At 42.6% G+C, this 72089-nt stretch overlaps 1 long non-coding RNA gene across 1 annotated transcript; it reads left to right on the forward strand.

Moving 5' to 3' along the window:
- The first annotated feature begins 1340 nt into the window (after positions 1-1340).
- Positions 1341-56853, forward strand: LOC132393549 (uncharacterized). The gene is made up of 4 exons (XR_009511932.1): positions 1341-1715; positions 5230-5397; positions 6034-6127; positions 56785-56853. It is a non-coding gene; the product is annotated as an uncharacterized LOC132393549 (long non-coding RNA).
- Positions 56854-72089: the final 15236 nt, after the last annotated feature.

Genomic DNA, 72089 nt, shown 5'->3' on the forward strand with positions numbered 1-72089 from the left:
TGCTGGGACCGCAGCTGTTTACAATATACATTAATGATTTAGATGAAGGAATTAAAAGTAACATTAGCAAATTTGCTGATGACACAAAGCTGGGTGGCAGTGTGAAATGTCAGGAGGATGTTATGCGAATGCAGGGTGACTTGGACAGGTTGGGTGAGTGGGCAAATGTATGGCAGATGTAGTTTAATGTGGATAAATGTGAGGTTATCCACTTTGGTGGCAAGAACAGGAAGGCAGATTACTAATCTAAATGGAGTCAAGTTAGGAAAAGGGGAAGTACAATGAGATCTAGGTGTTCTTGTACATCAGTCAATGAAAGCAAGCATGCAGGTACAGCAGACAGTGAAGAAAGCTAATGGCATGCTGGCTTTTATAACAAAAGGAATTGAGTATAGGAGTAAAGAGGTCCTTCTGCAGCTGTACAGGGCCCTGGTGAGACCACACCTGGAGTATTGTGTGCAGTTTTGGTCTCCAAATTTGAGGAAAGACATTCTTGCTATTGAGGGAGTGCAGTGTAGGTTCACAAGGTTAATTCCCGGAATGGCGGGTCTGTCATATGTTGAAGGATTGGAGCAACTGGGCTTGTATACACTGGAATTTAGAATGATGAGAGGGGATCTGATTGAAACATATAAGATTATTAAGGGATTGGACACACTGGAGGCAGGAAGCATGTTCCCGCTGATGGGTGAGTCCAGAACTAGAGTCCACAGTTTAAGAATAAGGGGTAGGCCATTTAGAATAGAGATGCGGAAAATTTTTTTCACCCAGAGAGTGGTGGATATGTGGAAGGCTCTGCCCCAGAAGGCAGTGGAGGCCAAGTCTCTGGATGCATTCTAGAGAGAGTTAGATAGAGCTCTTATAGATAGCGGGGTCAAGGGATATGGGGAGAGGGCAGGAACGGGGTACTGATTATGTATGATCAGCCATGAACACAATGAATGGCCGTGCTGGCTAGAAGGGCTGAATGGCCTACTTCTGCACCTACTGTCTATTGTCTATTGTCAAAGTGAAAGTCAAAGTTCAAAGTAAATTTATTATCAAAGAATGTTTTTGTTACTGCATTCTTCTTGAGATCCATTTTCTTGTAGACATTTACAGGAAAATAAAGAAATATAATAGAATTTATGAAAACTTTATATAAACAAAGACCGACAAACAACCTGTGTAAAAGAAGGCAAATTATGTAAATACAAAAAAACTCCCAAAAAGTAGTAAATTATTAAGTAATAAATAATACTGAGAAAATGAACTGTTGAATCTTTGAAGGTGAGTTTGTAAGTTGTGGAATCAGTTCTGTGTTGTGGTGAGCTCGAGAACGATGGTCTTCGTTCCATTGATCTATCACAGAGTGAAGATGTCTGTGCATGTATTTGTTTAACGTTTACTTCATGTTACACTCCAAGAAGCACATGATACTTCACAAATCAACCAACTGATTCCAATGGCGTGGAAACCATGATGATTGGAGCTGATGGATTTGTTGCAGCCTTTATCCCCCTTCACAGTCGTTGAGTTTGAAGTAACTTCGTCCGCCTGTTTCACCGTTGAGGTCTTGGTTGGATTGTTCTTTGTCAGGGTCCTCACCCTCGACCTTCCCGCCATGGGTGGCCCTACCAAGAGCGTAGCTCCAGACGGCATTGTTCTCAGGATCTCAGGACCACACAAGCTTCTCCACCATGACAAGGTGACAATCCACGGAGAAGTAAAACTAGGTAATTTCTTAAGTAGTACCTGTTCAGCACAGTATTGTGGGCTGAAGGGCCTGCATTGTGCTGTAGGTTTTCTGTGTTTCTATATAATTTACAGTTATTTTCTTTTCAGTCTCTATTATTATGAATTGCATTGTACCACTGCTGCAAAGTTAACAAATTTCACGACATATGTCTCTGATATTGAACCTGATTCTGAACTCCTGCATCTTTTGTTGAATTAGTATAATGTTTCAGAGTTACAAACATAATATTAACTGTACACCTTTGGATTGTGGGAAGAATCCCACTGGGCCACAGGGAGAACATACAAACAGTGGTGGTAACTGAACCTCAATTGTGATTACTGGTGCTGTAAAATATTACCCTACCCATTACTTGACCGGGTTGCCCCCTTTTTGTGTGTTGCTGTAGGATCTATTGAATTGTGCACTGTGTTGGTCAGTTACCAATCCAGACCAATCAGACTATTTCAATCCAGACTCTGAAATAGTGAGACATTTATGCTTGATTATGACAACTAATGTGGTTAATTTTGGATTTTTATTGTCACATTTACTGAAATCCAGTGAAAAATTAGTCTTGAATACCATTCATACAGATCAATTCAATGCATTGAGCTAGTAGTGTACTGAGGTGACAATTTACAAGAAAACTACCAGTAAATAAAAAACTATATTATAAAGAAAATTTACCTGGAATGTTGTTGGATTTGGAAGGCATGAGTTATAAGGAAAGATTGAACAGGTTGGGACTTTATTCCTTAGAATGTAATAGACTGAGGGGATATTTGATAGAGGTATACAAAATTGTGCTGGGTATAGATGGGGTAAATTCAAGCAGGCTTTTTCCACTGAGGTTGGGTGGGACTACAACTAAAGGCCATGGGTTAAGGATGAAAGGTGAAACGTTTAGGGGCACATGAGGGGAAACCTCTTCATTCTGAGGGTAGTGAGATTGTGGAACAAGCTGCCTGCACAAGTGGTGCATGCAAGCTGGATTTCAATGTTTAAATGATGTTTGGATATATACGTCGATGGTTGGGATATGGAGGACAATAGTCCTAGTGCAGGTTAATGGGAGTACTCAGCTTAAATGGTTCAGCATGGACTAGGTGGAACAATGGTCCTGTTTCTGTGCTGTACTTTTCTATGACTCTATGAATAATTCAAGTTGTGTAAAATGAAGGTGAGGTCATATTGTGTAATTAACCTGGAAGAACCATGCAGATATTTGAATTACAACCCCAGGTCATTTTGGATTTGTATTGAAAATGTCATAAAGAGGATCAAGGCACAAGGGTTAAATCAGATGTCCGAAAGCTGAGGTCCGTTGGCCAGAGCCCCGAGTCTGGGAATCCCCATGATTCTGCTGGGGTAGTGGAAAGCCCAATGCCAGAGAGTCCAAGTCCACTGGAATCTGGAGACAAAAATATACGGCCAGTGCTAGGGTTAGAGTGCTGGGTGGTGGGTTGTTTTGCTGCTGTTGTTTTGTTGCTTGTTGTGTTTTGTGTTGGCTGCTGAGCATTGTGGGCATGCTATGTGGGCACTGGATTGTGTGGCCTCACTTATGGGCTGCCCCCAACACATCCTCAGGTATTAACGCAAACAATGTACTTCACCGTGTTTCTGTTGTAAATGTGATAAATAAATTTAAATCTTGAATACAATACCTGAACTGTACCTCTGCTAGAGTAGCAATACTGGGTGGCTGATATAAAAACACTCCTATTTCTCTCCCATTCATGCCTGTGAGCAATTCAAGTGTGTAAATAAAAATAAATCAGAACCTGACATGGCAAAAGTATAAACTCTTTCTCATCGTAAGAAAACACCCAGCAGCAATATTGTGACAGAAGTTTAGCCCGTGAGATGTGTGTCAACGAAGCATGTCAGGGAGGTAGGTGGGGAAGGGGGTTCACATGATTACCTCATCCCTCAGCAATCCTGACACTAGGCCAGGAATAAACAGAAGATTTGCTGCCATTATAGAATTAAAACCTCGACAGTTGCTTGATCTCCACATTGAATGCAGGCTTTCAAACCATCGCTGGGGAGGTGTAAAAATCCCAAGCAACACTAAAGCAGCATGGAAGTCTGCCCAGACTAACAGTGGTTAAGGTGCGTAAGCAGGTACTTAAAGCATGATGAATGTGTTCACAGCAGCTGATGCGTGAAGCAATTCAGTTAATTTCAAGCAACACCATGGTCAGAGTCACAGAAAACTACAGCATGGAAACTGATCCTTCAGCTCATCCATTCTATGCTGAACCATTTAAATTGCTTAGCCCCATTGACCTTCATCCGGACCATAGCCCTCCATACCCCTCCTATCCATGTACCTCTCCAACATTTTTTGAATGTTGAAATCGAAATCATATCCACCACTTGTGCAGGCAGCCCATACCACACTCTCACCACTCTCTGAATGAAGAAGTTTCCCCTCCTCTTTCCCTTAAACATTTCACCTTTCACCCTTAACCTATCACCTTTATTTGTAGTCCCACCTAACCTCAGTGCTTACATTTACCCTATCTATACCCCTCATAACATTGTATACCTCTATTAAATCTCCCTTCAATTTTCTATGTTCTAGGGAATAAACTTCTATTCTATCCAACCTTTCCTTGTAACTCAGGTCCTCCAGTCTCAGCATCATCCCTGTAAACTTTCTCTGTACTCTTTCAAATTTATTTAAATCTTTTCTGAAGGTGGTTAACTATAATTGCACACAATACTCCAAATTAGGCCTCTCCAATGTCTTTTACCACTTCAACATAACATCCCAACTCCTGTACTCAATATTTTGATCTATGAAGGCCAATGTACCAGAAGCTTTCTTTATGACCCTATCTAACTGTGATGGCAGTTTCAATGAATTATGTACCTGTATTCCTAGATTTGTTTGCTCTACCTCGCTCCTCAGTGCCCTAATGACCACTGTGTAAGGTGGGTCCTCCTAAAGTGCAACACATTGCACTTGTCTGCATTAAATTCCATCTGCCATTGTCCCAGCTAATCCAGATCCCCCCGCAAGCCTCTTGTGCTGTTCATTACACCCCCCAATCGTGGTGTTGTCCACAAATTTGTTGATCCAGTTAACCAGGTTATCACCGAGACTGTTGAGATAGATGACAAACAACAATGGACCCAGCACCAATCCCTATGGCACTCCAATAGTCACAGGCCTCTGGTCAGAGAAGCAACCATTTGCCACTACTCTCTGGCTTCTCCCACAAAGCTAGTATCTAATCCACTTTACTACCTCATCTTGAATGCTAAGTGACTGAACTTTTTTGACCAATGCGGGACCTTATCAAATGCCTTGTTAAAGTCCATGTTGACAACATCCATCCCCATGTCTTCATCATCTTTCTTAGTAACATCCTCGACAATCTCTAGAAGATTGGTTAGAGGGCGGAGCTCAGGAGGTTATTGGCACCAAACGGTGACTCCTTTGCTTGCATCTTCGGAAACAGCTCTATTTCCATCCTTAATATCTCTATTTTTCCCTTTAGGGTTCTTTTGAAGACCCTGACCTGGAATTACACGCTGATGACGGTTCTTTGCAGAAATGGGACCAGCTTGCAGGGTTCCATAACTGGCCGTTGTTCAGCACGCCAAAGGCTCAGCCAAAGAGTCTGGCTTGAATTTGTAAGCTGAGGACCCCGGGGCTCTGGAAATGGGTAGGTCAAAGGTCGGTGCACGACAGGAGACTTGTGTATCATCGGGGGAGTCAAAATATCTGCTGTGTGCCTGGAGACACGGGACCTTTGCGAGCTTCAGGAACAGAGCTTGAATGCTCAGTGGCGGTGCTGATGCTTGCTCTTTTTTGCCGGTGGGGGGAGGAGGGATTGTTGCTCTCTGCCGCTTACGCGCAGAAGGGGGCAACTGGAGGTGACTTTGGGGTCCTAACATTTAACTGTCATTCATTCTTTGGGGCACTCCTCTGTTTTCATGGACGGTTGAAGAAAAAGCATTTCAGGATGTACATTGTATACATTTCTCTGACATTAAACTGTACCTTTAAACCTTTGACCATGAACTACCACACAAAAAGCCACATTGACTATCTCTAATCAATCCCTCTCTATCCAAATATTCACATATCCAGTTGCTTGCAATGCCTTCCAATAACTTTCTCAATAGTGATGTGATGTCAGGTTCACGGACCTATAATTTCTTGATGTGTTCTTAGAACCTTTCTTAAACAATGGAACAACATTGGCTATCCTCCAATCCTCTGGTATCTCTCCTGTTGCTAATAATGATTTAAACATCTCTGCTATGGCTCTTGTAATTTCTGCACTTGCCTCCCACAGAGTCAAAGAAAACACCTTGTCAGACCCTGGGGATTTGTCCACCCTGATTTGTCAGAAAATTGTAATACAGAAAGCCTGCCAGCTAAGAGTGATGGTGAGTTATTTTTTAGTAAAGCTTTATATTGGCTGGTATTTGATAACCAATATTAGGTTTTAAGATTAAAAGAAAATAAAGAATAGGAGGAAGAAATAACCATTTATCCCCAAGAGCCTGTTCCACAAGTCAAAAAGATCATAGCTGATCTCAGTTCCTCAGTTCCACACTGGCACCTCTATCTTCTCAGGAGGCTGAAGAAATTTGGCATGTCCCGATCAATCCTCACATCAACACATCATAAAAAATAGACTCCCCTCCATGGATTCTGTCTATACCTGTTGCTGCCTGAGTGAAGCAGCCAACATAATCAAAAACTCATCCCATGTTGGACATTCTCTCTTCTTCGTCCAACACTTTATGTTTTATTTCAGATTTCCTGTATCTGTGGTATTTTGATTTCCACACTGGTCCTTCACTCAAGTATCTATGCAGGCGTTGTCAGCATTTAAGGTTTTTCACTCATGAGGTACTGCCTTCCGTTCATTTGTCAGCATCTGGACATCATTGCAAAGTTAAGATTCATTCTCCATCCTTGATTGCCCCTAACGAGGCCATGTACAAATGAGAGACCTAACAGATAGTTGTTGGAATCATATACACATCAGACAGAGGAATCATGGCAAATTTACCTTCTCTGAATGGCATTAATGTCGTAATGTGAATCAGATGGGTTTTTACATCAATTAGATTATCACTACTCAGGCTAACAGGGTAGCATAATGGTTAGCTCAATGCTTTACAGTATCAGCAACCTGGGTTTATTTCCCACCGCTCTCTTTAAGGAGTTTGCATTTGCTCCCCGTAACTGCCTGCATTTCCTTTGGGTGTTCTGGTTTCCTCCCACAGTCAAAAGACATACCAGTTGGTAGGTTATTTGGTCTTTGTAAATTGTCCTGTGAATAGGATAGGGTTAAATTGCAGGTTGCTGGACCACTCAGCTCTTTGAGCCAGAAGGCCTTTTCCACATTAAATCTCAACAAACAAATAAATAAACAAATAAACACAGGTTCCAAGTTTCAGAACTTAAATTCCACAGCGCTTGTGGGATTTGAACTCCGATCTCCAGATTGTTATTTTAGGTATATAGATTTACTAACCAAATTACTTGTCCACTCCTCCAAGAGGACTATAACCTTGCCATGGTTTGGCAGCTTGCGTGCCTCAGTGAAGGCTTTGGAGAGGGTGCAGAAGAGGTTTACCAGGATGCTGCCTAGTTTAGAGGGAATGTGTTATCATGTGTGGCCAGATAATCTTGGGCTATTTCCTCTGGAACGGCAGGGGCTGAGGGGAGATCTGAAAGAGGTTTAAGGCTATGAGAGGCGTAGATAGAATTGACAGGGAGCATTTGTTTCCCAGATTGAAATATCTAATACCAGAGAGCATGCATTCAAGTTGAGGTAGGGTAGGTTCAAGGGGGATGTGAGGGTCAGAGAGTGGTGGATTTTTGGAATGCGCTGCCTGGTCTGCTGGTAGAGGCAAATACATTAGAGGTTTTGAAGAGACATTTGGACAGGTACATGGATGTAAGGAAGGTGGAGGGATATGGGCAGGTGTGTTTCTTCCAGGTGATCCAGTTTCCTCTCACATTCTGAAGATGCACCTGAATAGGTTAGGGTTAGTAAGTTGTGGGCATCCTATGTTGGTGCCAAAAGCACGGCGACAGTTTTGGGCCGGCACCACCACATCCTCGGACTGTGCTGGTTTTTGGCACTAATGATGCATTTCACTGTATGTTTTGAAGTTTCAAGGTATACAAGACAAACAAAGCTGATCTTTATCTTAATAATCTTTATATTGTAAAAAGCTTTTGGTTGCATACCACTCAGACAGATCCTTCCATACACTGAGGTAGTATTGAAAGGAAAGACAACACAGGATATAGTGTTACAGAGAAAATCAGAGCAATTAGACAAATAAATTGCAATGGCCATGATGAGGTAAATTAATAAATCATAAATCTATGAGAAGTCTGGATTGGAGAGCGTGCCTTATGAGAATAGGTTGAGTGAACTTGGTCTTTTCTTCTTGGAATGACTGAGGACGAAAGGTGACCTGATAGAAGCGTACAAGATGATGAGATAGCCAGAGGCTTTTACTCAGAGCGGAAATAGCTAATAAAAGGGAGCATAGTTTAAGGTAATACGTACAACAAGCTGGAGGTGCTCAGCAGATCGGACAGCATCCATGGAAACGAGCAGTCAACTTTTCGGGCCGAGACCCCTCATCAGGACTTCGTCACGTCTCGGCCCGAGAAGTTGACTGCTTGTTTCCAGATGCCTCCAGCTTGTTGTACGTGTTGCTTTGACCACAGCACCTGCAGTGCACTTTGTGTTTACATAGTTTAAGGTGCTTGGAGGTAGGTACAGAGGGGATGTCAGAGGTAAGTTTTTCACACAGAGAGTGGTGGATGCATGGAATGCACTGCCAGTGAAGGGGGTAGAGGTGGATAAAACAGGGCCTTTTAAGAGACTCTTAGATAGGTATGTGAAGCTTACAAAAATAGAGGGCTATGCAGTACAATAATTCTAGACAGCTTCTAGAGTAGGTTACATGGTTGGCACAACATTGTGGGCCGAAGAGCCTGTGATGTGCTGTAGATTTTGTATGCTCTATGTTTCTATGTTCCAAGTTCATTCAGTGATCTTGTAATAACAGGATAGAAACTGTCCTTGGCCTGGTGGTGCTTGTACTCCATCTTTGATATCTCATGCCTGATGGGAGGTGGGAGAAGAGAGAATGACCATGGTGGGATGGATCCATGATTATGCTGGCTGCTTCCTGTGGTAGTGGGAAGTGTAGTGTCAGAGAGTCCTAGAGGTCCATAGCATGAAAGCAAGGCCCTTTGACCCACGCTGAACTATTATTCTGCCTGGTTCCTTCAACCTGCACCTGGACCACAGTCCTCCACACTCCTCCTATCCATGAACTTATCCAAACTTTTCTTAAATGTTGAACTTGAAACTGCATCCACCACTTCCACTGGCAAATCACTCCACGCTCTCATCACCCTTTGAGTGAAGAAGTAAATTTAGCATTGGTGAGTGTGTAGACAGAGAGAATGAAGGGGAGGCTGGTTTGAGTAATGGACTGCACTGCATCCACAACTTTTAGCAATTTTTTTGTAGTCTTGGGCAGATAAATTGTCATACCAAGCTGTGATACTTCTGTAAAAAGAGGTTAGTCATTTCTCTTGGGGGATAGATAGAGTTGACATGGATAGGCTTTTTCCATTGAGAGGGGAGATTCAAACAAGAGGACATGAGTTGAGAGTTAGGGGCAAAAGTTTAGGGGTAACATGAGGGGGAACTTCTTTACTCAGAGAGTGGTAGCTGTGTGGAACGAGCTTCCAGTAGAAGTGGTAGAGGCAGGTTGGATATTGTAATTTAAAGTAAAATTGGGTAGTTATATGGACAGGAAAGGAATGGAGGGTTATGGGCTGAGTGCAGGTCAGTGGGACTAGGTGAGAGTAAGCAATCAGCATGGACTAGAAGGGCTGAGATGGCCTGTTTCTGTGCTGTATTGTTATTTGGTTATATGTTGCTAGGTGTTTGAATTCATCCTGTGGGAAAAAGCTAATTGTGTAAACCAACATTGGAATCGCTGAAGTTCAAAGCTCAAAATTCAAAGTAAACTTATTATCAAAGTACATCAATGTCACCATATACAACCCAGAGATTCATTTTTTCTTCTGAGCATTCTCAATAAATCCAAAGAATAATAGTCATACCAGAATCAATGAAGGACCACGCATTGATTGAGCCTTCAACTAAAGTGCAAAAGACAACAAACTGTGAAAATCCAAAAGTAAAGAATTAATAACATTAATAAATAAGCAATAAATATCAAGAGCAAGAGATAAAGAGTCCATAAGGTGAGTCTATTGGGTGTGGGAACATTTCAATGACGGGGTAAGTGAAGTTGATTGAAGCTATCCCCTTTGGTTCAAGAGCCTGATGACTGAGGGATGACTGTTCTAGAACCTGGTGGCGTGAGTCTTGAGGCTCCTGTACCTTCTTCCTGATGGCAGCAGTGAGAAGAGAGCATGTACTGGGTGATCTGAGTTCCTGATGATGGATGCAGCTTCCCATGACACGTAGATGTCCTCAATGGCGGGAAGGGCTTTACCCATGATGGACTGGGACGTATCCACTACTTTTGTAGGATTTTCCATTCCAGGGCATTGGTATTTCCATACTAGGTTGTAATGCAGCCAATATACTCTCCATCACATGTCCATAGAAGTTTGTCGATGTTTTAGATGTCATGCAGAATCTTTGTAAACTCCAGAGGAAGTAGAGGTGATGCTGTATTTGCACTTATGCGATAGAGTCCAATGTTAGTGTTTTGCCCACCCCACCAACACCAACTTCTATTAACATTTCCATTTCTATTAGAGTTAGAAAATTGAGAGGATTCTCGCGACATTGGCTCGGATATTGTCTCTTGTTATCTGAGTGCTATTAATTGGCGTCAATTGTCTTATGAGGATAGGGTGAACAAGCTCGGACTTTTCCTTTTGGAGCACAGGTGGATGAAAAGTGATTTGATAGAGGTGTACAAAATGATAAGAGACATAGATAAAGTGGACAGCCAGAGACTTTTTCCCCCAAGACAGAAATGACTTGTATGAGGGGACATAATCTTAAGGTGTTTGGAGGAAAATATAGGGAGGATGTTAGATTTAAGTTTTTTACAGAGCGCTGTGCGTGTGTGGAATAGGGGCGGTGGTAGAGACTAATGCAATATAGGCATTTAAGATATGCATATCAATGATCGAAAAATGTCAGGCTATGTAGGAGTGATGGGTTAGATTGATCTTAAAGTAGGTTAACTGGTTGGCACAACATCATGGGCTGAATGGTCTGTAGTGTGCTGGAATGTTCTATGTTCTAATTCACTTCCAAAAACAGGAGCGTAAAATGTAATGTGATGTGATGAGCTGTTTGGCTCATGTAACATCTAATCTTACTTTGACACAGAAAGAGGTTTATGCTGCGAGGCAGTATTACTTAACCAAGCATTTATAAGGAATGTGTAAGAGCCAAGACAGACCCACGCAAAGTCTGAAAAAGAAACAACCACAACTACTGTATAAGTGTGGAGAGGGATATAAACCACAGCAGATAGAATCCAGGTGACTGGAAAGAGGGTATATGGAAACACAGCAAATATCTTACACCGAAGATTATGATTGGGATTGCTTTGTCTAAAATAGACATGTTTTTATATAGAATTTACGGGATGCTGCTTTCATTGACAAGGCTGGTGGTTATGCCAATATCTAATAGCCTTTGCCTTTTCTCTCTTCTGCACAACTTATTTAATTTATTTTTTTATGTACACTCAGTCCCAACTGGATTTAATAAGGCAGCTGCTGTGTGGTCTTTTGCTGTTGGAGCCCATGCACTTCAAGGTTCAACATGTTGTGCATTCAGAGATGCTTTTCTGCACACCACTGTTGTAATACGTAGCTATTTGAGTTACTGTCACTTTCCTGTCAGCTTGAACCAGTCTGGCCATTCTCCTCTGACCTCTCTCATTAACAAAGCATTTTCACCCACAGATCTGTTGATCACTGGATGATTTTTTATTGTTTTCACACCATTCTCTGTAACCTTTTGTGTGAAAATCCCAGGAGATCAACAATTTCTGAGATATTCCAACCACACCGTTTGGCACCAGCAATCATTCAATGGTCAGTGTCACTTAGATCAGATTTCTTTCCAATTCTCTTGTTTGGTCTGAACAACAACTAAATCTCTTGACCATGCTTGCATGCTTTTATGCATTGAGTTGCTGCCACATGATTTGATATTTGCATTAACGAGCTGGTTTACAGGTGCACCTAATAAACTGAGTATATTTACTTTATATTATATATATTTCTTAGTATAATTAATAGGTTTTTTAATATATTGCGCTGTACTGCTGCTGCAAAGCAACAGCTTTCACTATATATGTCAATGATATTAAACCTGATTCTGATTCTGAAAGTGGTAAAGAGCACTGAATTTATTTTTATAAACTTTATGGGATTTAAGGCTTTTTGGGAATCCCTGAGGTCACAGATAGTGCAGCATTAAAACATTACGTTTCTCTTACAGCAATGGTTTCTTGTCATTTACATGGGCCACCTCTAGTGAAAGGCATCTGGTAGCGTAGCGGCTATCAAAACACTTTCTAGTGCCAGCAGTCATGATCGGGCTTCAATTCGAGCTGCAGTCTGTAAGGAGCTTGTATATTCTCCCTGAGATCTCATGGGGTTCTTTCAGGTGTGCTTGTTTCCTCCCACTTTCCAAAGACATATGAGTTAAGGAGAGTAAGTTGTGCGCTTGCTACGTTGACATCAGAAGCTTGTGACACTTGCAGATTACTCTCAGCACATCCTCAGACTGTGTTGGTCATTGACACAAATGGAATAATTCATTGTGTATTTAATGTTTTGATGTACATTCAAGAATCAAGATTGTTTATTGTCATTCATCAGTACGAATTTGTAAATCTATTGGGAGAAATGGATGTTGAAATTGGCAAGATTGGAGTGTGGAGGGTGGACAAGGGTGGAGATCTGGGATAGGAGGCAGAGAACAAGTGCCGGGGCGGGGGCTGTGTGGTTGGTGTGGGTGCAGACAAACCCAGCCCTGAGACACCAGGCAAGATCATTTGATTCCAAACAATTGTTCTATTGGTCATTACAGAACAACTCTCCGGTGCTTCCCACTCCTCCCCTTCTCCTTTTCCCCAAACATGACTCCCCTCTCCCTGCCCCATTCCCGCTGTCAGTCCACAAGAGAGACCCACATCAGAATCAGGTTTACCATCATTCACGTATGTCATGAAATTTGTTTCTTTGTTTTTTGTGGCAATAGTACAGTGCAAAACATAAAATCACTGTGCTAAAGTCTTAGGTACCCTGACTACTTTTGTGCAAAACTATAACAAATGAAGCTAATCTTTGATCTTTGAAAGACAGACTTTTCTCTTTCAGATAGTAATAATGAGAGCCATGGTGAGAATAGATATTGGACCACTGGTAAATGATGCTGGAGAGGTAAATATGGGGTACAAGGAAATGGCCAATGTACAGAATAAGTATTTTGCTTCATTCTTCACTGTGGTAGACACTAGCAAAATACAGGAAGTTCAAGAGTTTCAAGGGTCATTTGTGAGTACAATCGCTGTTACTAGGGAGAAGGTGCTTGGGTAGCTGGACGGTCTGAAGGTAGATCCAATAAGTCACCTGGCCCAGATGGACTGCATCCCTGGGTTCTGAAAGAGGTAGCTGAAGAATTATAATGATCGTTTGAAAATCACTAAATTCTGGAATGGTTCTGGAAGACTGAAAAAATTGCAAGAAGGGAGGAAGGCAGAAGGAAATTATAGGCCAATTGGCCTTACTTCAGTGGCTGGAAAGTGTTGGAGTTGACTGTTAAGGATGGTGCTTCAGGGTACATGAAGGCACGTGATAAAATAAGGCCATAGTCAGCATGGTTTCCTCAAGGGAAAATTTTGCCAGACAAATCTGTTGGAATTCTTTGAGGAAAATCCAAGCAGGATAGACAAAGGTGAATCAGTGAATGTTGTTCATCTGGATTCTCAGAAGGACTTTCACAAGGTGCCACACGTGAGTCTGCGTACCATTGTATTACAGGAAAGATTCTAGCATGGATAAAGCAGTGGCTGATTGGCAGGAGGCAAGGCGTGGGAATAAAAGGAGCCTTTTCTGATTGGCTACTAGTGACTGGTGGCGTTCCACAGGGGCCTGTATGTGGACCTCTTCTTTTTGTGTTGTATGTCAATGATTTGGGTGACAGAATTTATGGCCTTGTGGCCAAGTTTGCAGACAATATGAAAATAGATGGAGGGATATATTGTGTTGAGGGAGCAAAGAGGCTGCAGAAGGGCTTAGACAGTTTAAGAGAATGGGCAAAAAAATGGCAGATGGAATAGTGTCGGGAGTTGTTATGCTTTGTAACTTCAAAATAATAAATTAATTTAAATGACGACGGGAGACCAAAAATATGGCTGAAACCTCTAGTTTAGTTTAAGCGAGATACACATGTATTATCTGGTAGCGTAATGACCTATGTAATTAATGTATTTTTACATATAACCAAAATTTTATTTAAACGAATAAGAATGCTTAATCAACCTGTACATATACATATATAAGCTAACTAAAATATTATTTGAAATATCAAATACATGACAGGAAATGTATCGTCATGTACTTTGCTAGAAGAAATTAAAGCGTAGCCAATTTTCTAAATGGAGAGGAAGTTCAAAAATCTGAAGTGTAAATGGACTTGGGAGTCCTTGTGCAGGATTCCCTGAAAGTTAATTTGCAGGTTGAGTCGGTGGTGAGGAAGGAAAATGCAATGTTAGCATTCATTTCAAGAGCAATAGAATATAAAAGCATGGATGTAACGCTGAGGCTTTAAAAGCACCGATGTGGCCTCACTTGGAGCATTGTGAGCAGTTTTGGCCCTTTATCTTAGAAAGAATGTGCTGATATTGGAGAAGGTTCAAAGGAGGTTCACAAGATTATTCTGGAAATGAAAGCTTATCAAATGAGGAGCATTTGGTGGCTCTGGGCCTGTACTTGCTGGAATTTAGAAGAATGAAGGGGGATCTCATTGAAAAGGCCTTAATAAAGTGACAAACAAGTGAAAATATGCAGGTGCTGGAATTCCGAGCAACACACACAAAATGCAGGAAGAACTCAGCAGGCCAGGCGGCATCTAGAAATAGAGTACAGCTGACCTTTCAGTCGACTGTACTCTTTTTCCCAGATGCTGCTTGACGTGCTGTTCCTCCAGCACTTTGTGTGTGTTGCTTTAATAAAGTGGATGTGGGGAGTATGTTTCCTATGATGGTGGAGTCTAGGACCAGAGGGCACAAGCTGAGAACAGAGGATCATTCTTTTAGGATGGAGGTGAGAAGGACTTTCTTTAGGCAGAGGGTGGTGAATCAGTGGAAGTTGCTGCCACAGTCTTTATGTATATTTAAGGCAGAGATTTGATAGATTTGTGATTGGTCAGGGCATGGGAGATACGGGGAGAAGGCTGGAGACTGGAGTTGAGAGGGAAATGGATCAGCCATGATAAAATGGTGGAGTAGACTCAAAGTGCCAAATGGCCTAATTCTACTCCCATGTCTTATAGTCTTATAATAAGAAGGCCAGAACTTTTTGTCGAGATTCCCCATGTGAACTGTTCCAAGTGCTGACAAGATCATCTGAATTTCCACCCTGGGTGTAGAACACTCATGTGAGCAAGAGAACAACAGAAACCGCTCATTTTTGTTTGCCATTGATTTGATCAACCTTCAGTTCTGAGAGCAGGAAGACTGAGTAAGGTGACACAATAGTTAAATTACAGGATGAATTTTTAACTGGCTGGGTAATTGCATTGGTGATGTAAATTCAAATATCACCATGGGATGCAGAGGAATTAAATTCAGTAGTTAATTAAACCTGGAACACTTTTTAAAAAAACTAACTTACTATTGGTAATTGTAAAATGGAAAGACTGTCACATAAAACTCTCAGGATCATTAATATGCTTCACAGAAGGAAAGTTGGCCTTATCACTCAGTCTGGCTAATCTATAATTCATATTTAACTGGATGGCTGGAGTTATAAGGAGAGAGAAGATGTGCTGGGATTGTTTACCAGCAGTGAGAAGGCTGAGGAGAGACATTAAAGAGGTTTATAAAATCACAAGGGGCAGAGATAAGATGATTGTTCACAGTCTTTGTCCCAGGGCAGGGGAGGCTAAAATCAGAGGACATCAGTTTAAGGTGTGAAGAGAAAGATTTAAAGATGAGCTGATGGGCAGCATTTTCATGATAAGAGTGATGTGTTTGTGAAATAAGTTGCCAGAAGAAGTAGTAAATGGGCATGTTACAATACTTAAGACATTTAAATAGATTCATGGACAGAAAAGAATTAGAGGGGCATGGCCCAAATGAAGGCAAATGGAATGAGCTCAGAATAGCTAATTTGTGCCAAAGAATCTACAGTACTGTGTAAAAGTCTTAGGCACTCTAGCTACATATATTGCATGTGCCTAAGACTTTTGCACAGCACTGTATTTGTCAACATGGAGTGGAGAGCAAGCTTGTAAATCTGGAGGGAGTGAAGGATGCTGGGAATGGTGAGAGGGGAGCGCCGTGGGAGGGGTGTGGGACAGGTGGCAGAGAGTGGCAGACCTGGGGGAGGTGGCTTGTCTACAGACACACCCAAACTCCATGAGACACCAAGCATGGTCTTCTGATTCCAAACAATTGGTTTATTGATCATTACAGAATGTCTCTCTGGTGCTTCTTGCTCCCTCCACTTTTATATAGAACATTACAGGCCCTTCAGCCCACAATGTTGTGCTGACCCTCAAACCCTGCCTCCCATATAACCCCCTACCTTAAATTCCTCCATATACCTGTCTAGTAGTCTCTTAAACTTCACTAGTGTATCTGCCTCCACCATTGACTCAGGCAGTGCATTCCACGCACCAACCACTCTCTGATATCCCCCTTGAATTTCCCTCCCCTTACCTTAAAGCCACGTCCTCTTGTACTGAGCAGTGGTGCCCTGGGGAAGAAGTACTGGCTGTCCACTCTGTCTTTTCCTCTTAATATCTTGTACACCTCTATCATGTCTCCTCTCATCCTCTTTCTCTCCAAGGAGTAAAGCCCTAGCTCCCTTAATCTCTGATCATAATCCATACTCTCTAAACCAGGCAGCATCCTGGTAAATCTCCTCTGTACCCTTTCCAATGCTTCCGCATCCTTCCTATACTGAGGTGACCAGAACTGGACACAGTACTCCAAATGTGGCCTAACTAGAGTTTTATAGAGCTGCATCATCGCATCGCATCTCTTAAACTCTATCCCTCGATTTATGAAAGCTAACACCCCATAAGCTTTCTTAACTACTCTATCTACCTGTGAGGAAACTTTCAGGGATCTGTGGACATGTACCCCCAGATCCCTCTGCTCCTCCACACTACCAAGTATCCTGCCATTTACTTTATACTCTGCCTTGGAGTTTGTCCTTCCAAAGTGTACCACCTCACACTTCTCCGGGTTGAACTCCATCTGCCACTTCTCAGCCCACTTCTGCGTCCTATCAATGTTTCTCTGCAATCTTTGACAATCCTCTACACCTCCATGTGGGTGTCCTTCTCACGTCCACAAAATCTCCTGTCTGCTCCCCTGACTATAGAGTCTCTAATGACGACAGCTCTCCTCTTCTCCGTGCCTTCCTTCTGCACCACAGGGTCAGACTCAGTGCCAGAGGCCCTGCCACCGTGGCTCACACCTGGTCGGTCGTCCTCACCAACAGCATCCAGGACAGTAAACTTATTATTCAGGGGAATGGCTACAGGGGTGTTCTGCACTACCTGTCTAGTCTCCTTCTCTTTCCTCCCTCGGACTGTCACCCAAAGACCTGCTTCTGGCAGCCTAGGTGTGACTACCTCCCTGTAGCTCTCATCTATGACTGCCTCATTCTCCCTTATGAGTCGAACATCATCCAGCTGCCGCTCCAGATTCCTCACACAGTCTTCCAGATCACCCAGCCGCAAGCACTTCTGGCAGATGTGACTCTGCGGGAGAGGGGAGTTCCCCCAAGACTGCCACATCTCACAGGAGATGCACAACACCATCTCAGGAGTCATTGTAAAGACTAATTGGGAACAAGCTCATCCTCCGCCTCTTCTCGTCGAAGCCTCCTAAGTCAAAGCCTCAAATCTCCACTCCTTCACTGGCCCACTCACTCACTGGCCGCTCCGCTTAAGTTAACCCTCTATTTATTTGTTTGAGCTTTTCAAACTGCTTGGTCACCTAACCTCGATTGCTCAATTAGCTGCTTTCTGCTGAGTCTGAGATATTCAAATCTTGATTGTCTAATCAATGGCTTTCTGCTGAGCTATTCAAATCTTGATTGACTTGATTGCACAGTCCAACTGCCAAAACTGCCAGAATCTCTTGAGTCAAAGCCTCAAATCTCCACTCCTTTACTGGCCCACTCACTCACTGGCCGCTTTCCACTTTCCTTCCCTTTTTCCCAACCACGATGCCCCTCTCCCTATCCCCTTCCCACTCTCGGTCCACAATAGAATCAGGTTTATCATCACTCACATATGTCATGAATTTTGTTTTTTTTTGTGGAAGCAGTACCTAAAATTACTACACTACTGTGCAAAAGTCTTAAGCACCCTGGCTATATATATGTGCTGAAGACTTTTGCACAGTACTGTACTTCCCTGTTGTATGACTCTATGATGCTTAATAGTTCAATGGCTTTTTGGTTCAGGAGAAAAGATAGCCAAGCCGGCAGAAGTTGATCCGCTGAATAAATGAGATGGGCAGACAATAGCAATTTCTTGGTATTAACGCTCAGAAATCAACTCCAGGAGGAGCAGATTGGAGGGGTGAGGAGCACCAGTGCATTGGTAGTATGCCTCACAAACTAAAATAATTCAGAAACTACAAATCTGAAGTAGAAAATAACAAATTCTGGAAAAGCCCCAAAACAACACCTAGACAGCAGAGAGAATTAATGTTCCAGCGGTACGTTAACTGCGACATTGCAATATAACTTTTCCCCAGGGTTTGGGTATCAAGAACTGAAAGGCACATGTTTGAGCCGAAAGCAAGGTGGTTTACTGTGATCTTAAGGGGCAAATTTTTCACTTCGAAGGTGGTATCTGGAATGAGCTGCCATAGGAAGTTGATGAGCCAGGTATGTTAACAACAATTACAAGATACTTGAATAGGAAAGTTTTTGATGATGTGGGTCAAATGTGGACAGATAGGACATCTTGGTTAGCATGGACTAGTCAGGCCAAAGGGCCTGTTTGCATGCAGTGTGCAGTACAAATGGCAGAGCAAAGGGCTAAATCACCTAATCCTGCTTCTACTTCTTTTGTTGCTGCAGCCTCTGCTTCACATCCCTCAATCAAGCCTTTCTGGGCCAGTTTGAGTGAAGCTTAACTCATCACTAGAGTATCTGAGAATGATAACAAAAAGACATTAAAGCTGAAATAAGGAACTCTTTATGTCTGCCTCCTTCAAAACTTCAAAATGTCAAAGCTGAAATGGATATTGTGAGGTCATTGATTCTCAGTCCCCCTGAATGACACCCCACTTGTTCCCACTCACCCAGAGTCAGGAGATTGAGTTCAAAAGCTACTGGTTAACATTTCAGTGTTCTCAAACCTTGGTTAGACAACACTTGGAATATTGTGTTTGGTTCTGGTCACCTCGCTATAGGAAGTGTGGTGAACTACATATACCTGTCTGGACACGCCCCCCGCTGACTGCTCCTGTGGCCCCTCCCTCTGACCATGGCTTCTCCCACAGACCCTGGTATAAAGGCGATTGAGGCCTGAGCCCGGCCCTCAGTCTCCAGGATGTAGTATGGTGGTCAACTACTGCTTGTTCTTTCTTCCAGTCAATAAAAGCCGATATCTGGCCTTCACGCCTCAGAGAGAGTTATTGATGGTGCATCAGGAAGGATGTGGAAGTTTTAGAGAGGGTACAGAAGGGAATTACCAGGGAGCTGTCCTGACCTCCCAGGATCTCCCAGTGGCCACACATTTTAATTCCACCTCTCATTCCCATTCTGATATGTCAATCTGTGGCCTCCTCTACTGTCAAGATGAAGTCACACTCAGGTTGGAGAAAAAACACCTTATATTCCGTCTGGTTAGCCTCCAACCTAATGGCATGAACCTTGATTTTTCTAACTTTCGTTAATGTCCCTCCTCCCCTTCTTACCCCTTCCTTCCTTCCTTTCTTTCTTTATTATTTTTCCCCCTTTTTTCTCACTCTGTCCCCCTCACAATCACTCCTTGCCTGCTCTCCATCTTCCTCTGGTGTTCCCCTCCCCCTTTCTTTCTCCCTAAGCCTCCTGGCCCATGATCCTCTCCCTTCTCCAGCTCTGTATCCTTTTTGCCAATCAACTTTCCAGCTCTTAGCTTCATCTCTCCCTCTCCGGTCTTCTATCATTTTGGATCTCCCCCTCCCTCTCCCACTTTCAAATCCCTTACTATCTCTTCTTTCAGTTAGTCCTGACGAAGGGTTTTGGCCAAAAACGTCAACTGTACTTCTGCCTATAGATGCTGCTTGGCCTGCTGCGTTCCACCAGCATTTTGTGTGTGAAGCTGTCTTGAAGATAGATTGAGTGAGTTAGGTCCTTTCTCTTTGGAGTGAGGGAGAATGAGAGGTGACTTGATTGACGTGTACAAGATGGTGGTAGTGGGGACGAGTTCCCACTGCTAAACAAATGCTCTTCATGGCGTACGTCTCAAACAGCCTCTGACAACCAAGTCCAACTCCATGCATGGGCAACAGACGGATCTCCATATCCACTCTGTCCTGGCTTGCGCCCTGGAGAGGCCACTCCAACTTCGCTTTATAGTGTCGAACAGTGACTACCAGAGGCGCAGTACCCACGACCGACAGAGGCCACGCAAGATGATTAAAGGCACAGATCGAGTGGACAGACAGAGAGTTTTTCCCAGGGTGGCTTATACCAGAGGGCATAATTTTAAGATGACTGGAGGAAAGTATAGAGGGGGTATATCAGAGGCAAGTTCTTTGCATGGAGAGTGGTGGGTGCATGGAATTCCCTGCGGGGGGTGGGGTGGGGAAGTGGTGTTTGTAAATAGAGGCAGATGCAGTAGGGGCATTTAAGAGAATAGGTACATGGATAATACAAAAAAAATGGAGGGCTATGCAAGAGGGAAGAGTTAAACTGATCTTTGAATATGTTATAAAGCAGCAGAATAATCATAGGCCAAAGGGCTTTTACTGTGCTGTAGTGTTCTGATTGGTATTGCTGGTAATGGCATGGTGATGTCATGGGTCACCCCTTGAAAGGAGTCAGATTGGTCTTGGGGACTCGTAGGAGTTGCAAAGTATCCCACAGTCTGGACAGCTGGCATGTTTGGATTTTTTGTTAATGCAGTTTAATATTTTTATGAACTTTCTGACCAGATTATGCAATATTATCAAAGCCTCACAGTTCCCCCACCTGGTAGTCATCAGTACTGAGAGATTAGAAGCACAGTGATGCATCTGGTAAAGGTGCGGCCTTACAGGTCCAGCGACCTATTTTCAACCCTGGTCTCCAGTGTTGTCTCAGTGGAGCCTGCGCGTTCTCCCCGTGGTCATGTGGATCTTTTCCAGGTGGTCCAGTTACCTCCCAGGTCTCTAGGATGTAAACTCAGCCCACTCCAAGTCAGCACTCATCTCCCCAGGTCTGAGGACATCTTCAAAAGGTGACGCTTCAAGAAGGCGCCATCTGTCATTAAAGACCCTCACCATCCAGGACATGGCCTCTGCTCATTGTTACCATCAGGAGCCTAAAGGCACACACACACCTCCACCATCAGATTTCCGAATGGTCCATGAACCCATTAACACTACCTCATTATTTTTGCTTTCTTTTGGTACTACTTGTTTATTTTTACATATCTTTCTGTAATGTATAGTATATTTTATGTATTACACTCTACAGCTGATGCTAAACAATGAATTCCACAACATATATCAGTGATAATAAACTCAGTCTGACTCTGGTTGTGATGTCTGGTTGGTAGCCGAATTGACCACTGTATACTGGCCTTGTGTGTGCCGCTCAGTGGAATTGATGGGAGTGGAGAAAGAGTAAAACGTGATTAGCACGAGATTAATGTAAAGGGGTCTGAGTGGTCAGGATAGATTTGAGAGGCCAAGTACAATTGTCCGGAGGGTGGCAGGGTAGATTAGCGGTTGGTGCATTGCTTTACAAAGTGACCAGCATACAGGGCTCAATTTATTTATTAAATTTTAAAACTTATTTAGAAATTCCATATGTAAGCTGCCCTCCCGGCCCAATGTGACGCACCATGTAGCACCCTAGCTACTTAAACCTAGTCTAGTCACAGGACTATTTGACCAGAATGTCTTGCACCAGGAGGAAGCCCACGTACAAACTCCTCACAGGGAATGCCAGAGGATGCCCGAATTGAACTTCAAACTCTGATGCCACAAGCTGTAATAACATTGTGCTAACTGCTACGCTACCATGACGCCCTAATTTTCGGCATTGTGTGTAAGGAGTTTGAGCTTAACCACTTGGATTTCCTCCTGTTACTCCAGTTTCCTCCAACATTCGAAGATGTACGGTTAGAGTTAGTGAGTCATGAGCCTGCTGTGTTGACGCCAGAAGCGCAACCACACACATGGGCTGCCCCCAGCAGGTCCTCGCACAGTGTTGGTTGTCGACACAAACAACACATTTCACTGTATGTTTTAATATACATGTGACAAATAAAGCTAATCTTTAAATCTTATCTTCATCTTAAATTCTGATACCAGCTGCCCCCAATACGTCCTTCGGTGTGTCGGTTGTTAATGGAAAGGACACATTCCATTTTATTTTGATGTTCTTGTGATAAGCAAATCTAAATCTGAATCCGGACCTGAGTTCACAGTCTTACTCATGGTGGAAGAGCCCTGAAGATCAAATAGCCTCACAGTCCACATACCTTCTGAACTTGTTCTGTGCACTAATCCCCATTGCTCTTAAGTTTACATCATTGACTGGGTGCATCCAGCAAACTAAACTGGCAATGGGGAAGGAAATCCCACATCTTAATCCAATGATTTTTGAAGATTATTACCCTGCCTTTCTGGAATTCCTTTTAAAATAAATGTTGTCTTCCCATCCGGGCAGAAATTCAGCAACTGATGTCAAACAGGAACATTTTGAAGTAAAATAATCAAAGTTCTCTTTAGCTCAGCTCGTTAATTGGAATGTACAAACTTTTGGTAATGAAGGAAGGCTTTTAGCAGAGCTAGAGATGAAAATAAAATTCACTTTCCTGTTGAGAGTACAGTGAATTAGGGGTGGGTGGGTGGGTGAGAGATGGAGAGGTAAGAGATGTGGTGGGATAGGAGGTGGGAGATAACGGGTGTTGGAAGTGGTGGGTGGGAGATGAATGGTAGGAGATGGAGGTATATGGTGGATGGGAGGTGGAGCGGTGGAGGTGATGGGTGGGAGATGGAGGAGTGTGAGTTATTGAGTGAGAGATTGAGGAGTAGCAGATTGTAGGATAGGAGATGTGAGGTGATCGATGGGAGATGGAGGGATGGAAATTGTGAGAGATTGAGGAGTGGCAGATGGAAGGATAGCAAGTGTGAGGTAATGGTTAGGAGATGGAGAGGTGGGAGGTTTTTTGTGTTGCAAGTGGTAGGTGGGAGATGGGTGGTGGGTGATGGAAGGGTGCAAAACATTAGGATAGAAGGTGTGGCGATGGATGGGAGTTAGAGGTGAGAGATGGAAGAATGGGAGATGGGGTTTTAGGTGGGGTGGAGAGCTGAAATGTTGCAGGGTGGGAGACGGTTGGGAGATAGGTGGGGTAGTGATGCTTTGGGAGATATGGGCGTGGGGAATATGGTGGTTGAGGGTAGGGTGGTTGATGGTGTGGGTAGGAGTCAGGTGGAGAGATAAAGAGTAATAGGGGATGTGGCTAGTGCATGGGGTAGATGATGGATGGAGATAATGGGGATGGAGGGGTATAAAGTAGTGAAACTTCTGAAGATGCTGGGTTGCGGGAGTGATGGGGGGTGGGGGTTGGAGAGCAGCCTAAAGAAGGGTGAGGTGAGGAATGAAAGAGAGGCTGAATTTATTTGCCTGTTTACCATGTTCCCTGACAATCTGTCCTGTCCTGGGGTTGGAGGCCTTTCAGTATGTGTGAGTGGGTGGGTAGTTGGAGGATGAAAAAGAGGCTTGTTTTGTTGTTGTTGTTGTGGTTGTTGTCCTGCTGAGCATTGTGGGCATGCTATTATATGCATTTGCCGGAATGTGTGCAACACTTGCCCCCAGCACATCTTTAGGTTGTCTTGGTTGTTAACGCAAAGTGACGCATTTCACTGTATGTTTCAATGTACGTGTGATACATAAACCTACACCAAAGTAGCCCTGCAGATTTTGTCTGCTATTCCTAGTGTAATCGTAAACTGATCCAAAGGGATTCTTTGGCAATTGGGCTGAAACCAACTGAGAAAGATATCACTGTCAGATAGTTCTATCCAGAAACCACCTACAGCACAGATTGAGGATGTTTGACACCTTCTGCTCTCTCTGGGCACCTGAACGAAGACAACACAGTTCTTAACTCTAAGGTGGTTTCATTTTCAAACCAGAGTCCAATTTAACTTTTCCTTGTTATGCGCCATGTCAGAAGATGTCTAAGTTATCATGGCCTCATGACTGTGATTGTTCTTGGCAAAATTGTCTACAGAGCTGGTTTGCCAGTGGGATAGAAGCTGCCCTTGGTTCCTAGCAGTTCGTGCTTTAGGCTTTTGTATCTTCTGCTCAATGGGTGAGGAAGGAAGGGGGAATATCTGGGGGTGGTGGGGTCTTTGAGAATGCTGGCTGCTTTACTGAGACTGTGAGAAGTATAGAGAGAGGGGAGGCTTGCCTCTGTAATGCACAAATCTCCAGTCATGTGCAGAGCAGTTTACGCTTCCAGCCGGGATGCTTTCTAAGATGTATTGATATAAAATTGGTAAGCTGATGGGGACATGCTAAATTTCTTTAACTTTTTGAGGAAGCTGAGGTGTTGGTGAGCTTTATTGGGATTAGTACTAACATTACCATCATTCCGTGCTGTGTCATATAACATGGGCGATCACTATCTCATGACCCTGATTGTTCTAGGCAAGTTTTTCTACAGAAGTGGTTTGCTATTGCCTTCTTCTGGGCAGTGTCTTTACAAGATGGGTGACCCCAGCCATTATCAACATTCTTCAGATTGGTTGCCTGTCTATCGCCAGTGGTCGCATAACCAGGACTTGTGATTTGCACCAGCTGCTCATATGACCATTCACCACCTGCTCCCATGGCTTCACCTGACCCTGAGCAAGTATTTCACCTTACCCAAGGGTAACTTGTAGGCTCGCAGAGAGAAAGAGAGCTTCACATATCATTTGATAGAGACATATCTCCACCCTGCTGCCCACATTTAATTTTGGAAGTCAATATTAAAACTGCACCCTTCTCCCTTCTATTGCAGAGTAGGTCAAAGCAACTCACTGAGTACAAGTATTTTTACCACATCAAGTTTGTGACGTTTCTGCTATTTGACTCAGATTCTGATTATGGATCTCGTAACCAATATTTTCCTATTTATTCCACCGAGACCACTCATTTGCTAAAACCATGGAGCTGGCTTCTTGAGCTGATTTTTAATGCGACCAATGAGGACTTTCCTATTCACTGGACTCCACAAAACTATTTATTGGTTTTTCAATCTGCATTTATTTGTATTCAGTTCTTAGTTCAGTGAAGACTTGTGCTGGAAGGGAGTTATTTCCTTTCATAGCTTTAATCAATTCACCTCAGTGACTTCAAGGAAGCTAATTTCCTCAGGGCTTTCATCACTGAATAAACATTTCCTGAGTGACTTAAACATCCAAAAGACTTTGCTTAAGAATTCACCCACAGCTTCACAGATCAATGGATTACTGTAGAGAGCTGCTGTGCACAGACACAGGCCAGGATTTAATATTGGGTCTTTGCTGCTAATTAAATTTAACGGGGAACAGGAGACCATGGATTAAAGAGAACAAAGATTGACATACCTGGCTGTTCTCTCTTGAACTCAATGGCTCATCCTATAAATTTGCTTCTCTATTCCCTCTAACATACACAAAATGCAGAAGGAACTCAGCAGGTCAGGGAGCATCTATGGAAAAGAATAATCTGCTGATGGTTTGGGCTGAGACCCTTCATCAGGAATTCTGTGTGGAGGAAGTTGTGCATTTTGTGTCTGTTGCTCTGGATTTTCCAGCAGGTGCAGAATCTTTTGTGTTTCTATATTCTCTGCTGTATTTGGGTGCCCTGGTGGTGTGAGGGTTAGTGTGATGCCTTTACAGCTCACGGCATTGGATTTCAGAGTTCAATTCCAGTGTTCTCTGAAGGGATTTTATAGGTTCTCCCCATGACCACATGTATTTCTTCTGGGTGCTCTGGAATCCTCTCACAGTCCAAAGATCTACTGATTAGTAAGTTAACTGTAAATTGTCCTTGCTGGTCATTGTAAATGATCCTGTGATTAGGCTAGTTTTAAACAGATGGGTTGCTGGGCAGCAATGCTTATTGAGCCAGAAGGGCCTGTTCCACACTGCATCTGTAAATAAATAAAAAATAAATTACAATTTGAGCATTCTTTGAATCCTCTACTTTGAATCCTTTGATTCAAAGCCACAGAAGGGTTATAGAGAGAGGAGTAGGCATAATGAAAGGTTGGCTTTAAGGGACATGGTAAGGAGAGAAAACAGAGGTGGTAAGATGAGGAAATGATTTCCAAAGCAAAGTGTTTGCCTTCCAAAGCAAATGTTGTGTCTACGAGCCGTTGAGACCGTGGAGTCATACAGCTGAGGAGCTTCATTCTTATCATGTCCATGTGACCTATCTGTCGGTATCACATTTACCAGCACTTAGAAACATAGAGATATAGAAAACCTACAGCACAGTACAGGCCCTTCGGCCCACCATGCTGTGCCGAACAGGTTCTTACCTTAAAAATTACCTAGGGTCAAGTATAGCCCTCTATTTTTCTGAGATCTGTGTACCTGTCCAAGAGTCTCTTAAAAGACCCTATCGTATCCACCTCTACCACCATTGCCGGCAGCCCATTCCACGCACTCACCACTCTCTGTGTAAAAAACTTACCCCTTACAACTTCTCTGTTCCTACTTCCAAGCACTTTAAAACTTTGCCCTCTTGTGCTAGCCATTTCAGCCCTGGGAAAAAGCCTCTGACTATCCACACGATCAATACCTCTCATCAGGTCACCTCTCATCCTCCGTCACTTCAATGAAAAAAGGCCGAGTTCACTCCACCTATTCTCATAAGGCATGCTCCCCAATCCAGGCAACTTCCTTGTAAATCTGCTCTGCACCCTTTCTTTGATTTCCACATACTTCCTGTAGTGAGGCGACCAGAACTGAGCACAGTACTCCAAGTGGGGTCTGACCAGGGTCCTATATAGCTGCAGCATTACCTCTCAGCTCTGATACTTAATCTCACGATTGATGAAGAACAGTGCACCATATGCTTTCTTAACCACAGAGTCAACCTGTGCAGCAGCTTTGAGTGTCCTATGGACTCGGACCCCAAGATCCCTCTGATCCTCCACACTGCCAAGAGACATACCATATATGCTATATTCTGACATCATATTTGACGTACCAAAATGAACCACCTCACACTTATCTGGGTTGAACTCTATTCTCCACTTCTCAGCCCAGTTTTGCTTCCTATCAATGTCCCGTTGTAACCTCTGACAGCCCTCCACACTATCCACAGCACCCTCAACTTTTGTGTCTTCAGCAAACTTACTAACCCATCCCTCCACTTCCTCATCCAGGTCATTTGTAAAAATCATTAAGAGTACGGGTCCCAAAACAGATCCCTGAGGCACACCACTGGTCACTGACCTCCATGCAGAATATGACTTGTCTACAACCACTCTTTGCCTTCTGTGGGCCAAGAGAGTTCTGGATCGACAAAGCAATGTCCCTTTGGATCCCATGCCTCCTTACTTTCTCAATAAGCCTTACACGGAGTACCTTGTCAAATGCCTTGCTGAAATCCATATACACTACATCTACTGCTCTATCTTCATCAACGTGTTCAGTCACATCCTCAGAAAATTCAGTCAGGCTCGTAAAGCACGACCTGCTTTTCCCAAAGCCATGCTGACTATTCCTAATCATGTTATGCCTCTTGGTTCATTGTCTTCTATACCCTGGTGATTCAAGTGTCCGTGCAGCTACTTCCTATACATTGGGAGAGGCACCCACAATGTATATTCCAGATTCCAACCACCACCTAGGTGGAAAATCTCTTCCTCAGAACTTCTCTGAACCTCTTATCCTTATCCTGAAAATATGTTCTGTAGTTTAGGTAGCTCCACTATAGAGAAATGGTTCCTATCTGTGCCTCCCATAATTTTGTACACCTGACAGGTGCCTCTTCAGTTTCCCACAGCCTTCTTGAGAAGGGCATTTCAAAGATTCACCACCTGATGGAGAAATGTCTTCTTATCTTGGTCCAGAATGGCGACCCCTGTATTTAGAATCAGAATCAAAACCAGGTTTAATATCACTGGCATATGTCATGAAATTTGTTACTATGCAGCAGCGGTACATTGCAATATTTAATAGTAAAAACTGTAAATTACGGGAAGTATATATACAGTAGACATTTAAAATGTTTAATAATTAATACAAAAAGGGAAAATAAACAGGGTTTATTCATGGGTTCAATGTCTATACAGGAATCAGATAGCAGAGGGGAAGAAGATAACCCTTTAGTCTGCTGTACCTCCTTCCTGGTGGTAGAATGTCCTGGGAGATGAGGGTCCTTAATTTTTAAGGCATTGCTCCTTGAAGAAGTGCTGGGTGCTGGGGGAGGCTAGTGTCTATGATGGAGCTGGCTGAGTTAACATCTTCCTGCAGCTTTTTTTAATCCTGTGCAGCCCTCCACCCCCCACATACCAGATGGTGATGCAGCCAGTTAGAATGCTCTCCACGGTACATCTCTAGAGATTTGCGAGTGTCTTTGGTGACATACCAAACTCCTAATGAAATATAGCTGCTGTCGTGCATTCTTTGTAACTACTTCAATATGTTGGGTCTCGAATGACAGCCAATTCTGATACCTCTATGAGAACTAGTATGTGTTCTCTTGTTTTACCTTCTCTGAAGTTGACAATTCATTCTATGTTGAGTGCAAGATTTTTGCTGCAACACCACTCAACCAGCTGATCTATTTTGCTCTTGTACACCTTCTTGTAATCATCTGAAACTGAGAAACTGGCTGCTGGTTTCAGATATTCCAGTCAGTGGAAACATCACTTCTGAATTTGTCCTGTAAAATTTCTTAAGATTCATTATGTTTCAGTGAGATCACCTCTCATCCTTCATAACTCAAGAGGCAGTGGTCCACATCTGCATAATTACTCTTCATAAGAGTATTAATTTCTTAATTTCTGCTGCCTACTCTCTATAAGGGGACACTGGAAACAGAGACAAGATCACACAGGTAAAATCTCATAGGGTCTTACATAAATGCAGTACTTTCCTTTATTCTGATGGATAGAGAGAAATATTTCAACACAAAGTACACTGCAGATGCTGTGGTCAAATCAAGATGTACAAAAAAGCTGGATGAACTCAACAGGTCGGGCAACGGATGCTACCTGACCTGCCGAGTTCATCCAGCTTTTTTGTACGTCAATATTTCCTCAAATGTGTTAGAAAGGTCTTCAGAGAGGTGCACATTTTTAAAATAGAGCATAATCTCTTGGGAAGAATTGCTCCACACAAAATATAACAGGAAATCAGAAACACTCTCCAGCAAAGTCTGCTGAGGATGGGAGAGAACTAACATTTGTGCATTCTTTGATAATAAATGTACTTTGAATCTTGAAAACTTGGCTTAATCTATTTTTGATTGACAAATGTATTTAAAGCTTGGTCACCAAGATGGTTAGATGGTATTAAGATACAGCATTGCATCAGTATGGATTAGGCAAGTGTGGCACAAGGCCACGCTGCCAATTAAAATACTATGCCATTCATCATTGCAATGTGGGAGAAAACTGGAGCACCCAGAGGAAACCCACACAGTCACGGGGAGAATGTACAAACTCCATTCAGACAGCGATGGGAATTGAACCTGGGCGGCTGGTGCTAGAATAGCGTTACACTGACTGCTAGGCTACCGTGCCTCCTTCCTTGGCCACCTCCTTTTCCTGGGTTCCTAAAGATTGAGCAGATATTTGGGTTAAGTGGTGGAAAAATCACATAAAACACTGCAGATACTGGAAAATATCAGCAGATCTGGCAGTATCTGTGGAAAGAGAAAGCGGCAAGATTTAGAGTCAGCCCCCTTATTATCAGGGCTGGGAAAGAGAGATCCAAGTTAGTTTTCAATAGGAGAGAGGGTAGTGGACAGATGTGTTGTTTGTGGTGAACTGAAATGGGTAAATGTGATAGTTGCCACTGTCTAATATTCTGCTAAGGTTCAAGTCTGTTGAATTGACCCAATGGGCTTTAAACTGGCTACCTCAAAAGAATCTGTGCCTTTAAATAAAGGAGCTGAAAAATGTGTGTGGGATGAGAGAACAAAGAGATTTCTGTTGCTTGTCTGCCTATAAGTCACGTTACTGATGAGCTGTTGGTGAAGTATTTTTATTCCTTGTTTTGGTTTGTCAGGGCTGCAGGGACAGAACAAGAGTCATAGAGAGACAGATACAGTAGTCAATTTATTTGTTACCTCCTGTACTTAATAAAGTGGCCACAGAGTGTATGTTTAAGGTCTTCTGCTGCTGTAGTCCATCCACTTTAAGGTTCGACGTGCGTTCAGAGATGCCCTTCTGTTGTAACGTGGGGTTATTTGAGTTACTGCCACCTTCTTGTTGGCTTGAACCGGTCTGGCCATTCTCCTCTGATTAACAAGGCATTATCGCTCAGGGAACTGCCTTCACTGGATGATTTTTTATTTCTTGCACCTTTCTCTGCAAATTCTAGAGACTGTTATATGTGAAAATCCCAGGAGACCAGTAGTTTCTGACGCTGTTTCAGGCACTAACTATCATCCTACAGTCAAAGCCACTTAGATCACATTTCCTCCCCACTCTGACGTTTGGTCTGAACAACACCTGAACCTCTTAACCATGTTGGCATGCTTTTATGCATCGAGCTGCTGTCACATGATTTGCTGATTAGATATTTGATTTAGTGAGCTTTTATTTGCTTTACTTATCATTCAAATTATACAAGGATACAGTTGATTAAGACAGTACTGTTCTGGGGCGAAGGTGCGTAATATAAATTCAAAATAGCGAGCGAGGGAGAGAAAAAAATACACATAATTATGGAAGAAAACGCATGTATTGTTCAAGACCCTGAGCGATACACAAGTTGATGGTGGAGATCCCAGCAATCCAGCTTATCATTCCATTGGCAGCACCAATGGGAGAGGCCAGCCCCCAACGAAATACAGATGCTACTCTACACTGCCTCTGGCATCTTCTCACCTGACTGCAGCAGCAGGCAAGTCCGCTGCTTGAGGCCTAGTCCCCGCTACAACCGAGGCCACACTGTTGCCTCGTCACCTGTCTCACCACTAAGCAAGGGAAACCGGCCTGCAGTATTTTACATTAACAGTTCCCAACAGGGTCTTGCAATTGCAACAGAAACATCCAAAGCAGTCATTAACAGTTACCTAGCACACAGCTTTCACACCCCAATTCCAATGCCTTCAAGTAGCAGGCAGCAACAGGGTCTGCACCCAGGTCAACTCCTTTGAACCCTCTCCGGCCTGTACGCTGGCTTCTTTTTCACCTCTGGCCCGTCAGCCAGCTTCTCCTTCTCTGGAGGGTCCACTGCCTTTTTCTCCAGCCTTACCACTGCCTTCTCTTTCTCCAGCCCGTCCATTGGTTTCTCCTTCTCCAACTCGTCCTCTGGCTCCTTTGACACCGAGCAGATCACTGATGCAGTAGACCTGTTCTACCCACAGATTTTAGAGTCCATTTTAGTAAGAAATGGACACTTTTTGTTGACGCCCAAGAGGCTTCTATGTTCAAACATGCTGCCATCTTACCAGAAGTACTGGTATCTAGCCTTCTAATGTTATGAAATCATTAGAGATGCTGGTCCTGACACACCTCTGGACCATCGTAAATCCATCACTGGACTCCCTGCAGTTTGCTTATTAACTACATATTGAAGTCGAGGACGCCATTATTTTCCTGCTTCAACGGGCTTACACCCATCTGGATGAGCCAGGCAGCGCTGTGAAAATCATGTTCTCTGATTTCTCTGGTTCTTTTAACCCCATAAGACCTCATTTACTAATAAGTACATTCATGATGTGGGTAGATGCTCCACTAGTACCCTGGATTACAGACTACCTGTCCAGACAGCTACAGTATGTGATATTGCAGAGCTGTGTATCAGACACTGTGGTTGCAGAACAGTGGCACCTCAGGGGACTGTCCTGACCCCCTTCCTGTTCATCATCTACATCTTGGACTTCAGGCACAACCCGGAATCCTGCCATCTACAGAAGTTTTTGGCTGTTGTGGGCTGTATCAGCCAGGGTCAAGAAGCTGAGTACAGAAGAGTGATGGGTAACTTTGTTCAGTGGTGTGGGCTGAATCGCATGCAGCTCAACATCACTAAGACAAAAGAGTTGGTGGTGGACTTCAAGAAGGTGAAAGCACCCTGCATTCCCATCTCTATCAAGGGAATGGATGTGGAAGTCATCTGGGACTTGGGAACTCACCTGGACTGGATTAAAAAGTACAGAGCCACCGTACAAGAAGGGACAGAGCCGACTGTACTTCCTGAGGAGGTCTGTAGTACTATGCTGCAGATGTTCTACATCTCAGTGCTGGCTGGCATTCTACTCTACACTGTAGACAGCTGGAGAAGCGAGGTGAGAGCAGCTCATGCCAAGATCGATAAGCCCGTCAGGAAGACTGGTTCTGTTCTGGGGGTGGGACTGGATTCCCTGGTGGTTGTGTCTGAGGGGAGGATGTCGCAGAAGCCACAGAACATTATGGACAATCCCTCTCACCCCCTCCATGACATTACCGGATAAACAGAGGAGCATCTTTCGTAATAGACTGACTTGATTGAGGTGCACCACAGAATGCCACAGGAAATCCTTTCTCCCTGGGGCTATACGACTCTACAACTCCTCCTCTTTAAGTATATAAGTATATGGTTTCATTGCACATCTGTATTTTGCACTATTACTTTTTAATGCATATTTTGTTTTTTTTTCATACTCAATGTTTACATTTTATATTTTAAGGTATATATTTCTGACTGAGCAACCTTGCAACTATAATTTCCCTCATGGTAAAGTGTTTTATCGTATCTTAATATATTGCACTAAATTTAGACCCCCACCTACCCTGGGAAAAAGACTGACCATCCAACTTAACTACGCATTTTCATACCTGACTTCCCATCTACCTGCCTTTCCACTCATCTGCTCTCACCTATCACCTGCCAGCTTGCACTCCATTCCCTCCCTCACTGTCTTATTTTGGCTTCTGTTACTCTTCTTCTCCTCTCCTGAATTGCTCATTCATAGAGGGTGCCTGTCCTGTTGAGCTTCACCAGCCATTTGACTGTTTTGCAGAAGGTTTCCAACACCTGCTGAATCTCTTGTCTTTATTCCTAAGACCATAAGACATAGAAGCAGAATTAGGCCATTCAGCCCATCAAGTTTGCTCCGCCAATCCAACATGGCTGATCCCGGATCCCACTCAGCCCCATATACCTGCCTTCTCTCCATATCCTTTGATACCTTGACTTAACAGGAAACAATCAGCTTTTGCTTTAAATATACACATAGACTTGGCTTCCACTGCAGTCTGTGGCAGAGCATTCCACAGATTCACTACTCTTTGGCTAAAAAATTCCTTCTTATCTTTATTCTAAATGGTCGTCCCTGAATTCTGAGTCTGTGCCCTCTAGTTCTGTATATCCCCACCAAAGGAAACACCCTCTCCACATCCACCTTATCTAGTCCTTTCAACATTTGGCAGGTTTCTAAGAGATTCCCCCTGCATTATTCTAAATTCTAGTGAGTACAGGCCCAAGGCTACCAAAGGCTCCTCATATGTTAACCCCTTCATTTCAGACTCATCTTCATGAACCTCCTCTGGACTCTTTCCAATGACTACACATCCTTTCTGAGATATGGATCCCAAGGCTGTTGACAATACTCCAAGTGCGGCCTGACTAGACTCTTATAAAGCCTCTACATTACCTCCTTGCTTTTATATTCTAATCCCCTTGAAATAAATGCCAACATTGCATTTGCCTTCTTTACCACAGACTCAATCTATAAATTAAACTTCAGGGAGTCTTGCACAAGGATTCAGCAATGCCTCTCCTTTGTCACCCTGGTTGTTATTTCCTTGAAAAAGTCTAACAGGTTCATCAGGCATGATTTCCCTTTACAGAAACCATGCTGACTTTGACTTATTTTATCATTGGTCTCCAAGTACCCTAAAACCTCGTCAATAATAATAGACTCAAGTACTTTCCCAACCACTGAAGGTAAGCTAATTGGCCTTTCTTAAAGGATGAAGTGACATTTGCAATTTTTCAGTCTCCCGGACCATGCCAAAATCAAGTGATTCAGGTAGTCACCACATTCTGATTAAGAAAACTTACTTCTGATATTCCTCCTATATATTCCTCCAATCACCCTGGTCTTAGCCATTTCCACCCTGGGAAAAAGCCTCTGTCAATATACTAGATCAAAACATCTTATCATTTTGTACATCTCTATCAAGTCATCTCTCATCCTTCTTTACTCTAAAGAGTAAACACCTATCTAGACATACTAATTTTCATAAGATTTGCCTTCTAATCCAGGCAGCATCCTGGTAAATCTCCTCTTCACCCTCTCTAGAACTTCTACAACCTTCGTCTAAAGAGGTGACCAGAAATAAGCACAATCTTTCAACTGTGATTCTCTCTAGATGTCAGCCTACCAGTGAGAAAACTGGAAACTTGGGCAAGGATATCAAGAGGAATTTGAAAATCCCTGCCGATATCGCACTGCAGTGGTGAGGCACAGAACATAAGAAGACCATTCAGCCCCCCCCAAAGCTGCCTCTGGTGTCCCTGCTCATTTGGTTCCTCCCATGGTCCACATCCTCTTATCATATTCCATCTTCTTCAGCCCTTCAACTTCTCCACCTATTCCTCTATTCCAACCCCCCCACTCCAACTTTTCTATCAGTTCCCCTCCCCCAGCCACTTTCTCTTTCACTTGGTCTCACCTATCACCTGCCAGTTGAACTCCTTCCGCTCCTCCACCTTCTTATTCTGGCTTCTTCCCCCTTCCTTTCGAGTCCTGAAGAACGGTCTTGGCCTGAAACTTTGACAGTTTGTTCCTCACCATAGATGCTGCCTGACCTACTGAGTTCTTCCAGCATTTTGTGGATGTTGCTCTGGATTTCCATCACCTGCAGAATCTCGTGTGTTTCTAATTTGTGGATATATTTTGCACACGATCTGCATCACATTATGTCGAAATAATCACCTTGCTGTGCTGAAGTTGGGCACAGAATATCAATAGAAGATTAGAACTTTAAAAGGAATCAAATCAGTGGGTGGGGATTCTATGTATCTGCAGCTCCACAGATGATTAAATAACTGGGCAGAAATAGTGTTCTGTGAATCGTGGGAGAGAAAATACCAATGCCTTTTTACTGTGGGAAAAGAGTTGAAATTCTTCATGTCTGTGGTAAGCTTGCATCAATTTCCTGTCCCCACTATACTAATCTGTTTATTTTAACTGAGCTAATGAGAAAGTGGGGAGCAGTAGATTGAAGTTTAATTCTTGCATGACATTGATGTTTAATTTTGTTTCTAAATGTGGATTGAACCTGCACAATCTGCAAGTAGAGGCGACACCTCTCTAGGAGTTTGTGAAGATTCAGCATGTCATTTAAAACTCTGTCAGACTGCTATAGAGGTGTCCTGGAGAGCATATTGACTAGCTGCATCAGAGCCTGGTATGAAAACACCATTGCTCTTGGATGGAAAATCCTACTACAAGTAGAGGATGCAGTCCAATCCATCACGGGTAAAGCCCTCCCCATCACTGACCACATTGACGTGGAATGTTGTCACAGGAAAGCAGAATCCATCATCAGGGACCCTCACCACCCAGATCATGCTCCCTACTCACTGCTGCCATCAGGAGGAAGTTACACTTATATCTTCAGGTTCAGGAATAGTTACTATTGCTCAACCATCAGCCTCTTAAACCAGTAGGGATAACTTCACTCACCCCAACATTGAAATGTTCCCACAGCCTATGGACTCACTTTCAAGGTCTCTTCATTTTATTTTCGCAATATTTATTGCTTGCTTGTTTGTTTGTTTGTTTGTTTATTTATTTATTATTTTCATTTTTGCATAGTCCTTTCACACTGGTTGAATGTCCAAGTTGGTGTGATCTTTCATTGGTTCTGTTATGGTTATTATCCCATTATGGATTTATTGAGTATGCCTGCAAGAAAATGAATCTTAGGATTGTACAGAGTTAAATCTGTGTATTTTGGTAATAACATTTACTTTGAAATTTGAGATCTTGAAGTTTGTGGTGAAGATATTTCTAATTCACAAATTTGTTGAAATGTGTATTTCCTCCTTAAAAAGGAGAACATAACTTTCTGTTTGCCAAGAGGCTTTATCTTATAGCAAGAGTTATTTTCTTTCTTTTTAATTTAAAGAGATACAGCACAGTAACAGTCCTTCCATCCCAACAAGACCACACTGCACAATTACACCCATGTGACGAAATAAACTGCTAACCTGAGCAACAGACACAAAATGCTGCAGGAACTCAATGGGTCAGGCAGTACCTATGGAAGGGAGCAAACAGTCGACGTTTTAGACCATAAGATAGTTAGGCCATTTGGTCCATTGCATCTTCTCCACTATTTCATCATGGCTGATCCAATTTTCCTCTCCACCCCAGTCTCCTGCCTTCTCCCCATATCCTTTCATGCCCTGACAATTCAAGAATATATCAACCTCTGCCGTAAATACACATAAAGACTTGGCCTCCACAGATGCCTGTGGTAAAGAATTCCACAGATTCACCACTCTCTAGCTAAATGAATTCTTCCTCATCTCATTATAAAAGGACACCCCTCTATTCTGAGGCTGAGTCCTTTGGTCTTAGACTCTCCCACCATAGGAAACATCCTTTCCACATCTACTCTGTCAAAGCCTTTTGCCATTCAATAGGTTTCAATGACGTCACCCTTCAGTCTTATGAATTCTGGTAAATACAGGCCCAGAGCCATCAAACGCTCTTCATATGAGAAGCCTTTCAATCCTGGAATCAATTTTGAGAGCCTCCATTGAACCCTCTCTAGTTTCAGCACATCTTTCCAAGCTCAGGGGCCCAAAATTGCTCACCATACTCCAAGTGAGGCCTCACCAGTGTTTTATAAAGTATCAACATTACATCCTCGACTTTATATCCTAGTCCCCTTGAAATGAATGCTTCCTCACCACAGATTCAAGCTGCAAATTAACATTTAGGAAGTCCTGCACAAGGAATCACAAGTTTCTTTGCACCCTTCAGATTTTTGTATTTCCTCTCCAATGAGTAAATAGTCAACACTTTCATTTCTTCAGCCAACGTGCATGACTATGCACTTCCCAACATGTATTCCATCTGCCATTCCATTGCTCATTCACCCAGTCTAATTCCTACTGTGGCCTCTCTACTTCCTGTAAGCTACCTGCCCCTTCACCTACCTTCATATCATATCAAAGCATCAATTCCATCATCCTAATCACTGATATATAACATAAATGTGGTAGAATCATTTGTGTAATACAATGGTTTGTAAGACCATAGACTATAAGACAATAAGACATACGAGCAGAATACAAGCATAACGAGCAGAGAGGAAGTTAGATATGGCCCTGAGCAAGTTAGATATGGCCCTTGTGGTTAAAGGGATCAGGAGGTATGGAGAGAAAGCAGGTACAGGGTTCTGAGTTGGATGATCAGCCATGATCATACTGAATGGCGGTGCAGGCTTGAAGGGCTGAATGGCCTACTCCTGCACCTATTTTCTATGTTTCTAATATGGCCATTCAGAGTCCACTCTGTCCTTTCATCATGGCTGATCCTAGATCCCATTCAATCCCGTAGACCTGCCTTCTCATCATACCCTTTGATGCCCCGACCAATAAGGAATCTATCAACTTCTGCTTTGAATATACCCATGGACTTGTTCTCCACTGCGGTCTGTGATAGAGCATTCCACAGAATCACTACTCTCTGGCTGAAAGAATTCCTCCTTACCTCTGTGCTCTCTAACTCTAGATACCCCACTGTAGGAAACATCCTCTCCACATCCACCCTATCTGGTCCTTTCAACATTCTGTAGTTTTCCATGAGATCCCCACACATTCTTCTAAATTCCAGTGAGTACAGGCCCAAAGCTGCTAAAAGCTCCCCATATGTTAACCCCTTCATTCCCTGAATCATCCTTGTAAACCTTACCTAGACTTTCTCCATTTACAACACATCCTTTCTGAGAAAAGGGGCCCAAGACTGTTGATAATATTCCAAGTGCGGCCTGACTAGTGTCTTATAAAGCTTCAGCATTATCTCCTTATTTTTATATTCTATTTCTCATAAAATAAATGCCAACATTGCATTTGCTTTCTTCACCACAGACTCAACCTGTGAAGTAACTTTCAGGGAGTTTTGCACAAAGTTATTCTGAGTCCCTTTGCACCTCTGTATTTTAAACCTTCTCCTCATTTGCTCTATTGTTCCTTTTGCCAAAATGCATTATTACACATGTCCCAACACTGTATTCCATCTGCTGAAGAGTCTCAGCCCAGAATGTCAATTTTACTTTTCTCCATAGATTCTGCCTGGCCTGCTGAGTTCCTCTTGCATTTTGTGGGTGTTGCTTGAATGTCCAGCATCTGCACATTTTCTCTTGCTTGTGAATGTATTCCAACAGCCATTTTTTGTCCATTCTTCCAATTTGTCTAAGTCCTGCTGCAATTGCATTGCTTCCTCAGCACCACCTACCTGTTCCACCTATCTTCGTATCACCCACTAACGTTGCCACAAAGCTGTCAATTCCACTATCTAAATCATTGACAAACAATGGGAAAAGTAACGGTCCAACACTGACCTCTGAGGAACATCATTAGTCACTGGCAGCCAACCAGAAAGGCTCCTTTTATTCCCACTCGCTGCCTCCTACCTGTCAGCCATTCCTCTATCCACACCAATATCTTTCCTGTAAATGCCAATTTGTTAAGCAGCAATTTGTAAGGCACCTTATCAAATGCCTTCTGAAAATCCACGTAAATGGATTTGTTTATCCAACCTGCTTGTTACTTCCTTAAAGAATTCTAACAGATTTGTTAGGCTGGATTTCCCTTCACAGAAACCATGCTGACTTTGACTTATTTTATCATTAGTCTCCAAGTACCCTGAAGCCTCATCCTTAAAAACAGACTCCAAAACTTTCCCAACCAGTGATGTTAGGCTAACTGGCCTATAATTTCTTCTCTTTTGTCTTCCTCACTTCTTAGAGTGGAGTAACATTTGCAATTTTCCAGTCTTCCCAGACCATGTCAGAATAAGTGATTCTTAAAAGATCATGACCAAAGCATCTATTGTCTCTTCAGTAACCTCTCTCAGGACTTTGGGATGTAGTCCATCTGGTACAGCTGACTGATCCACCTTAAGACCTTTGAGTGTGTCTAGCCCTTTCTCCTTTGAAATAACAATAGCAGTCAGTCCTGCTCCCTGACATTCACGGACCCCTGGCACACTGCTAGTGTCTTCCTCAGTAAATACTGAAGCAAAGTACCCATTAAGTTCATCTGCCATTTCTTTGTCCCTCACTAGCATCATTTTCCAGTTGTCCAATATCAACTCTCACCTCCCTTTTACTTTTGATAGAACTGAAAACTTTCAGCATTATGCTTTATATCTTTGGTTAGTTTGCTCTCATAGTTCTTCTTTTCCCTTCTTGTAGCTTTTTTAATTGTTTTGTTGGCTATTAGAAGCTTCCCATCATCCAACTTCCCACTCACCTTTGCTACCTATATGTCCATTCCTTGATTGTTATGCAGTCCTTAACTTTCCTTGTCATCCATGGGTTGCCTAGCCCTGTCAAATGTGAACTTCTTAGTCTATGGGACATATCTATCCTGCGCTTTGTGAACTATTCCCAGAAACTTCAGCCATTTCTGTTCTGTTGTCATATCTGCCAGTAACATCTTCCAATCCACCTGGGCAAGCTCCTCTCTCATGCCTCTGTAGTTCCCTTTATTCCATTGTGATACTGATCCATGTGACTTATACTTCTCTCTCAAATTACAGTGTGAATTCAGTCATATTATGACCACTGTCTCCAATGGGTTCCTTAACATTAAGCTCCCTAATAAGATTATTACACAACACCCAATCTAAGTTGGCCTTTCCCTGAGTGGGCTCAAACACAAACTGCTCTAAAAAGCCATCTTGTAGGCATTCAACAAATTCCCTTTCTTGTGATCGGATCTGATTTTCCCAATCTCCTTGTATATTGAAGTCCCCCATTACATTTGTGACATTATACCCTTTTGACATTACCCTTTCCAGCTCCCTTTACAATCTTAACCCCCCCATCTTGTCTACTATTTGGATGTCTGTATATGATTCCAATAATGTTTATTTTTACTCTTGCAATTTCTTAAATCCATTCACTAAGACTTGACATTCTTGACCTTATGTCATTTCTTTCTAAAGATATGATTCCACCTCTTACCAATAAAGCCACACCACAACTTATGCCTTCCTGCCTGTCCCCTTGATGCAAAGTATATCCTTTGATGTTAGGCTCCCAACTATGTCCTTCTTTCAGCCATGACTCAGTGATGCCCACAATGTCATACTGGCCAATCTCCAATCCACCTTATTTCAAATGCTATGTGCATTTAAGTACAGCACCTTCAGTTCTGCAATCTCCTTCCTTATGAATTTTGCCTCTATGGTAGAACTTAATTCTTTGCTCTGTGTTAAGTTGTACCCAATCATTGACTTGTCCTTCCTTACATTCATATTACACATTACATCGTCTACTGGTAAACCTGCTGGCTCATCCTCAGCTCTATTATACTGGTTCCTATCCCCCTGCCAAATTCGTTTAAAACATTCCCAACAGCTCTAGCATATTGGTCCACCTCAGATTCAAGTGCAACCTGTCCTTTTTTCAGGTCACCCCTGCCCAGAAGAGGTCCCAATTATCCAGAAATCTGAATCCCAGCCCCACTCCAATTCTTCAGCCATACATTTATCTGCCACCTCATTATATTCCTATCCTCCCTGTTGCATGGCACAGATAGCAATCCCGAGATGAATACTCTTGAGGTTCTGCTTCTCAGCTTCCTTCCTAACTCCCTGTATTCTGTTTTCAGGACCTCATCCTTTTTCTACCTATGTCATTGGTACCAATATGTACCATGAACTCTGGCTGCTCACCCTCCCTTTCAGGATATTGTGAACACGTTCAGAAACGTCACGGACCCTGGCACCTGGGAGACAAACCACCATCCGTATTTCTTTCTTGTATCCACAGAACTGCCTATTTGTCCCCCTAAGTATAGTGTCCCCTATTTCTGCTGCCTCTGCATTTTCTTGCCCTTCTGAGCCACAGGGCCAGATTCAGTGTTAGATGCACGGCCGCTGTTACTTTCTACAGGTAGGTTATCCTCCCCAACAGTACTGAAAATGGAGTACTTATTGTTGGAGGGGATGGCCACAGGGGTGCTCTCCACTGTCTGACATTCTCCCTTCCCTCTCTTGACAATCACCCATTTATCGGTCTCCTTAGTCTTGGAGTTCCTGCCTATCACTGCTTCACTTTCCCTAACAAGCCAAAGGTCATTGAGCAGCATCTCCTGTTCCCTAACACAGTCTCTAAAGAGCTGCATCTCGATGCATCTGGTGCAGATGTGGCTATCAGGGAGGCTGGTAGTCTCCTGGGAATCCCACATCTGACCCTCAGAACAGAACACTGGCTCTGCAGACATACCCCCTATTCTCTCAAGTGCTAATTCTTGCTGAAGCCCCATTGAGCCAAAGGCATAGGACTCTGTCTGACACAGTCCATTCTGATGACGACTGCTCCCATGATGAGCACTCCACTAGGCAGTCAACGTTGATCTCTCTAACGTCCGTTAATGCCCCCCTCCCCTTCTTACCCCACCCCCTAGCTATTTATTTATTTACCTATCTATCAATTAATTAATTATTCCTTTTTTTTTCTTGTCTATTTTTTTCTCTCTCTGCCCCTCTCACAATCACTCCTTGCCTGCTCTCCATTTCCATCTGGTGCTCCCCTCCCCCGTTTTTTCTCCCTAGGCCTCCCAACCTTCCTTCTTCAGCCGCGTACCCCTTTTGCTAATCAATCTTTCAGCTCTTAGCTTCATCCCTCCCCCTCCTGTCTTCTCCTATTGTTTTGGAACTCTCCCTCCCCCTCCTACTTTCAAATCTCTTACTCTCTTTCCTTTCAGTTAGTCCTGATGAAGGGTCTCGGCCCGAAACGTTGACAGTGCTTCTTCCTATAGATGCTGGCTGGCCTGCTGCGTTCCACCAGCATTTTAAGTGTGTTGCTCTCTTCTTCTGTTGAAAATGTTTGTTAAGCAGCCTCATGTCTGGCATATTGCCAATGGACTCCTGAAAATTCAAGTATGCAATATCAACCAGTTCTTTGTTTATCCTGCTTATTGTTTCTTCAAAGAGTTCAAACAGATTTATCAGGCAAGATTTTCCCTTGAGGAAACCATGCTGATTCCACGCTATTTTATCATGAGTCTCCAAGTACCCTGAGACCTCATTCTTAATAATCAACTCCACTATCTTCCCAACCACTGAGATCAGACTAATTGGTCTCTAGTTTTCTTTCTTCTGCTCTCTCCCTTCTTGAAGAGTGGAGTGAGATTTTCAATTTTCCAGTCTTCCAGAAACATTCCAGAATCTATTGACTCTTGAAAGGTCATTACTAATGTCTCCTAATGTCTCCATGATCTTTTCAGCTACCTCTTTCAGAACTCTAGGGTGTACATCAGACAACCCCAATAGGTGGACCGCAGGTCAGATGTGGACCACGAGAACCAAATGTTTGGACCGTACTGACCCATTGGCACTTACGTGAACTCACCTGTCATAACATGTAAATAAAGCGCGCGCTGCTCTAATTAATTTTAACCTCATCTCACACCGTACACTTGACCTGTGACCCCGTAGAGCGCGCGACCTACTGCGTGACCAATTCCAGAATTGACACAGTTCTTTGAGAAGAATGGCTTGGATGTGAGCAAAATTGTGCCCATTGTCACCGATGGGGCTCCGTCGATGGTGGGACTACACAAGGGCTTGGGAAGCAGTTTTGCCGCTGTTAACCCAGAACTCTTGGCATCTCATTGCATTATTCACAAATCAGTGTTGTGCACTAAACTGTGTGGGGAAATGAAAGAGGTGATGGATACTGTGACGAGACTGGTAAATTTCATTCATGAGAGTTCTAGTCTGCAACATCACCTTTACAGAGCATTGCTGGAGGAAATGTCAGCAGAACACAAAGATCTTTTGGTGCAGAATGATGTTCACTGGCTGAGCAAAGGCCGTGTGTTGGAGATAGTGTGCAACCTGCACGATCAGCTTGTGTCATTTTTATCCAGCCTGCAGAGCCAGAAAGCCCAAGGATTTAAGAGGTTTTTAAGTGACAACAAGGTGATGGCATATGTTCTTTTTCTGTGTGACATCATGTCTCATCTAAATCAACTTAATCTGCAATTACAAGGCACAACCACACTGTTGTGGACATGTACGAGGCGATTGAAACTTTCTGGTCAAAGCTCAACTTTTTGGAGAGAGGCATTCATGGGAGGAAGCTGCGCTTTCCACGTCTGCAGGAGCATTGCGAGAAGAACGAAATGCGGGAGGCTCCAGTGATGAAGGGTTTCGTGACGAGCCTGGCAGAAAACTTCAGGGAACGATTTGAAAGCTCCCCCGAACTCTCAAGTAACATCCTCCTCTTCCTGAGACGGCCGTTCTCCATTTCGGCTGACGACCAGGGGACTGCAGAGGCCAAAAGGCTGGTGCCTTCCATTGATGAGGCAAGGAATTGGGAGCATCTGATTTGCTCAAAGCACAACACAAGGACATTGGGGTGAGTGACTTTTGGATCAGCTTGGTTCTCCGAGCTCAATTCAAAAACAGGAGAGCTATTGCAATGCTCCTACTCACACTGTTCCCCTCCACGTACGTATGTGTGTCATCGTTTTCTTCAATGAATTCTATCAAGAACCAGGACAGAAACAAACTCTCTAATGCACATAATATTACAACAACAATAATACTGATAATTTCATTTATAGCTACACTTCATACACTTCATACTTCAAATGCTACATAGTTTAATTAAAAAGAACAAATAGATTAAATGAGAGAACAGAAACCGTGGAAAAGGCGATACTACTAAAACTCTGTATGGAAGAGAAGCGTTCTTTGTGTGATGAGAAGTGGTGAAGACTAGTGTGTGTGTGTGTGTGTGTGTGTGTGTGTGTATTATTAGTATCAGTATCACTGTTGTTGTAATATTATTATACCGCAACAAATGGACAAAATGAAATTGATTCGCTCACCAATCAGTGAGGGAAGTGACAGCGACGGGATGAGGCAATCCTTCTGAAGTCGGGCCTATGTTCTGTTGTGGCAATCCTGAGGAACCGGCCAAGATGTGCATTGGAGAGTCTGTTTCTGTCCTGGTTCTTGATAGAGTTCATTGAATAATACGATGACTCACATATGTACGTGGAGGGGAACAGTGTGAAAACCTCTTAAATCCTTGGGCCTTCTGGCTCTGCAGGCTGGATAAAAATGACACAAGCTGATTGTGCAGGTTGCACACTGTCTCCAACACACGTCCTTTGCTCAGCCAGCGAACATCATTCTGCAGCAAAAGACTTTGTGTTCTGCTGACATTTCCTCTAACAATGCTCTCAAAAGGCAATGTTGCAGACTAGAACTCTCACGAAGGAAATTTACTAGTCTCATCACAGTATCCATTGCCTCATTCATTTCCCCACACAGTTTAGTGCACAACACTGATTTGTGAATAATGCAATGAAATGCCAAGAGTGCTGGGTTAACAGCAGCAAACCTGCTTACCAAGCCCTTGTGTTGTCCCACCATCGACGGAGCCCCATCGGTGACAATGGGCACAATTTTGCTCACATCCAAGCCATTCTTCTCAAAGAGCAGTGTCAATTCTGGAATTGGTCGCGCAGTAGGTCGTACGCTGTATGGGGTCGTAGGTCAAGTGTACGGTGTGGGATGAGGTTAAAATAAATTAGAGCAGCGTGTGCTTTATTTACATGTTACGACAGGTGCATTCATGTAAGTGCCAATGGGTCAGTACGGTCCAAACATTTGGTTCTCACGGTCCGGACCTGGCCGGCTGCCTGCCTTTTGGGGTTGTCTGCCTTAGGGAAACACTCTATTTGACTCAACTGATCCCACAACAGCTAATAGCGTTACGTCGACCGCTAAATGGGTGTGCTGCCCTCAAAGAATTGTAAAGGGAAAACATAAATGGGTTTTAGTGTTCTTAAGAAGAAACTCTGGATAATAACACTGCTTGCGAACTCCACTGGGACTTCTGGAATGCTCAGGTCCTATATACATATGATTACAGCCTTTGGGCTGGAAAGCATTTTTTTTACCAAAACCCCAATCCCAGGGTGTGTCCACCATTGGAGCAGAGCTTATAAATAAAAAAGTTTATGGCAGCATTAGTATTTCCTACTCAAACACAGCCTCTGTTATTACACAGAAGCGTTGTAATTTTGCACTTCGTGGCATGTCTGTGGTTTTCTGATTTGACCTTTCTTCTGACAACTCTAGATGCTTTCCCTTGTTATCTTTAAATTCTGTGCTTGCCAACATGTGGGGTGGCAGGATCTTTCTTTCTCTATTCATTCAATGGACATAAATTTAGTGGCCACATTATTAGGAATCTCTTATAACTAGTAACATGCCCACTGACTGTACGTCCGCAGTCGTCTGCCGCTGTAGTCCATCCACTTCAAGATTTGACGTGTTGTGCATTCAGAGATTTTCTTCTGCACACCACTGTTGTGACGTGTAGCAGCTTCATGTGTGGCATCTTCCTTTGTCTATCCTACTTGTTATTTCCTCAAATAATTCCAACGGGTTTGTCAGGCAAGATTTTTCCTTAAGAAAACCATGCTGACTTTGGCTATGCCCCTAAGTACCCTGAAACCACATCCTAAACAATCAGTTTCAACAGCTTCGCACTGGCCTATAATTTCCTTTCAATTTCCTCCCTTCTTTCTTGAAGAGCAGAGGGACAATTACAATTTTCCAGACCTCCAGAACCATACCAATATCTAGTGATTCCTGAAAGATCATTACTATTTCCTCCACAATCTCTTCAGCTGCCTCTTTCAGAACCCTGGGGTGTTGTCCATCTGGTACAGGTGACTTATCAATCTTCAGATCTAAGCACCTTCTCCCTAGTAATAGCAGCTGCACTCATTTCTGTCCCCACACATTGTAGAACTTCTGACGTACTGCTAGTATATTCCACAGTAAAGACTGGTGCAAAATAATTATTCAGTTCATCTATCATTTCCTTGTCCACCATTACTACCTCCCCGGTATCATTTTCCAGCGACCGATATCTAGTCTCACATCTCTTTTACTCTTTGTATATCTCAAAAAACTTTGGGTATCCTCTTTGATATTATTGGCTAGCTTACCTTCGTATTTAATTTTTTCCTTCCTTATGGCTTTTTAGTTGCCTTCCTTTGGTGCACAATCCCCTAACTTCCCACTAATTTTTGCTCTATTATATGTGCTCTCCTTTGCTTTTATGTTAGCTTCGAGTTCCCTTGTCAGCCATGGTTGTGTCATCCTGCCTTTAGGAAACCTCTTCTCTGTGATGTATCTCTACTGCACCTTCTGAATTGCTCCCAGAGACTTCAGCCATTGCCTCTCTGCCATCGACCCTGCTTGTGACCCCTTCCAATCAACGATGGCCAGCTCCTCTCTCATGCCTCTGTAATCCCTTTACTCCATTGTAACAGTGATGTATCCGACTATAGCTTCCCTCTCAAATTGCAGGGTGAATCATATCATGTCATGAACACTTTCTCCTAAAGCTTCCTTTACCTTAAGCTCCCTGATCAAGTTTGTAGGAGATTATGAAATTCAAACACTGCTTCAGTGATTCCAGTCTAGACTGTGGTGGAGCAGACTCGAAGGCCTAATTCTGCTCCTATGTCTTATGGTCGAAAAATAACATTAAATGAAAGAGCATGAAATAACAAGATAATGAGTCCTTAAAGTGAGACCATCAGTTGTGGGAACACCAGAAATAGAATAAATGTGCTTATCCCTTTGTTCAAGAGCCTGATGGTTGAGGAGCAGTAAATGTTCTTGATGGTGATGCAACTCCTGAGGCACCTGTACCTTCTACCTGATGACAGCAGTGAGAAAAGAACATGGCCTGGGTGGTGATGATCTTTGACGATGGACACTGCTTTTCTATGCCAACATTTCATGTAGATGTGCTCAATAGCTGGGAGGTTTTACCCATGATGTACTGCACCAAATCTACTGCTTTTTGTAAGCTTTTCTGTTCAAAGGCATTGGTGTTCCCATACCAGGCTGTCGTGCAGCCAGTCAGCACATTTTCCACCACACATCCATCGAAGTTTGTCAAGGTTTTTGATGACATGCCAAATCTCCACAGACTCCACATGCGCTGTTGTGCTTTCCTCACAATTATATTTATATGATGGGTTCAGGACAGGTTGTTTGAGATAGTGACACCCAGGAATTTAAAGTTACTGACCTTCTCTACCTCTGATCTTCCGATGAGTACTGGCTCATGGACCTCTGGTTTCCCTCTCCTGAAGTCTACAATTAGTTCCTTGGTCTTATTGACATTGAGTGAGAGGTTGTTGTTATTACACCACTCAGCCAAATTTTCAATCTCCCTCCTGTATGTTGAGTCATCATCACCTTTGATACGGCCTACAATGGCAGTGTCATCAGTAAACTTGTAAATGGTGTTGGAGCTGTACTTAGCCACACAGTCATAGGTGCAAAGTGAGCAGAGCAGGGGACTAAGCACACATCCTTGTGGTGCTCCTGCGCTGATGGAGATTGTAAAGGATATATTTTTGCCAATTGAAACAATGGGGTCTGCAAGAGAGAAAATCCAGGATCCAATTGCACAAGGGGTATTAAGACCAAGGTCTTGGAGCTTATTGATTAATTTAGAGGGAACGATGGTATTAAATGCTGAGCTGTAATCGATAAAGAACATCCTGATGTATGAACCTTTGCTGTACAGATATTCCAGGGTTGCATGAAGAGCCAATGAGATGGCATCTGCTGTGAACCTGTTGCTTCGTTAGGCAGATTGGAGTAGATCCATCACCATTCAGGCAGGAGCTGATATGTTTCATCTCAAAACACTTCGTCACTGTGGATGTATTGTAAGTACCACTGGGCGATAGTCACAGGTTACCACACTCTTCTTGGGCAGTGGTATGATTGAAGCCTGCTTGAAATAGGTGGGTACTACACATTATCAGAGTGAAAGGTTGAAGATATCCATGAACACACCAGCCAGTTGTGGTCAGCACAAGTCTTCAGTACTTGGCCATGCACTCAGACTGGACAAGATGCTTTCTTTGGATTTACCCTCTTGAAGGCAGTCCACATGTCATCTTCAGATACTGAGACCAAAGGCTCATTGGGAGGCAGGGGGGTGCGCGATGGTTCCTCCCTGTTCTGGTGATCAAAGTGAGCATTGAAGGCATTGAACTCATCTGGAAGCAAAGCTCTGCTATCCCTTATGTCTCTAGGTTTAAGTTTGTAGGAGGTTATGAAATTCAAACAGTCTAGACTGGAATCTCCACTTTGCCCAAGCGATGGTGTTTTGGAGAACGTACCTGCACCTCTTGTAGCATTCTTGATCTCCAGACTTTGACCCCTCTGATCTGGATCTCAGCAAATTCCAGATTTCATGGTTCATCCAGGGGTTCTGATTGGGGTAATTCCTGAATAATTTTGTGGGGACACACTCATCCACAGCTGTTTTAATAGCAATAACTTTCAAGATGGTGCCAGTGTACTTTGGCGAATTGCAGAAAATTGTACTAATTTTCCCTAAATCATGTTGGCTCTTGTCTTCTTCTTTGCCATAGGATCTTTCTGATTGGCTGTTGCCGTGTCTGGTGGCTTCTCGCATGCCATTGGTCAGTATGATCACCAGGGCACTGTACTTGTGAAGGAATAATTGTAGCTGCTTTGAGTTCTTTGAATGACAGAAAATTGCCTATATTTGTCGGTTATAGTCTCAGCAGAATGTCAAAATGGCAGTGTCTGTCACTCATATAGGTATGAGTGACAGACTCTGTAGGTATCTGGGAGCACAATCAAAGAATAAAGCAACACATTGTACAAACCAAAACTCTGTCTTGGATATTCCTAAGTTCAGCTGAGACAGGATGAGGGTTGGGCATGGGGGGGGAGGGGGCTGTCAACCCTATCCCATAAAACCCAGAGCTACAGAGATGTCAACAGAACCTCCAAAGGCATCATCCCTGGGAGAGGAAGGCTCTTATCTTGGGCTAGACCTAGAGACAAATTGAAAGAAAAGCCCAGGACAGAACATTCTTGTGAACTGCTGTTGGCAGCCTTTGACTCAGTACAGGAGATGGGCATAAGTAAGTGAGTCCAAGTAAGTACTTAAAAAAAGCATAATGAGAGGAAAGATCTTTAGGCCTCTAAGTGACTCAGCATGTTTCTACTTTGGCGTGGTTGAACCTTTTGTCAAAATGTTTCTACTCTTTGTATCAATGTCAACAGGTATTAATAGGTACATTTAATGTCAGAGAAATGTATACAATATACATCGTGAAATGCTTTTTCTTCACAAACATCCATGAAAACAGAGCAGAGCCCCGAAGAATGAATGACAGTTAAATGTTAGAACCCCAGCGCCCCCAGTTCCCCCCACCCATGCACAAGCAGCAGCAAAGCAATGACTCTCCCCTTTGTATACCTTTTGTATACAGAAGGCTACCAGAAAAAGGACAGTAACTTCACGAAAGATCCCATCCACCCTGCTCATGGACTGTTTGACCCATTGCCTTCAGAGATGTGGCTACGTAGCATTCACACCAGGACCACCAGACTCAAAAACAGTTACATTCTTCAAGCAGTAAGGTTGATCAACACCTCCATCCAATAACCCACCTCCACTACTTTATCATTTCCTGTCAGAGTCACCCTTATGTAGAGCCTAGTGTCACTTTATGGACAGAGAATCAATCTGTCTTAGGTATAAACTCTCTTATGTATTTATATTTATTGTGTTTTTTTATTATTGTGTTCTTTACTTCATTGTGTTTTTGTGCTATATTGGATCCAGAGTAGTAATTATTTCATTCTCCTTTACTCTTATGTACTGGAAATGACCTTAAACAATCTTAAATCTTCAATTTTGTTTCCATTTGCACTGCTTCATGGGTTATGAAACATTTGAGGAATTTGTATGAGCAAGGAAACGCAAATACTAGCCTATTCCAAATTTAAACCCTATCATTAAAACACAAAGCTTTTGCACAGATTAATTGCCATAGTGTTTGATTAACATTCCAGGCACCTGATGGAATCCAATGAATGCCACAACACACTCACAAAAAGGGCCAAAAGCCGGAATGAATTTCAGCTGTTATTCTTGCAGGAAGTTATTCTTGCAGGCTGTTGAACAGAAGGGTCAGCCCTTGCTTGTCATTTGATGTGATTCATGTCCTGAGCATGTCCAATGCTTTCTCAGTGTGGATGGTGTTGTTATGTAAACAAGAGCGATAACTAAATTCCGTGCAGCGAGTTCACTGTATGAGCCTTGGGGGAAATGGCCAGTTGGTCGCTTTGATGTTGATTAAAGTATTGAAGTTGGTTGTGATTCAAGAATGTCCATTTTGCTATTCTAAATTGTGGACTAGGATTGTTTATGTCCAATTAAAAAAAACAAGCACGCCTCATTCTGGAGATGCTCTCGGTAGAAGCTCCCAAACCCAAAGGGATATCTCATTCTTATAGCCTTCAGATGATGGAGTCCCTAATGATGGATACTCTTAAAATGGCATCCATTTTTAAGGACCCCTGTTAACCAGGACATGCCCTCTTCACATAGCTACCATCAGGGATGAGGTGCAGGATCCTAAAGATACACACACACAATGATTCAGAAACAGGTCATTCCTTCTGCCATCAGATTTCTGAAAGGACATTTAACCCATGAACACTACCTCACTACTTTTTTGCTCAATTTATATGAGTTCAATGCTGACTGGCAACTCCTGCGAAACAGCTGGTACCAAACTGTATCGGTCTCTGCCGTTCCTTTGGTTTATCAGTTGCGTGGAGAGGGGGAGTTTGCATATAAGTATACGTATACATATATAAATATATACACACACACACACACACACACACACACAATGGCATACAAAAGTTTGGGCATCGCTGGGCAAAATTTCTTTTACTGTGAATAGCTAAGTGAGTAGAAGATGAACTGATCTCCAAAAGTCATAAAGTTAAAGATGAAACATTCTTTTCAACATTTTAAGTAAGATTAGTATATTATTATTGTTTTGTAGAATTTTAGAGTGGAAAAAAAGGAAAGCAGCACCATGCAAAAGTTTGGGCACCCCAAGAGATTTCAGCTCTCAGATAACTTTTACCAAGGTCTTAGATGTTAATTAGCTTGCTAGGGCTATGGATTGTTCACAGTCTTTGCTAGGAAAGGCCAGGTGATGCAAATTTCAAAGCTTTATAAATACCCTGACTCCTCAAACCTTGTCCCAACAATCAGCAGCCATGGGCTCCTCTAAGCAGCTGCCTAGCACTCTGAAAATTAAAATAAATTATGCCCACAAAGCAGGAGAAGGCTATAAGATGATAGCAAAGTGTTTTCAGGTAGCTGTTTCCTCGGTTCATAATATGATTAAGAAATGGAAGTTAACAGGAATGGTGGAGGTCAAGTTGAGGTCTGGAAGACCAAGAAAACTTTCTGAGAGAACTGCTCATAGGATTGCTAGAAAGGCAAATCAAAACCCCTGTTTGACTGCAAAAGACCTTCAGGAAGATTTAGCAGACTCTGGAGTGGTGGTGCACTGTTCTACTGTGCAGCGACACCTGCAAAACTATGACCTGTATGGAAGAATCATCAGAAGAAAACCTTTCCTGCATCCTCACCACAAAATTCAGCATCAGAGGTTTGCAAAGGAACATCTAAACAAGCCTGATGCATTTTGGAAACAAGTCCTGTGGACTGATAAGGTTAAAATAGAACGTTTTGGCCGCAATGAGCAAAGGTGTGTTTGGAGAAAAAAGGGAGCAGAATTTTATGAAAAGAACACCTCTCCCACTGTTAAGCACGAGGGTGGATCGATCATGCTTTGGGCTTGTGTTGCAGCCAGTGGCACGGGGAACATTTCACTGGCAGAGGGAAGAATGAATTCAATTAAATACCAGCAAGTTCTGGAAGCAAACATCACACTGTCTGTAAAAAAAGCGGAAGATGAAAAAAGGATGGCATCTACAACAGGATAATGATCCTAAACACACCTCAAAATCCACAATGGACTACCTCAAGAGGCGCAAGCTGAAGGTTTTGCCATGGCCCTCACTGTCCCCTGACCTAAACATCATCGAAAATCTGTGGATAGACCTCAAAAGAGCAGTGCATGCAAGACGGCCCAAGAATCTCACAGAACTAGAAGCCGTTTGCAAGGAAGAATGGATGAAAATCCCCCAAACAAGAACTTAAAGACTCTTAGCTGGCTATAGAAAGTGTTTACAAGCTGTGATACTTGCCAAAGGGGGTGTTACTAAGTACTGGCCATGCAATGTGCCCAAACTTTTGTTTCGGGCCTTTTTCCTTTTTTGTTATTTTGAAACTGCAAAAGGTGGAAACAAAAAAGTAATCTTACTTAAAATATTAAAGAAATGTGTCATCTTTATCTTTATGTCTTTTAGAAATCAGGTAATCTTTTCCTCACTTAGCTATTCACAGTAACAGAAATTTTGACCGGGGTGCCCAAACTTTTGCATGCCACTGTATATATATCTACTGTAATTCACAGTTTTTATTATTATGTGTAACAATGTACACACTGTTGCATAACAACAAATTTTATGACATTTACTGGTGACTTTAAACCTGATAGTGCTTCTGATTTAAAAAAAGCACTTCTGACAAGGCAAAAATCCCACCCTGCATCACTGGTATTCATCCTGGGATCTGGTATGAACCTAAAACATTCAGGTGTCACGAGTTCACTGACAAAATGGACGCTTAACATCACAATGTACCTAGCTCTGATTTTGCATCTCAATGTCTGCCTGCACTGCACCTTCTCTGTAACTGTAACACTGCATTCTGTTCTTGTTTTCCCTTGTTCTACCTCAATGCCCTGTTGTAGTTCATGGATCTTTATGAATGGCATGCAAGGCAAGATTTTCTGTGCAAGATCAAGATTATCTTAATTTTTCATATGTACATTGAAGCATTAAAACATACAGTAAAATGCGTTGTTGGTGTCAAAACTGACACGGTCCAAGGATCTGCTAGGGCATCCCACAAGTATCAATATATTTCTGGTGTCAACACAGTATGCCCATAACTTGCTAACCCTAACACATACGTCTTCTGAATGTAGGAGGAAAGGGGAGCACCCAGAGAAAACCCACATTGTTAAGCAGAAAACACACTAACTCCTTCCAGACAGTGAACAACCCGAAACAACTGTGCTGTAAAGCATTATGCTTATCGTTATGCTACCATGCCAACCTATGTTTTGATCTGTACAAACAATATGCAAGACAAGCTTTTCACTGTACCCCAGTACATGTGACAAAAATAAACCAATTCCCATTCCAGGTTCAGAATGGGAGGGAACAGATCTAGCCATGTGGACGTACAGCTGTGCTGTGACCTGTTGATCTATTCTGGTACGTCTTTTGCTAAGACTGCTCGCCTGAATTTCTTTCCATGTGACTTCTTGAGGGTCAGCAGCTTTAAATTGCTCGGAGTCATCATTTCAGAGAACCTGTCCTTGGCTCAGCACGTTAGTGCTTTTACGAAGAAGGTACAGCAGCACATTTGCTTGCTGAGGGGTTTGTGAAGACCTGGCATGACATCTAAAACTCTGACAAACTTCTATAGATGTATAGTGGAGAGTGTATTTTCTGACTGCATTGCAGCCATCCCCTTGAATGGAAAATCTTACAAAAAGTAGTGGATACAGCCCAGACCATCACAGATTATGTCCTCCCCCACCATTGAGCACATCTACACAGAGTGTTGTCACAGAAAAGCAGCATCCCCCATCACCCAGATCATGCTCTCTTCTTGTTGTGGGAGCCTCAGGACTCTCACCACTAGGTTCAGGGACAATTATTACCCCTCAACCATTAGTCTCTTGAACCAAAGGAGTTAACTCCACTGCCCTATCATTGAACTGTTCTCACAACCTATGGACTCACTTTCATCTCATGTTCTTGATATTTATTGCTTATTTATTAATTACTTTTTCTCAGCTCATTTATTATTATTATTATTTATTTCTTCTTGTATCTGCGCAGTTTATTGTCTTAGACACACTGGTTGTCTGCCCCGTCGGGTGTAGTCTTTCACTGATTCTATTATGGTTATTGAATTTATTGAGTATGCCTGAATGAAAGTTAATCTCAGGGTTGTATACTTCGATAATAAATGTTCTTTGAACTTTTTCTCCCTGAGAAGCGTCTATCTGACCCTATCACTGGGGTGCCAAATCAGCCCGTGAACCAGAACTTTGCTGGAGATGTCAAAGTTTACCATTATATTAGTAAAGGCATAATACAGATTGTTTTAAAGTAGATGAGAATTATACTGCAAATGAAAATAAGGAAATGGTAGACACTGAGTAATTATTTTGTGGCAGTTTTCACAAGAGAGGAAGGGAATAATATACCTGACCAACTAGGGAAATCAATAATAAAGCAAAGGTTGCATTCACTGAAGTGAATGTCGGTGAGAAGACAGTTTAAAAAAGTTATAATGACATTAAAGACCAACAAATCCCTGTAACCTGATGGTGTTTTACCCCAAGGGCTGTAAAGGAAGCAGCTGAGGAAATTGCAGATATTTTAACCATAATCTTCCTAAAGTCCTTCAGTTCAGATTTGCCCCTTTTGATTAGATCATTGCAAATGGTAACTTAATTATTAAAGAAAGGTGAGAGTAAACCAGGAAATTACTGGCCTGTTATTCTAAAGTTTGTTATGGGACGTTTAATGGAATCTAAAATTAGGGACACAGTGACTGAGCACTTAGAAGAAATTTGAACTGATTAGAGGGAGCCAACATGGATTAGAATAGAACAGGTCAAGCGTAACAAAATTGATTTTTTTTTGAGAATGTAACTAAAGTTGTCTGGGGAATATCTATGGATTTAATTTAAATGAACTTGCAAAGGCATTCAGATAATCACTTGTAAGTTAAAATGAAAACTGGAATTAAAGGGGAACTCCTGATCTGGTTATTATATTAGAAATCAAAGAGCAGAGAAAGAGACAGATACATTTAATCTGGAAGGAAGTGGAATATTTTACGTATCTACAGGAAAGAGTCATGGAGTCAAAGAACTCAACAACACAGAAACAGATGCTTCAACCCTTCTAGTCCAAGCCAAACTATTAATCTGCTTAGTTCCATCGACCTGCACCAGCACCACAGCCATCCATACTCCTCTCATGCATGTACCTATCCAAATTTCTCTCAAATGTTGAAATTGATCACACAACCACCACATAAGCTGGGGCATGGGCATTACTGGCAATAAAATGCCCAAACTTATTTACCCCTGAAAGCAAAGTAGTGATTGACTTTCTTAAGCTGTTAAAAGATTTAAACATTAGCTTTATTTTTCGCATGTACATTGAAAGACTGAAAGGAACAGTGAAATGCAATGTTTTTGTAGTCTGAGGTTGTGCCAGGGGCACCTGTACGTGTTGCTAGACTTCCAGTGCCAACTTAGCATGACCAAAACTTACCAAACCTTACTAACCTGTGTGTCTTTGGATGGTGGGAGGAATTTGGAGCACTTGGAGGAAACCCACATGATCATGGGGAGAACGTACAAACTCCTTACGAAGAGCGACATGAATTGAATCCTGATTGCTGATCACTGGCGCTATAAAGCATTATGCTAACCACAACGCTATTGTGCCGTCTGTGATATTGTTTGTATGCAGAAGTTGTTCCCATGGTGTTAGAGTCATTGATATCTACTGTACAGAAATAGGCTCTTTGGCCCACTTGTCCACACCAGTCAAGATGCCCATCCAAGCTGGACCTATTAGTCTGCTTTAGGCCAATAACCTTCTGATCCTTTCTTATCCATGTACCTGTCCAAATGTCTTTTAAACATTGCTATTGTACTTGCTTCAACCACTTTCTCTGTGTAAAAAAATTGCCCCTCAAATCTTATTCATCTCAACTTAAACCTATGACCTTTAGTTCTCGATTTCCCCAATTCTGGGAAAAAAAAGAGTCCATTTGCCCTTTTTATGGCCCTCTTAATTTTGTACACCTCAAAAAAATCAGCTCTCAATCTTCTACACTTCAAGGAAAAATGTCCTAGCTTGTCCAACTTCTCCATATAACTCACTTCCTGGAGTATCAGGAAGAGAATTTCAGAATTAGATTTAATTGCTGTGAGATCTGTTAACTTTAAATAAGGATAGAGAAAATACTGAGTTACATTAAGTACGTATATGTTTATCAGTTAAGTGCAAAATAACAGAAATAAAAAAGTAGTGAGGTAGTTCATGGGTTCCTTAGTAACTTTCTGCTGTTTTTCCAGCTTAACAACATTTTTCATGTTCAAGGATTTCTTTCTTTTTGCAGGGTGATCAAAACTGTACACACAATTCTCCACAAAGGATTGCACTTCTGTGACGTGGGTTGTTACTTGCCACTTCTCAGTCCATGCTTGGATGTTATCATCCGTGAAGGAGTTCAAAGTACGCTGATTATCAAAGTATGCATGCCATATGCGACATTGAGATTCAGCGTCTTGCAGGCAGCCCCAAAACCAAGAGACACAACAGAATCCATGAAAAAAAACCCACACAAGGGCTGCGGAACATCCAACATGCAAAACAAGAACAACTGGTGCAAACTAAAATGAGCAAACACATAACACACAGAACGTGAACCACAGATTTCCTGAGAGTGAGTCCATAGTCATGGAGCCAGTTCAGTGCTGAGGCAGCCCAGCCAGTCCAGGAGCCGATGGCTGCAGGCCACAGATTCCGAATGTATTGTTCTCAGGTCTGGCCTTTATTTGGAGAAAAATGTCTTTGAACACGCATGTGAGGTGAGCTGGGCTGAGGACAATGAACTGCAGGATGGTAGAATGTAGAACATTGAACAAAGGTTCAGGTGCATTGGCCTACAAAGTTGCGTCAAATTAAAAATGACCTCTATTTATCACACGTACATCTGAACAGATAGTAAAATGTGTAATTTGCATCAAGTCAAATCAACGACGATTATGCGGGGCATCCAGTAAGTGTTGATCACATCTTACTTACACTAACCCGGAAAGTGGGAGGAAACTGGAACACCCGGAGGAAACTCACGTGGTCACAGGGAGGACATACAAGCTTCTTATGATCAGTGGAGGGAACTGAAAACAAAGCTTACAGCTGGTCCTGTAATAGTGTTTCCCTAACTGTTACACTACTGTACCACCCTAAACTAATTAAAGTAGTAATTAGAAGCCTATTAAATAAGTCCCTGCTTCCACTATTCTCTGCACATTCATGTGCTTATGAAAGAGGCTCTTAATGTTACTATCATATTTGCCTTCAGCAACATTCCTGGCAGTGCAGCCTGGGCATCCAGTATTCTTTGTGTAAAAACCATGCCAGACACATCTTCCTTGACCATTGCCCCCTCATCTTAAATGCATGTTCTCTAGTGATAGACATTTCAACTCTAGGAGAAAGGTACCTGCTGTTAATTCTTCTTATAAACCTCACTGTCCTCTCTTATCAGATTCCTTCTTCAGCTCTTCACTTCTTCCACCTATCACCTCCCAGCTTCTTACTCTATTCCCACCCACCCATCCACCTTCTCCATCATCTATGATTGTACTCCTCCCCCACCACCTACCGCCCTACCTTCTTATTCTGGCTTCTTCCCCCTTCCTACCCAGACCTGATGAAGCATCTTGACTTTTATTCCCCTGCTTAGATGCTGTTCCGACCTGCAGAGCTCCTCCAGCACTCTGTGTTCCGATGCATGCCATAATTTTGTAAACCTCTACCAGCTCCAGAGAAAACAGAGAATCAGATTTATTATCACTGACTCGTGACATGAATTTTGTTGCTTTGCAACAGCAGTAGTGTGCAAAGATGTAAAAATGTATAATTTACAAAAAACATTTATACATATTGCAAAGAAAAGGAAACTTTGTCTTCCTAAAACACAAAAACTTGGACTTATCTGATTTAAGAGTAACACACACGAAGTGCTAGAGGAACTCAGCAGGTCCAGCAGCATCTATGGAGGGGAATAAATAGTCAATGTTTCAGGCAGAGAATCTTCATTGGGACTGGAAAGGAAGGAGGAGGAAGCCAGAATAAGAAGGTGGAAGGAAGGGAAGGGCTACAAACTGGAAGTTGATAAGTAAGGCCGAGTGAGAGGGGATGAAAGGTGAGTGGGTGAGGGAAGGAAGATGAAGTAAGAAGCTAGGAGGTGATAGGAGGAAAATGTAAAGGGCAGAAGAAGAAGGAATCTGATAGGACAGGAGTGAGGAAGGAAAGGACAAGGTTCACCACAGGGAGGTGATAAATTAGTGAGGAGAAGGGGCAAAAGGGAATACGAATGGTGAATGGAAAGGGGAAGAAGGAGAGGGAGGAGAAATTATTGGAAGTTGGAAGGGTTGTAGATCCTGCTTAGAACATCATGGAAAAAAAAACCTTCCACCCTTCTCCCACTTTCCCCTGCCTCAGTGAAACAGCCAACATAATCAAAGACCTGACACTCTCAGGACATTTTCTCTTCTCCCACCACTCCATGGACAGAAGATGCAAGGGTTTGAGAGCACAGACCACCAGCATCAAAGAAAAATTCTGTCCTGCTGTTGTAAGACTCTTTCATGGATAAGAAATGCTCATTATGGCCTTGCATTTTATTGACTGCCTGGCCTGGCCTGCACTTTCTCTGTAACACTTAACACATTATTCTCTATTCTGCTTCTCCCTGTACTACCTCAAAGCACTGCTTTGATTAAGTAATCTGTACGGAGGGCATGCAACAAACAACTTTGCCCTGTAGCTTGGTGTAGAGTCAATGGCTACTTTATTAGGTGCACCTGTACACCTGCTCATTAACACAAATATCTAATCAGCCAAACATGTAGCAGCAACCTAATGCATCAAAGTATGCAGATATGGTCCAGAGGTTCAGTTGTTGTTCAGACCAAACTGCTGAATGGGGAAGAAATGTGATCTAAGTGGAATGATTGTTGGTGCCAGATGGGGTGGTTTGAGTATCTCAGGCACTGCTGATCTCCTGGGATTTTCATGCACAACAGTCTCTAGAGCTTACAGAAAATGGGTTGAGAAACAAAAAATATCCAGCCAGTGAAAGTTCTAGCAGTGAAATGCCTTTTTACTGAGAGAGGTTAGAAGAACATGGCCAGACTGGTTCAAGCTGAATGCACTGTACATCAAACCTTGTAGTGGATAGGCAACAACAGCAGAAGAAGATCATGAGCATACATCTAGTGGCCACTTTATTAGGTACATGAGGTACCTAATAAAGTGGCCACTGAGTGTATGTGACAATAATAGAACAATTTACCAATTTACACCCTTCTGATATTGTGTGGAAACTTTTCTTACAGAAAATACAATAGATGCTTGCTTAATCTTTTGCTTGCTGGGGGTATAAAAAAGATATTGATCTAAGGCAGGTGGTTGGAGTTAGGTTGCAGGTCAAACACTGTCTCATTGAAAGACACAAAAGGCCTGAGGGTCTTTGATACATTTCTACATTGCACTTGGTTCAAAGCTATCAGTGTCAGGTATGTGTTAACCTGAAAAGGGATCTCATGCACGTCCTCTAAGAAGGGAACACAGGAGCATTTGTAAAGATGGGCATTTGGTAAAAGAGATGGTAAATTAATACATTTCGTTAATATGCCGGAGAGGAAGGCAATTTTTTTTCAATAAGTTGAAAGTCTTGATGGTTTTCACTGTAAGAAACAGAAAAAATCACCATGGTAATGAACGGATCATTGATTCCACAATCTACAGACTCACTTTCAAGGACTCTATAACTCATATTTTCAGTATGTTTGATTTATTTATTTATTTGTTTGTTTGTTTATCTATCTATTATTATTATTACTAGTGAATTCACAGTTTGTCTTCCTTTGCACCCAGGTCGTTTGCCACTCTTTGTAGGCTTTAATTGATTGATTTTTATTTATTTAGAGACACAGCATGGAACAGGCCCTTCCGACCCAATGAACTGCGCAGCCAGGCAACCCACCTATTTAATCCTAGCCTAATCACAGGACAATTTACAATGACTAATTAAGCTACTAACCTGTAAATTTTTGGATTGTGGGAGGAAACCGGAGCACCTGGAGGAAACTCATGGGCTCACAGGGAGGAATGTACAAATTCCTTACAGATGACATTGGAATTGAACTCTGAACTCCACTGCCCTATGGCAGATCAATTCTATTATATTTTTTTGTTTTACTGTGAGTGCCCGCAAGAGAGTAAATCTCAGGCTAGGGTCAGCATGCTATAAGCGTACTTTGATAATCAATTTACTTTGAACTTTGATCAACGGTGTAGAATGTGAAAGCAGGAAAACTATACTGGAAACGTATAAAACACTTGTTTGGCTGTGCACAGTACTGGGATATCGTGTACAGTTCTGGTCACCAGAGAACAGGAAGGAAAGAGTGAAGGGCAGATTTATGAGGAGAATGAAATATATGGGTATGTCTGACCAAGGTTGCAGGTGCTTTCTTTTCTCATTGGAGCAGGGTGCCGTTGTTGCATAGCAGTCAACGTGTCACAATGACATCCAGAGCATTCTGGAGTTAGAGAATCAATTCCAGTGTCGTTCTGTAAGGAGTCTCTGTTTGCCCTCCCCGTGGAATGCATGGATTTTCCCTGGGTGCTTCACTTTCCTCCCACAGTCCAAAGACGTACCAGGTAGGTTAATTGGTCACTATAAACTGTTCTGTGATTAGTTTAGTGTTAATTGTGTTTGTCAGGGGTTGCTAGGGCTGCATGGCTGGAAGGGTCAGAAGGGCCTATTCTGCGTTGTATTGCTAAATAAAAAATAAATTAATTAAAAGGGAGGGATTTAATGGAAGGGAACATTATGGGAAGCTGCAATAGGTTAAATAGAGATGAGGACTTTCCTTCAGTAGTGCAAATCAATTTGAGTGTGGAGTATGATTCCCTCCTAAGGGCTTGTTTATTGCTGGGTCCTCAACTGGCTGCAGAGGCCGATCTGGGATTTGCATATTCTGATGCCAGGCTTCACATTCCTGTCTCCCTCACCATTCGCTTACTGCCAAGGGACTTAAGAGTGGATTCCTTTAATGGGTAATGACTGTGTGTGACTTTGTATAACGTGGGAGGCTGATGCACGGGCAGCCACCACACCATCCTTTACAGATCAGGATTGGGGTCTGGTGACAACTGGGGACCCTTTACTGCAACAACCTTCCTCCACCTTCACTGCCATAGTGATTTGTCATCATCTTCCACCAGGTCCACCGCTGAGGGTTTTTTTGGATCGCTCAGTCTCTGGAAACTTCCCCTTGACCTTACCGCCATGGGTGACCCCACCAGCAGAGCAGCTAGGCACCAGGTGACTAAACTCCAGACAACATCGCTCTCAGGATTGCAGGAGCTCACAAGCCGCAACACCACGACAAAGTGATAAGAAATTCCTTAATACAGAGGTTCCCAACCTGGTATCCACAGACTGCTTGCTTAATGGTATTTGTCCATGGCATAAAAAGGTTGGGAACCCCTACTTTAGTAGAACATAGGACTGTTGTAATTTTAATGTATCACCTCTTTAATACTCGGTCTATTTCTGTTGCCACTTTCAGGGAGCTATGGACTTGCATCCCAAGATCCTTCTGAATATTAGTGCGCAACACCCTATATTTCTCTGGATTAAACTCTGTCTTCCACTTCTCTGCCATGTTCCCAATTGTCCTCTTTTCCTCCTGTTCCATTGACAATCTTCCTGATTATTCAGAGCCTCACCAATTTGCATGTCATCTACATACTTACTAATCAGTTCACATGATTTGTAAATGTCACTAACAACAGAGGTCCCAGTACTGATCCCTGCAAAACAGCACAGGTCACAGACCTCCCATCAGAATACAGGCCTTCCACCAATATCCTCTGTCTTCTATGACCAAGCTGATTTTGAAACCAATCTACCAAATCTCAATGTATCTCATTGGCTTCAACTACTGGATCAGACTACCATGTGGGACCTTGTCAAATGCTTTACCAAAGTTCATATACAGTATACAACATCAATTACCCAAGCCTAATCAAAAATCTTTGTCACATCCTCAAAAAAAGAAGGAAAATTGTGGCAGAAGACTTTGTCCACACAAGGCCACAACAACTGCTCCTAAGAAGTCCATACTTTTTAAAATCCCTGTCCCTCACAATGTTCTTCAATAATTTCCCTACCATTAATATAAGGCTCACTAGCCTATAATTTCTTTGATTGTTCCTATTATCCTTCTGAAACATAGGAACAACATTGGTTGTCCCTTAGTCTTCTAGGATCTCACAAATGACTAAAGGAGATATAAAGATTTCTGTTGAGGCCACAGCAATTTCCTTTCTTGCCTCTCTCAGCGCTCTGGGATAAATCCCACCAGATGGAGATATCCATCTTAAAGATCTTTGAAGAACCTCAATACCACCTCCTTCTTGATAACAACATTCTCTAGACTATTAGCATACCTCACCCTGATCTAAGTATCAACCATGTCCTTCTTATTGGTGAATAGTCTCCTCCATTCCCCAGACTTTATACACAAATTCCCCCCTTTGCAAAAGATGCCCTGGTTTTCTCCTTAACCTGACTCACAAAGGACGTTTCATTGGCCCTTTTAACTTTCCTGATTCCACATTCTTTCCTGTTTCTTTATATTCCTCAAAGGCCCTCTCCAGTTTCAACTTCCTATACCTTAAATACAGTATGTTTCCTTTTTTGACTAAATTTACCACATCTCTTGTAATCCAAGATCCCCAAACCTTGCCGTCCTTGTTTTCCACACAGAGTCATACTCATGGAGCACAGAAATAGTCCCATCATGTTCATGGCAAACTGTTGTTCTGTCTTGCCCCATCAGCCCTGCACCGAAACCATAGCCGTCTCTATGCCTCCTATCCATGTACTTATCCAAACTTCTCTTAAATGATACATCAAGCCCACATCCACCACTTCCGCTGACAGATTATTTCACAGGAACATTTTGGTCCTGAACTTTGAGCAGAAGTGATGGATTCGGGTTTGACTGCAACATTGAAGAGGTAAGTGCATGGATGGGTGGGGTTTGGAGGGCTGACGTTTCAAGGACTTGGTATCTCTCCCTAGCTACTCTCCCCAGCACCTGCCTAACACAGCTGCAATCTCCCCGCCCCTAGTTTTGCACTTTTCCACACTTGAAGCCCTACGTTGGTTGGGGTTGACCATGTATGTTGCGTCCCGGCTGTCTACATGATAAGCAAGGCAGTATGCAAGCCAGCACAGAACAATGTGGCGAGCAAGATGTTGCCCATATTGCAGGCTCCCACTTGCCGCTCAGCTGATGAATCCAAAGAAATGGCAGCGGCCAATACAGCTTGGCACTAATGGTATTGCAGGACATACCAGTAGGTGCTGAACTGAGTGTAGGACTGCCTAGGGAAATCCTGCTCTGGATTGTTCCTCAGGGTTTGCTCCCAACACCTTTCCCATGAGTGAGTATAGCTGCAAGGCAGTGAAGATTTTAGAACAGACTTTTTCTTCTCCTAAATGAGCTGCCAACCACAGCTGACCAGCCCCATCTGGCCAAAGCAACTGCTTTTAAGGTGTTAGTAACCCACCTTTGCCCCTTCTCCTGTCTGTAGAAACTGTTCAACAGGGCTTAATAGCTAAGCCACGTGTGAAAGTAAGGAGCTGGACTTGTTGGACAGAGCCTATTTGAGACTCATCACATTGGGAGCATTTAATACGTAGTGGAGATCGTCCCCACTACCACCCTTGGCTATAACAACCTTAAGGAACCACATTCCCTCAAACCTTATCTTTATTCATAACTATGTGAAAACCTGTGGAGCTATGATGATGAGCATTGGATGCCATGTTGAATGATGTGGGCGATCATGCTCTTTGATCAGAACCATCTTTGGCAATTTTTCCCACAGAAGTGGTTTGCCATCGCCTTCTCCTAGGCAGTATTTTTACAAGAGGGGCGACCCCAGCCATGATCAATGCCCTTCAGAGATTGTCTGCCTGGTCACATAATCAGCACCAGCTGCTGATACAGCCATCCACTGCTTGCTGCCATGGTTTTATGTGGCCCTGAATGGGGGCTAAGTAGGTGCTACACTTTGCTCAAGGATGACCTGCAGGCTAGTGGAGGGAAGAGCGCTTCACACCTCCTTTGGTAGAGATGTTTCTCCACACCATCACCCATGTAGTTATGATCACTGTTCCTAAAATGTCCTCCTTGTGAAACTGCAGTCACCTGGTTCAGCTCATTTCCCAACGCGTAGGAATCTGGTGGTGCAAGACATCAGAAGTCAGTTTAACCTATATAACCATATAAACATATAACAAATACAGTACAGAAACAGGCCATCTCGGCCCTTCTAGTCCGTGCCGAACGCTCACTTTCACCTAGTCCCACCTACCTGCACTCAGCCCATAACCCTCCATTCCTTTCCTGTCCATATACCCATCCAATTTTTTTTTTAAATGACAAAATCGAACCTGCCTCTACCACTTCTACTGGAAGCTCGTTCCACACAGCTACCACTCTCTGAGTAAAGAAGTTCCCCCTCGTGTTACCCCTAAACTTTTGCCCCTAACTCTCAGCTCATGTGCTCTTGTTTGAATCTCCCCTACTCTCAATGGAAAAAGCCTATCCACATCAACTCTATCTATCCCCTTCATAATTTTAAATACCTCTATCAATTCCCCCCTCAACCTTCTATGCTGCAAAGAATAAAGACCTAACTTGTTCAACCTTTCCCTGTAACTTAGGTGCTGAAACTCAGGTAACATTCTAGTAAATCTCCTCTGTACTCTTTCTATTTTGTTGACATCTTTCCTATAATTCGATGACCAGAACTGTACACAATACTCTAACTTTGGCCTCACCAATGCCTCGTACAATTTTAACATTACATCCCAACTCCTATACTCAATGCTCTGATTTATAAAGGCCAGCATACCAAAAGCTACATACCATTACCTACAGTCAATGTTCAGTTAACATGAAAGTAATGGGTTGAATGGCCTCCTTCTATGTTGTAAGCGTCAATTGGCAAGGAATTTTCTACTTGTAGTAGTGCAATCACTTGTGTTGACTATAATGTTCTCCCAAGGGGTTTTTCCCTTAATGGAGAACACTTGTGTGTGTTTTTGCTTAATGTGGGGAGTCTGATGTGCACAATTCTTGATAGATCAGGGCCACAGTCCAAATGACTGGGCATTCTTTACTGCTGCCTTCTCTGTCATTGTGATGTGTCATCAGCTCAGCCAGCTCCACCATTAAGGTCTCGGTTCGATAGCTCTGTTCCTGAAACCTCCCCCCTGCACCTTAATGCCATGGATGATCCTACCAGGAGCTCTGCTGAAACTGGCATCACTCTTGGGATTTCAGAAACTCACAAGCATCTCCACGTGAGAAGGGCACAGTCCTCAGAGAAGTAGGAAAAATGTGTACGAGTCTATTGTATGTGAAAGCAATCAGGTTAGATAACACAGGCGTTAGGCAATCACTGTCTAATGTTCCAAAATAAGAATTAGCTGCTGGATATTAAAGTCTCCTTGCGATATTTAACTGGCTGGGGAGCTTCCTCTGAAGAAAACTAACAGCACCAGCTGGGAGTGCGATTACAATGGAGAAATACCCAGCTGCTTATTCTCTGTCGCTGTTAGACTTCCTAGAGCTCATTTGGAATTGGAAAAGGAGAGCTGAGTTCCTTCAAAAATATATGACAACAGATGCTATTCACTGGTTATAATCACACAACCTCAAATCTTTCTTCCTTCAAAAATCTTCTAAACTTTACTTTATATTGAACATTTGTAGTCCTAATCTTCAAGTCCTCTAATGTTACATTTGGAAGGATGCCAAAACTTGGAGGCCACAAGCACTTGAAATAGTGTAAGATTAGACTTTCCCCTCTTTCCAAAGTAAATTTCCATATGTGCCACATTTTATTTCTTCCCTGTGACTCCATTCATCATTGTCCTCAATCCCACTCTTCAGCTGTGTCCTCAGTTCTGGCTGACTATTGACACGTGTATTGCACCATGCTTGGATGAAGGTACAGGAGTCTCAGGACCCACAACACCAGGGCCAGGAACAGTTATTATCCGTCAACCATCAGGCTCTTTAACCAAAGGGGATAACTTCACTCAACTTCTCTTGCCCATCACTGAACTATCCCCACAACCTATGGGATTCACTTTCAAGGACTCTTCATTATATGTTCTCAATATTTATTGCTTCTTTATTATTATTCTTACTGTTGTGTTTTTGTTTTCTCTCAGCTCAAGCTGGTAAAACCTAAGGTATGGACACAGCCAAGTATGCTCACTTTCCAATTGCTAGGAACTTTTGTACTAGTGGGGGTTTAGTAATGTAGCTACCTGGAGATTTGCTAACATATATAAGTATTGCTATGTAAGCCCAATTCTTTAATGCTATTGTTTAGTGATTTTGGGATGTTATTATTATTATTCTTTTTGTATTTGCATGATTTGTCATCTTTTGCACGTTGATTGTTTGTCCATCCTATTGGGGCAATCTTTCACTGATTCTGTTGTGATTCTCATAGTTACACTGAATGTCCACAAGAAAAAGAATTTCAGAGCTGAATGTGGTGACATATATGCACTTTGACAGTAAATTTACTTTGAACTTTGGGATGAGATTCCATTTGGGTGAACTGAGCACAAAGTTGGGTTTAACCAGCCGATAAAGCATTTACGTGGTGCCAGACTGTTGAAAGTCACGTTAAACTGAGCACCTTTCTACCCTCTGATAGAATTTTAAAGCAAAGGGGAGGGCTCTTCAGCTTACCATGCTCATGTTGACATGTTTATATACTAAGGGTGAGAGGGTGGTGATACATCTCCCCCAAAAGAGGTGTAAGGTGCTCCTTCCCTCTACTAGCTTGCAGGTCACCCTTGGGCAAGGTGTAGCACCCACGTTGGTCCCCGATAAGTGAGGGGCACATGAAGTCATGGGAGCATGTAGTCGATGGTCGCATGAGCTGCTGGTATATATCACAAGTCCTGGTTGTGCGACCACTGATGCCAGGCAGACAATCTCTGAAGAGCATTGATAATGGCTGGGTTCACACATCCTGTAAAGACACTGCCCAGAAGGAGGCAAAGGCAAACCTCTTCTGTTGAAAAATTTGTTAAGAACAACTATGGGTCATGGAAAGACCATAATCACCCACGTCATAAAACAAGGTTCACAGTGATGATGATGATGATGTTAGCCCTCCACACTATCCACAACACCCCCAACCTTTGTGTCATCAGCAAACTTACTAACCATCCCTCCATTTCCTCTTCCAAGTCACTTATAAAAATCACAAAGAGAAGGGGTCCCAGAACAGCACCTCTACTCTCTCAGTAGGTTAAAGAAATTCAGCATTCTCCTGTCAACTCTTACCAATTTTTATCAATGCATCACAGAAATCATTTTGGCTGGATACGGAATGACTTGGTATGGAAACTGCTCTGCATATGACCGCAGAGAGTTGTAGGCACAGCTCAGTACATCATAGGAACAAGCCTTCCCTCGGTCTGTATCTGGACTTCTCGCTGCCTCAGTAAAGCAGCCAGCATTATCATAGATCCCACCAACCCCAGACTTTCTCCCTTCCTTCCTGTCCCATTGAGCAGAAGACACAAAAGCTTGAAAGCATGAACCACCCGGCGCAAGAACAGCTCCTATCCCACTGATTATCAGAATCTTGAATGGACCTCTTGTTTGATAAGATGAACTCTTGGCCTCACAATCTACCTGGTTATGATCTTACACTTCATTGTTTACCTGCAGCGCACCTTTTCGAAGATTCAAAGTGCAGTTATTATCAAAGCCTGTGTACGGAATACAACTCTGGGATCCAACCTCCTGCACACAGCCACAACACAACAAAACACCATGGAACCTGCTCAAGAGGCATCAAACACCCAATGCGCAAAAAAGTACGAATTCTGTGAAAGGCACAAAGCAAACGTGCGGCACATAGACTATTCAAACATCAGGCCGGGAGTCCAGAGGTATTCTGCTTCATTCAGTTCAGCGTCACACTGCTAGCCCGCTGCAGGCCACGGGAAAAACATTCTTTGCTAAAGCTCCCATTACCACCCTGATCAACCTGCTCAAAAACAGCAACCTGCCCTTACACTTTATTCTGCATTGTTGTTGTTTTACCTTATTCTGCCTCAATGTACAGTGTAATGACTTGATCTGTACGATTTGATCAGTGTAATGATTAGACCTGCCTGTGTTAATTCCTGTTAAATGTAGAGGTAGTTTCTGTTTCCACCTCCTCCTTTGGCACTAGGTTCCAGATATCTACCACTATCTTTGTAAAATAAACTCTTTCCACAAATTAACTTTAAATATCCTCATTCTGAACCTCAGTCCCAATGAAGGGTCTTGGCTCGAAACATCAACTATTTACTCTTTTCCATAATGCTGACTGACCTGCTGAGTTCCTCCAGCATTTTGTGTGTGTTGCTTTGGATTTCCAGCATCTGCAGATTTTTTTTCATGTTTATCCTCATTCAACTGATTCCCTCTTGTTTTTGATATACTCCAGTTCTTGATATACAAAATAATACAGGAAATTCCACCCTATATTTCACAATTCCAAGTGGCATCAGAGGCCATTTGACCCTTTGAGTTTAAACTATCTCACAAAGCAATTGCATTCTTCCACCAATTTCCTTTATAACCTATTCCTGTCATTTTCCTATTAGTTGCCCACATTAGGGGCAATTTACACTGATTGCCATCTCCCTGGGATGAGTGAGGAAACCAGGCCATCTGAGGGGAAACCTCATGCAGTCATGGAAAATGCAGAACATGGAAGAGTACGGTACAGGAACAGGTCCTTCAGCCCACAGGTCTGTGCCAAGCATGATGGCAAATTAATCCAATCTCTTCCCTCTGCATTTGATCCATAATCCCTCTATTACCTTAAATCATGTGCTTTTCTAAAAGTCTGTTGAACGCCACAATTGCATCTGTTTCTACCATGACCTCTGATAGTGTGTTCATAGCATTTTCTGTGTAATAAAGAACTTGCCCCACACATTTGCTTAAAACTGCCCCTGCCCACCCTCTAATGTGGCATTGCTATGTTTGGAAAAGTTTCTAGCTGTCTACTCTATCTAATGCCTTTCGTAATGAAAAAATTATCAGGTCTTCCCTCAGCCTCTGACTAAAAATCAATCTATTAGAGAGAAATGCACACTCAAAGTTCAAAGTGGAAAGTAAATTTATTATCAAAGTATGTATACCATATACGACCTTGAGATTCATTTTCTTATAGGCTGCCAGTAAATAAAGAAAGACAACAGAATCCACAAAAAGGCACACACAACAAAGACCATCAAACATTCAACGTGTGAAGGAACACGGAGATGATGCAAAAGGTCAGATTTGAAGTGGGGTTACTGGATATGGAAGGTGCTATTGTTATGAGCTGAAATATGCCACCTAATCATCTGTAGTCTATTAAAGTGAATAAATATTGTAGTTAATAGAAATTGAACATTGATTTCTCTAACTTCCAGTAATTTCTCAGCCCTCCCTCTTCTCTCTTCTTCCATTCTCCATTCTCATTCCACTTTCAACGCTTCTCTTTCCCTCACTTGCTCATCTCTTTCTGGTTCGCCCCCACCTTTCCTTTTTCCATGGTTCATTCTCCCCTCCTGTTAGATTACTTCTTCTTCAGCCTTTTACCTCTTCCACTATGACACAGGGTAACACGTAGACAGCTAGAACACAACATCTATGGTCAAACTCAACGGAGGGCCTCACCTCATTGCTTAATGGTCTTTGGGATATCTTAACTGTTGGGTGGAACTGTATTCCAGTTCATTCCACATCCCTAAGGTGCATAGCTAGATAGGCTGAGACAATAAACAGTCTGCTGGAGAGCAGCACCCATGCAGGTGTGGAGGGAGGGGGAGATGAGAGGAATTGTCAGTGTCTCAGGCAGTGGTAGGTGAACCGGCCACTCTAAATGGCCTTAAAAGTGTAAGCAGGTGGTAGAATCTGGAATGCCTTGAAAAGAACCAACAATTAGAGTTCGAAGTAAATTTATTATCAAAGTACATATATGTCACCATATACAACCCTGAGATTTGTTTTCTTGCAGGCATGCTCAGTAAATCCAAAGAATTCAATACCCACGATGAACTATGTTGTATCCTTTTGCTTTCTGGAGGACTTTCCATTCAAGGCATTGGTGTTTCCATACCAGGCCGTGAAGCATACACTCCACTACACATCTGTAGAAGTTAGTCAAAATTTTAGATGTCATACCAAATTTTCACAAACTCCTAAGGAAGTAGAGGTGCTGCCATGCTTTCTTTGTAATTGCATTTACATGCTGGGCAGGACAGTTCCTCTAAAATGCTAACACTGAGGAATTTAAAGTTTCATGAATGAGATCAGAGTCCATTTCTGTGCTATATCTCTCTATGACTCCAAGTAATTTTCATAATTACCTCCTGGAAGACCTATTGCCAGGAGTAAATTTCAACATTGTGACCCTTGATGGTGATGGTTGACTGATGATTTCCTGCTGGGTGAGAATGAGAAAAATGTAATAGCAATGTATAAATATATAAAGTTGTGAGATCTTTAGACAGGAGGGATAATGTCTTTTTCCTCAGGGTGGGAATGTTAAGTACTTGAGGGGATAGATTTATGATTAGAGGATGAAAAGTTTTAAAAGCTTGTAGGGCAATTTTTTAACATGAAGTTGTAGCTATCTAGATCTTATTCTCAAAGGTGATGGAGGAATACATACTTCAACAACAAATTTCCACATGCCACCATTGTCTGCGTGAAGAATTTGCTCTTCAGATCTCCCTCAAATCTTTTGCATCTCACCTAATACCATTTCCCTCCGATTTTAGACTTCCCTACCCTGGGAAAAAGATGACTATCTACCTTATCTAGGTCCCTCATGAGTTCCAAACCTTTGTTATGTCATGGACCAATATCATTGACCAGGGGGTATGTGGACCCCAGTTTGTAAACCCCGCTCTATAAGGACACCCCTCAGTCTTCTTTGCTTCAAGGAAAACAGGCCCAGGTTATCCAGCCTCTCATTATAACTGAAGCTCTTCAGTCCCAGCAACTTCCTTCTCAATGACTCCTGCACTCTCTCTATCTCCCTTCCTGCTGCTCTGCTGCAACAATCTCTAGCTCTCCTTAGGGAGGTCAAGTTCGGATCAACCCTGTAACAAGCTTGGCTGAGATCGACCAACATCTTGAGGATGAATAACCCCAAGGCAATAAGTGAAAGAAGAAAAAGAAAAAAATAATTTGATTTTCAGAGCAGAAATGACATCTCGTATCAGGTCACCCATTCAAAGCTTAAAGTATTCTCACGGTGATTGAACCTATGGAGAAACCTTGTGGCTGTGGTCATATGAGACTTCTCACTAGATTTAAATAGGTTCTACAATCTAAAAGGCTATCTATCACAGTCTGATCTCAAATAAAACCAGTAAAACAAAGCACAAGGAAAGCCAAGTGCTAAAGGCACGAGTGCATTCATGCTGGCTCAGAGAACTAAGAAACAAGTGCATATAATATTTCTGTAAGTACTTCTATATATTAATATTTGTTTCCACTAGGGGATTAC

The sequence above is a fragment of the Hypanus sabinus genome, chromosome 4 (assembly GCF_030144855.1).
Source record: "Hypanus sabinus isolate sHypSab1 chromosome 4, sHypSab1.hap1, whole genome shotgun sequence".
Classification (NCBI taxonomy): Eukaryota; Metazoa; Chordata; class Chondrichthyes; order Myliobatiformes; family Dasyatidae; genus Hypanus; species Hypanus sabinus.